The following is a 72,089-nucleotide window of genomic DNA, read 5'->3' on the forward strand; positions in this document are numbered from 1 at the left end:
TTGACTTTCTTGGCAATTAGCTGGCGCAGTTCTGCTCTGTGAAAAGCGACAAAAATGAAAGAGGCGAGATTAGCCAGACTCGGGGAGAATGAGGGATGTGGGAAGGGAGCTTGCTGTTGCCAGAGTGTCTGCCTCTCCGGGCCTTGTCTAATGCCGCCAAGGGCCGTCTGCCCTCCCGCCGCTGTTATCAGCTGGCTCAGCAGCGGCAAAGAAACGGCTAAACAAGGCACTGTTTATCTGTGCTGACTGTATTCACTGCACATCCCAGCCGCTGGGCTGCGGCACCACTCAAATCTGCCCAGCTCTGCAAAGAAAAGGTCGACAGACCTGTTCTCACCAACAGTCTGCATAGAGGAGCCAGGGAAGCAGATCAATAGGCGATAGTATTCCAGCTCTGGCGGCTCAGCACACCCAACAACCCCAACTCTTTATCCCAGCTCCTTTCAACCATTCATGTCAACATAGCAGATGTAAACTCCCCTGTGACTTAAAAGTTTTGTGCCATGTGTATCCGGTGCTGCACTGCTGAAGGAAGTGCTCGCCCCTCAATCAAAATTAATGTGGTTAATTCATTTCTACTGACTCATTCAGCAAATTGACGTGGTCATCAGACTGCTGATACAGAGATGAGTACTGTGTGTTACAACCTTTACACTCATGTCAGCCTAAGTGGTCATCATGTTAGTGTACAATTATCCTACAGGGTAGCTTTTCTAACACTGGACTTTGGTTAAAAGAATGAAAAGAGTTGTTTACTCCTTACCTTTTTTACTAGAACTGGATTGAATTCACATCGCTTCAGTTTCATTTTTATGACTTGTTTTGAAAATGATATCCTAGACCTAAATGAAGTTTGTATGTTTCTTCAGGCACATTTCCTAATGAATACCTCAGGCATAAACATTATTTGCTGTACTGAAAAGATGCTGACTGAATCGTCTGCGTGTAGCAGAGCGCTCATCCTGTACTCGACTCCCAAACACACAATCTAATGCAGCATGCTAGATGTCGTTGCCAGTCATACTGGAATGCTAGCAGTGTTTTCAATAGATTTCGAATTTATTTGTGGCGTCTGGGTGTGTCACAAAAGGCACATTCTCTTAAATGAATTTTTAAATGATACCATGTAGAAGTTTCTCCTCTGCAAATATATTTTATTTGCCAAGTGCTTTGTGACAAATAAATAACTTAGTAATATAATCATCTGCCTTTCTACTGAGTCTCATTTTAAGGATGAATTCCAACTCCATAATTTTAGACTGTGGCTGGGAACAGGAGTCCTTAATATGCTCCGCAGCCTCAGTGAGGAAGATGTAGTGCTTCTGGTTATAGTGGCCCTAAAGCTCACAACAGATCTCCAGAGCTGAAGAAGGACTACTGTCACCAGTTCATTCAATTCAAGGCAATGATACTCGAGGTACTCTTTGGAAAGGGAGCTGAATGATATCAAGGACCACAAAAGCAACCTGGCCAGCAAACCGCCAAGGAGAATAAATATGAGATGGGAAGTGCTGGGGGTAGCTGGTTAGCTTCGGCTGAAGTTCAAATTCAAATTTTTATTTGTCACGTACACAGTCATACACAGTACGATATGTAGTGAAATGCTTGGACAACTGCTCGTGACCTAAAGAAAACAAAAAAGGAAAAGGCTATGAATAAGATAGGAAATAAATATGAAAAATTAAAAAGGGTAAATTTAACTAGGAAGGAATAAAATATAAATTAAGGTTAAAAATGAAATAACTGTACAACACAAATTAGAATGAAGGGTAAATTTAACTGGGAAGAATAAGATAAAATATATAAATTAAAGTTGAAAATAAAATAACTGCACAACAAAATACACAATATAGAACTATATAAGAATGTATGAAGAAATATAAATAAATATATACACAATAACAGCAGCTGTACAAGTATTAACCGGAAATGAAGAATGTAGTGACCAGTGTTGTGCAATCCACATTATGTCTTCTGCAGTGCAAATATGCTTAAAGTGATTTAAGTGATGAAGTGAAAACAATGTCCAGAATGTCCAGTGTGTGTGTAAGAACTGTATGTGTGGGTCAGTACTGTGTGGTGGTGTGATTGAGAGACCGTATCGCCTGCGGGAAGAAGCTCCTCCTCAGTCTCTCTGTGTTGGTCTTCAGGGAGCGGAATCGCTTTCCTGACCTCAACAGAGAGAACAGTCTGTTGTTGGGATGGCTGAGGTCCTTCACGATCTTCCTGGCCTTGGTCCAGCACCGCCTGCTGTAGATTGAGTGCAGGTCAGGGAGCTCGGAGCGGATGGTGCGCTCAGCTGACCGCACAACCCTCTGTAGAGCTCGTCTGTCCTGCATGGTGCTGTTCCCGAACCAGGTTAAGATGTTTCCCGCCAGGATGCTCTCTATGGTGCACGAGTAAAAGTTCCTGAGCACCTTGGAGGGCAGTTGGAAGTCTCTCAAGCGTCTGAGGTGGTAGAGATGCTGACGGCCTTTTTCACCACGGTGTTGATGTGGCAGGACCATAACAGGTCCTGCGTGATGTGAACTCCGAGGTATTTGAAGCTGTCCACTCTCTCCACTGGGCACTCGTTGATGACGGGGGTCTGGTAGTTCCTCTCCTGCTTAGTGCTGAAGTCCACTATCAGCTCCTTTGTCTTACTGACGTTTAGAAGGAGGTTGTTCCTCTGGCACCAGTTCTCCAGATTCCTAATCTCCTTCAGGTAGGCCGTCTCGTTGTTATCAGAGATCAGGCCCACCACGACGGTGTCGTCAGCAAACTTGATGATGGTGGTGGAGCTGGTAGTGGCCACACAGTCATATGTGTACAAAGAGTACAGCAGGGGGCTCAGAACACACCCCTGGGGGGCTCCAGTGCTGAGAGTGGTGGAGGCTGAGACATGTCCGCCCATCCTTACTGCCTGTGGTCTGCCAGTTAGGAAGTTGGAGATCCACTGACACATAGATGAGCTGAGTCCCAGATGCTCCAGCTTGGTGGTGAGTGTGGAGGGAATTATGGTGTTAAATGCAGAGCTGTAGTCTATGAAGAGCATTTTAACATAATTCCCCCTTCTAGTGTCCAAGTGAGTGAGTGATGTGTGGAGGAGATGAGAGATGGCATCGTCTGTGGAACGATTTGGATGGTAAGCGAACTGTAGTGGGTCAGTGTGTCTGGTAGTGAAGAAATGATGAAGTCTCTGACCAGGCGTTCAAAGCACTTCATCACTACTGAGGTGAGGGCTACAGGGCGATAGTCATTGAGAGAAGCAGGGTGGGGTTTCTTCGGGACAGGAACAATGATGGACTCTTTGAAGCATGTGGGGATCACCGACTGAGATAAAGAGATGTTGAATATCTCAGTGAACACAGGAGCTAGCTGGTATGCGCAGTCTCTTAGGATACGACCTGGGATGCCGTCTGGTCCTGCTGCTTTCCTGGTGTTCACTCTCTTGAAGGCTCTCCTTACTTCATGCTCGGAGATGACGAGCACGTTTCCGGTGCTGGCAGTATCTTCCTGTCTGCAGCCGTTAGCGCCGCTAGCACTAGCATTGTTGGAGTCCTTAGCTGCAGCCTCGAAGCGAGCATAGAAAGTGTTCAGCTCGTCTGCCAGAGTCACGGCCGCGTTCGTCATACCGGTTGTTGGTGCTTTATAGTCCGTTATTGTCCTTAGTCCCCGCCACAGGCTCCTAGAGTCACTCTGTTGGAGTTGTGACTCTAGTTTCCTCCCGTAGCGCTGCTTCGCCTCTTTCACCGCCCTCCGCACGTTATATGACGCGGCTTTGTACAGGTCCATGTCCCCCGTCGTGAGTCCCGTGTTGTAGGCAGCGGTGCGGGATCTCAGAGCGTCGCGGATGGTTTTATCCACCCACGGCTTCTGGTTGGGAAACGTTGTGATAGTCTTTGTCTCCACGGTATCATCCGCTAGTTTCCCGATGAATCCCACAACTGCTTCCGTAATATATATATATACAGTGGGGCAAAAAAGTATTTAGTCAGCCACCGATTGTGCAAGTTCCCCCACTTAAAATGATGACAGAGGTCAGTAATTTGCACCAGAGGTACACTTCAACTGTGAGAGACAGAATGTGAAAAAAAAAAAAATCCATGAATTCACATGGTAGGATTTGTAAAGGATTTATTCGTAAATCAGGGTGGAAAATAAGTATTTGGTCACCTCAAACAAGGAAAATCTCTGGCTCTCACAGACCTGTAACGTCTTCTGTAAGAAGCTTTTCTGTCCCCCACTCGTTACCTGTATGAATGGCACCTGTTTGAACTCATCATCTGTATAAAAGACACCTGTCCACAGCCTCAAACAGTCAGACTCCAAACTCCGCCATGGCCAAGACCAAAGAGCTTTCGAAGGACACCAGGAAAAGTATTGTAGACCTGCACCAGACTGGGAAGAGTGAATCTACAATAGGCAAGCAGCTTGGTGTGAAAAAATCAACTGTGGGAGCAAAGTGAAACCAAAGTAGAACTTTTTGGTGTAGACTCAACTCGTCGTGTTTGGAGGAAGAAGAATACTGAGTTGCATCCCAAGAACACCATACCTACTGTGAAGCATGGGGCTGTTTTTCTGCCAAGGGGACAGGACGACTGATCCGTGTTAAGGACAGAATGAATGGGGCCATGTATGGTGAGATTTTGAGCCAAAACCTCCTTCCATCAGTGAGAACTTTGAAGATGAAACGAGGCTGGGTCTTCCAACATGACAATGATCCAAAACACACCGCCCGGGCAACAAAGGAGAAGCATTTGAAAGTCCTGGAGTGGCCTAGCCAGTCTCCAGACCTCAACCCCATAGAAAATCTGTGGCGGGAGTTGAAAGTCCGTGTTGCTCGGCGACAGCCCCAAATCATCACTGCTCTCGAGAAGATCTGCATGGAGGAATGTGCCAAAATACCAGCTACTGTGTGTGCAAACCTGGTAAAGACCTATAGTAAACATTTGACCTCTGTTATTGCCAACAAAGGTTATGTTACAAAGTATTGAGTTGTATTTTTGTTATTGACAAAATACTTATTTTCCACCCTGATTTACGAATAAATTCTTTACAAATCCTACCATGTGGATTCATGGATTTTTTTTTTCACATTCTGTCTCTCACAGTTGAAGTGTACCTCTGGTGCAAATTACTGACCTCTGTCATCATTTTAGGTGGGGGAACTTGCACAATCGGTGGCTGACTAAATACTTTTTTATATATATATATATATATATATATATCATTCCCCTATTGTGTATATTTATTAATATATTTATTGCCTGTCTGTCTTTCAAATACTGGTTTTAAGCTGAGAACTACCGCGCAAAACTTTCATTATGTGAGTGCATAATGATAATAAAGATTCAATGGTTATGTCAGTTATGTCTATCCATGGGCAACACTTTAGAGTCCAGGGCCTGCTCAAAGAGCTGCTGAGATATGCTGAATCTGTGAGCACTCTCTCGCTCTTGTCAAATGCACAAACATGCACAAACAAAACCATCACTCTCTTATCTGTGGACTGAGGAGCACTGACTCTGTGCAGACATTGCTTTATAACTGGGCTGTGTCTCTGTATACAAAAGGAAATCACCCACTCGTCATGAAAAAATGAAATCTCTGTCAGACATCCTGGCTCTGAGATGAGAAAAAAATGAGAAAAGTAACAAATTTAAAAAGAATAAATCAGATTTAGACTAGCTGATGTTGAAAAAAAACCCCAATTTTTTGTCCTTCAGTATTTAGACAAATCTTTCTCATTTTCTTGTATTATGTACTTTTAATTAGATGGACTGGATCAGCTATTCTTTAGTAATTCTTTATCCGAGCAAGGATTTACTCATTGTTTCCTAATTGTTTTTAAAGATTGTACTGAGGATAGACTGACAGATAGTAGTGATGTCGGGGGTCAGCAGCCATAGGGAAGTTAGGACGGCTGACCCCTCAACAGGACAAAGTGTTCAGAGGTGTTGACTTAAAACTGCCCAGACTCTAGAGTGGCTTTAGCCCTGTCTTTTGGCTGACCTATCCCAAGTGCTCACCGCAGGAAAGATCAGCAAGACAGTAAAAATTCAATGCGAGACCCAACACAGTGGGAGTTCTTGGATCCTGATACTCCCAGGATCCTTGGTGGCAGAATATGCTGACTTATCAACACCACTTGAAACACACATTTGAAATTCTTGGAGACTGTTTGGTGTTTCCATGTCAATCAGTTTCTTGACTGCAGGAGGCGTCAGCATAGATCTAAAGTAGCTGTATGTCTGTGCAACGGAGGAAGTAGAAGTCTTGTCCAGTACTGTTTAGTGGGTCTTTCTGTCTTTTCTTTAATGTATTGCTACAATAAAGAAAGCAATATGTGGTGTTTATCAGATGAGTTAGTTATTGTGGTTCATATGTATGAAAAAGCTAAAAAGTGTAAAATAAAAACTTAGGTTTCCCAACAGTGAAGAAATATTCTGATATCCTGATTAGATATTATATAAATATAATATCTAATCAGGTAATTGCATAGCAGCAACTCAGTACATTTAGGCATGTAAACATGGTCAAACTGTTTACACTTTGGGACCCTTTGTACCAACTGATCATCACTGTTGATGGTGATTCTTAATTTTTCATTAATTTGACACTCTTTACAAACCCCTTCTTCATCTTGTAATTTTTAGAAAATTTAAATAAGGGCACAGCCATTCTGCAGGTCCAGAGACGATACATTTGGGTGAGGAAACTCTAGGCTGTGGTATTTGTGGCTTTACAGTTTTATAGCGTTAGTAGCCAGGTCATGGTATACATATCACACCAGTCTCTAATTCAGACCTGAACACAAGAATAACGACACTCGAACTCAGTTCAGCACTACTTTGTTCCCAGTCTTTTCACGTGTTTTTGGCAATTGTTTTTCTAGTGAGCCTAATTTGTCTGAATGATTTGAATGTCTATGTCAGACTCCATGAGTAAACACAGAGCAGAGCAGAGTTAGTTAGGGGGAAGTTACTTAGTTTGTGTTTACAAAGCAGACAAAACAGTCCGGGCGCTTTATTTATGAATACTTGATCATTTATTTAAAAAATGACTCACATTAGCGGTTTCTATGGTAATGCATCATTTTGTCTTCAAGAAATTTGTTCAATATTAGGGCCATGCCTTGAAGTTACTAGCAGCATTTTTGAGTTTGAAGTTTGAAGGACCATACTAGAGTGGATGAGCTTACTGACAGTCAGATAAATAATTTTATGTAGTTTACTGGAATCATGGTGCCCAAGCTAATGTGGTACAATCACCTTGTCCTTGGACAATTATACACACTGACCATGATGCATAATGTCTGCACAAAATGACTAGTTACTGTTACTATTTGTGTTTTTTAAGGGTTGCTAGGTTACAAGAAGTACATGTCTACATGATTTCAATTATTACTAATTACCCAGTTTTACTGCAGCAGCAAAATCATGCAAAGTACAGCTGCCAAAAACGACAAACCCACCTCCACATTGTATCTTTTTAATCCCAAAACCTCAAATAGCGTCAGCAAATAAAGGTTAGCGCTCATCTTTTGGAAGCTACAAATTCCTCCACTTACTTTGAGCGAGAGACTTATGATTGCATCAGAGTGCTTAACCCTTTGTTGTTGTTATCGTTGCTGTCATTTTATGTTCTCCACAGTGGGTGTCTAAACTGTTTCCAACTTACCAAGAACCAGCACATACCAAATCCTCCTCTTAGCATGCAGATTGTGAAATTATTAGACTAAATGTTGCTGTTTCCTACTTTGCAAACTTTCTTTTCCCTTTTCAAAATCATCAGTAACTGAATATGTGAGAGGATATATGTTGTTCATGAACAATAGGTTGCATGTTGAAGATGGATGTAGTTTCAGGGTTTGAAAAGGGACGTGGAAGTGTCTTAAACCTGAATTTTTTCTCTTGGACAGCAGAGGATGGCTTATCTGCTGGAAAAACATAGTCAAACTGTATGGAAGTCAATCAGAAAACCCCCTCGGCTTCATTGCTCCATGATCTGAGTAAATATTGATGAATTGATGGTCTCAGTCGCTAGTTTCAAGTCTTAGTGATACAACATGATGTTTGTTTTGTAAATTATGGTCCCTGCTAAACTCAAAAGGCATAATAAAGCAGGTATTGCTTTTGGACAGGCCTACCATATAACGTATTAGTCATTATGCTACAAACATGCAGCGTTTCTTGGTTTCTCAGTCATGTTCATCCCTTGCTAAACCATATCTGGTTTCAACGCATCAAGATGGCAACTGGACTTCAAAGTGGACTTCACAAACCAATGCTTTATGTCACGCTGGATACGTCTTTTATGTAAGTATACATACTCCATACACCTAAACTGAACTCCACACTTTATCAGTCCAGTCTGCTAGTATTTCTCCAGCATCATGCTGTGCTGTCTTCTCCAAATTGTGCCGACTCATATCTGTTTTGGGGGGTTTTCTGAAGTTTTTTTTCACAGAAGTTTAATATTGCCAGTGCTCTCAATCATCTCTGTGTGGATGTTGCCTGAGTGACACAGTGGGTGTCTCTGGATCGGGCTAAAGAGAGGAGGAGGGCTTATTTTTACCGCTGCTTTGGGAAACATTGGGTTGCAATCACTGGGAGAAAAGATGGTTCTAATTACAGTCTCTTTTATTCCCTCTCCCCCTCTGTCTCTGCATCTCTCTCTTTCTTCCCCTCTCAGTCTACCATTCTGCTTTCTGTATTTTCATCCACCCCCCTAATCAATAAGCTGGAATGTTCTCCGTTTAAAATTGCACATGGCATATTTTTAAGTATAGAGCAAAAGGGACACTTTTAAAGGGTGTTGTGCCTGACATTAATGCTTGGAAAACTGAATAACAGAAGTAAAGAGGGTGGCGGGTCCTGTGCAGCTCTCATGAAACAACATCTGCAGCAGCACACCAGGCCAATAATAATGTTGTGTTTAAGCGATAATGCCTGTTTTTATACGTGTCAATCTGTGATTGCGATGTACCGTTGTTAACTGTGATAGCTGAGTGTATGTTATGAAAAATAAGTTGCTGTTGTTCAAGCGATGGTCAGCATTGTGTGGACCACCAGATATGTCAAAGTGCCTCCAGCGGCATATACCCACACATGTCTGGCAGCTGTAACTGTATGGTAAAAAAGTTACATTCATGCCAAACTAAACCCACAGACAAAGATGGCGGATTAGAGGCTTCCAGGTCCTACAAGGATCTGGTTAAAAGCTCTCCTGCATGGAGGATGACTGGGGGGGAAAGGGTGGAAAGGGAAAAAATCAGAGAACCAGTGGTGAAGGCGGAAAATGAGTGGGGTGGCGAGGGGAAGAGGTAAAAGGATTGAGGTGGAAGGATTTCTCTGGAGAAGAAAGAGAGGGGGAGTGCAGGATTAGAGGCTAAGAGCAGTGTGAAGAAAGGGATCAGAGGCGGGGGAGTGAAAAGAGAAAAAGAGACATAGCAGAAGGGAAGGAGTCTGCATCTGCCAGCAGTCCGTGGCTGTCAGTGGCAGGGCCTCTCTCCCAGCACCAGGGGCTCCAGGGCTGTGGCCACATAATGAAGGCTTGTTTGAGTTCACATTCAAACATCACAGAGAGCGCCTGGAAAAACAGTGCCCCACGGGCTACTTTTATTAACCCAGCTAGTGTTCCCAGCCTTTAACCCTGTTCCTAAAGTCTTCGTCATATCGAGTCTGGAACCTTTACCAGTTTGAGCGTAGCTCTGTAGGCACTGGAGACTCTCCCCTGTCTCCTGACTGTGAGAAAATTAGCAAAGAGCTTTTCACAAGCACAGTTAATTGAGAACGATACTGTTGCACAAGATCGGGTTTTAGCGCTACACTCCTGGCACTTTCTGTCTCATGCAGAAGCTCCGTCAGCTGCTCTTGCTGTTTGTCTTTTCTCTCTCTACCTCTCTGTCATAACACGCACAAGCCCGCTGAATGATGGCCCTGCGAGATTCACAGGGGAGGATATTTGACTCAGGATTTTCCGATAATAGGATTTGAAGCATGCTTGCAACAGATAGTGGTTTTGTGGTGAAGGAAAGGAATACGTGATCCTGCTTCTGTATGTAAATACAGCAGTCGTTTATGACAGCAGTGTTAAACTGTATTCCTGTCGCTGCTATTAAGATGATTTCATTCTTTTTTTTATGGTTTGAACAGCAAACCAAGCCGGAATTGACTTGTTTGAGTTTGGACTCCTTCATGAAGAAAGGAGAAGTTTCACAGAACAACCTGGACTTGTAAGCATTAAAAAAAAAAGAAATCCTCCGTCAGCTTGACACAGTAGGAGAACATAATGAAAGACATAGAAAATCAAGGGGGCTTTCTGAAATCCAGCATGGAATCTGAGTCTCCTCGGTTTTTTTGTTTTTGTTTTTGCTAGGGTTGCCTGTTTGAAGGGCCCGTAAGTCACAAATCCCCTTAAAACCCCCTGGAGTCACTGAGGATGTATCAGGCCCCTGGATCTGTTCTATGCAGGGCTGGTGACGGGCTCTAGTCCGGAGCCAGCCAGGGGGAAGAGGACAGCTACTGTGAGGGCGCCCGGAGAGCCGGGAGTCACTCAGCCACAGAAACCCTGTGTTTGTGTATGGAGCGCAGTGCTCTTATCTCCCGCCTGTACTGACGCCACACTCTTCCTGTTTCAAATCTTTACTGCTGATTTTCTCTTCACTGTTGCCTCAGCCCCAGCCAGTCCTGTTGTTTTTTGGTGTTCTTGTTCTTTTCAGTGGAGATTAGATAGAGCTGCTCTGGCGACATAAGAGACAGAAGCATAGCTGGTTTGGATGTGAGCTAATATTTTGTGCTTATCACGAAATAATAGCCTGTTCGGGGCTTTTAAAGAATGTCCTAATTGTGCTTAATCCTAAAATGTCTGTGATTAAATTACATGTTAAAATTTGAACCAAAAAAAAGTGTGTGTTCTGCTTTAGAGATGCCTGCTCCGTTGCATAAGACTCCACAGTGGAAAAAAGAAGTCTTAGAAAACAAGTTACATGCAATTTCCTGCTTTTTTCTGAAGGTGCTTGAAGTGAAGTTGTAACAATGACACAAATGCAACCGACATACAGTAAAACCTCCAGATTATGGGTTTATTGTACAGGTGCAAATGGATTTCAGTACAACATCAGCAATTCCACTGACTAAGAAATTATTTTCTCAACCCGTTAAAACTGACATAAACTCTTCTATGGTAACTATTTCTATAAATCCAGGAACAAGGGACGGCATATTTAAAATCTTTTTACTAGTTCTGTTCTGACTCTTCGGACATATATTTGTGAAATATTGTGAGAATAAAGGCCCTCAATACCAGTTATGATTTTTACACAAGCATGTGCAGAGATAAGAAAATCAGAGATCCATCTGTCCACGCCATTTCTAAAACCTATAATCCAATATCAGTACCCAGAGACTCAGCATTAATAATTAAAATAATCCATTTGTTTTTAAACAACCAATCAATTTCTTAAAGGCTTTTTTATAATTTTAGTCATGAACCTGCTGTTTACTTATTTTGACTCCTTAAGAACGGTCTGTGGTGTATCACATTCGAGGGGTTAAACATCTTCAGTTTGACTCTGTTATTTTTGGAAATGGTAATAAATGTTAATTACAGTTTTCTGTTACACTGTAAACCTGTTTTACACACCTGACTAAAACACATAAAGTTGGTCTCGATTCATCATGAAAAATCTCCCCAGCATATATAATAAAAGGCAATTATAATGGATAGTTTAGTCCATAATATTTACACAAATCACTTTTGGGGGGTTGTGTCAGGAAAGGCATCCAGAGTGAAAAATCTGCCAAATCAAACATGTGGAGCTACCCGCTGTGGTGACCTCTTGTGAGTAAGGGAGCAGCAACTCCAAGTAGCCAAGTTTACTTTGTAATATTAGCACTCACCTTTAAACAGACCTGTTCAGAATCTGATTTGTTAATTGATCCCTTCTTATTTTTTGCCTCTTTTAAATGCATACCTTATAAACAGCTATGGTAAAGCTTAATATATGCTTCTTTGGTTTGGTGCATCAACACAAAACCAAGATGGTTTGTGATACCGTCTTGGTTTTGTGGTTCTTCTCTTTCAATGTAGTATTAGCTGCCATGTTTCATTGTTAGTGCTGTAATTAGTTACTTTCAATACAGACAATACTCAGACAAATTGCATAATTTTAGGGGTTTACAGGACACAGCAGAGTAGAAAAACGAAAGTGAATGCGAACAGAAACATGCACACGCACATACACAAATACATGACTGGAATAAAGGATTTTATGTGTTTTAGGCCACTTTACATCTCACATTACAGCTCCTCTCAGGTTTTGAGTGTTGTGCTAAACCTGAAGTCTTGTGCAAATTATGTAGCTATCAGTGACCTATAAATTAAAACCAGTCTGAGAAAATTGTGAATGATCTCTGGACTTAAATAATAAAAATTGTTTAGTTGACACTTACTGCATCCTCTAAGAGGAGATCTGAAAAGTATGCAGGATGCAGCTGACAGTTCTGGCTGTATACATGTATGAGTTATATAGTGTCCATTAGTGAATGTGCACCTTGGGTATAAACCAGGCTGGCATGCTACACGTGTTAGTTTCACAAACTGAAAATTGTATTGATACAATTAATGTTTGCAGTTGGCAATGTTACCTTACCTAACAGAAGTGTAAGCTGGATAAATAAATAATAAACTTGACAATTAAAACTGTAATTTAGACTTAAGCTGGTAAAAAAAAAAATACTACTTAATAAAAGTGGTTAAAGATGTTCTTATTATAATCCTGGATATTTGACAGGAAGGCAAAAGTCTCTTTGGTGGAGCCACAAAACATGTTCATATCCTGGAAAAACACTGGTATGTGGAGCAACCTCTTGCTTGGTGTGACTCTTTAAACTAAAACATTGTATACATTAAGAAAATATATTTTAAATCCATGCATTACACAAAAAATGATATTGCACAAATTGTGCACAAACTGGTTTAGTAAGTGTGGGAAGTGTCTATTTTTCATCTCCTGCTTTACAAAATCAAAAACAGCCATCTAAAATACATAAACACTGAAAGAGGTGCCTAACAGTCCTCTGCTTGGTATTTTCAAGCGTCACTACCAGTCTTCCTCTCCCTTGTCTGGCCTACCCGGCTGCCTGGATGGCTGATTCTGATGGCGCCAAGCACTCTGCAACTCTGCCGTAATCAGGAACAGTGAGGGGCAGTCTCTATCACAGAGAGTTTCTTTCCCTTTCCTTTGTTTTCCACAGATTTCCTTCCTCGTTTTCTTAGATATTCTCTCCCCCTGATGTAAGTCCAAACAGAGGCCTATTTAGAAAGTAAACAGATGAATGAGGGGAGGTTCTGAGCCTGGCGTCCGTGGAGTCAGGCACTGAGTGGAGACGTCTCGCTCCACCCGCCCTGTGCTGACACAGCCTGTAAATATACAGCATGACAAATGGCATGGCTCTGCAGCAGTCCCCCGACCAATCTCTGGCAAGCAGGCCTGATGCCGGAGAGGCTAGCCGACAGGCCGTGTCTGATTCACTGTCACAAGAGACACATTGTTTATAGGACAGAGAGACACTGTAACACAAATACTAATACCCCTAGAGTGGGTGACACATTGGGAAATCCCTTGGTTTGTGGCTCCAGCATTGGCCTCAAGGAGAACATTGCAAGGAGAAGTTTGTTGCTTCTCCTTGCTGAAAAGTGTCTTACACTGCGTGTCCTGCCTTGCATGTATATCCTGATGATAATGCACCATGCCTAATTTTTTGCCCTGGCCTTTTCGCCTTGCTCTAGTTACACCAGCTTGGCTTCCGATCCTTGGCTTTCCACAAAATATTCCTTTGCCCGACTGTGACTGGAAACATATATTTTCACCATAGCAAATTTATTTTCATGCTTCTCTCAAAGGACATCCTCTCAGGGAATATTCATCTTGGGAGAGTTCAAACAACAGTTTTTCTTCCTGTTTGTCTCAGTTTTTTGCAAAAACACTGGCTATCATGCATATCCTAGCTCCGTGATAACTCAATAACTAAGTAAAAGGCCACACATAGCGATGTTGATGGATTTGATGGATCATTGTGGAGGAAAAGTTTAGAGAAAGGAATTTCTTTGGGGGTGTGTGGGGGGTGCAGGGGGTGGAGGCCCATGGAGGGAAAAGGCTCTGTTTGACCTCTAAGGATAGACCTGCAAACTGAAACGACCACCCTATTTCCGGCCATACTCTCTACCAGGATTTCCTTCCCATGTCTAGGCCCAAATCTACTGAAGCACCAGGGACATGGGCCACAGTGGGCCACCTATTGTGAGCTGGCTCACTAGCTGAGGTCACACGGGGAGCCTGTGAGCGCCAGACTGGCAGGCGATCCATGGTTTCCTCCAAGATAGGAGATCAAGTAAATCAGAGTTAGGAGCCGTTACCCTTTAAGAGTCCTAATGACCACTGCTCCTTCCCCCCACCACACGGCTATGTCTGCGATGTGGAGCATTATGAGGATGGTATTTTGTGCTATCATCCATTTTTCATCGACTGGCTCTCCTTTCAGCAAACATGATATCATCCTGGTATCATGGCTAACTTAATGCAGCCAGTATTAGTGTTGTGTTATGTAGCATTAGCATATAGACTGGAGCTCCATTAGTCATGCCCTGGACTTTTGCCCCACATGGATACTGTGTTACCTCTTAAGAGGATCCATTTTTCACAGGCTGCCGTGGGCTATAAAGACAAGAGACAAACCAATTGATTTTAATTCGTTGGCAGCGTCAGGGGAGCCTGTTTGAATGGACACATGGAGATTCATCTCCCTAAGCACTAGTGATGACAAGACTATAATGACAACTATCTGATCGAGACCGATTTGCTGTTGCTCGAACAACAGAAACATCTTTGATGTTGTGCAAGTTGTTGAGCATTACACCTACTAGGACACCTTTAAAAACCCACCTGACATTTATTATTCTCATTTGCACATTGTAGCCATCTCCTTATACAGGGAGTGCAGAATTATTAGGCAAATGAGTATTTTGTCCACATCATCCTCTTCATGCATGTTGTCTTACTCCAAGCTGTATAGGCTTGAAAGCCTACTACCAATTAAGCATATTAGGTGATGTGCAACTCTGTAATGAGAAGGGGTGTGGTCTAATCACATCAACACCCTATATCAGGTGTGCATAATTATTAGGCAACGTCCTTTCCTTTGGCAAAATGGGTCAAAAGAAGGACTTGACAGGCTCAGAAAAGTCAAAAATAGTGAGATATCTTGCAGAGGGATGCAGCAGTCTCAAAATTGCAAAGCTTCTGACGCGTGATCATCGAACAATCAAGCGTTTCATTCAAAATAGTCAACAGGGTCGCAAGAAGCGTGTGGAAAAACCAAGGCGCAAAATAACTGCCCATGAACTGAGAAAAGTCAAGCGTGCAGCTGCCAAGATGCCACTTGCCACCAGTTTGGCCATATTTCAGAGCTGCAACATTACTGGAGTGCCCAAAAGCACAAGGTGTGCAATACTCAGAGACATGGCCAAGGTAAGAAAGGCTGAAAGACGACCACCACTGAACAAGACACACAAGCTGAAACGTCAAGACTGGGCCAAGAAATATCTCAAGACTGGTTTTTCTAAGGTTTTATGGACTGATGAAATGAGAGTGAGTCTTGATGGGCCAGATGGATGGGCCCGTGGCTGGATTGGTAAAGGGCAGAGAGCTCCAGTCCGACTCAGACGCCAGCAAGGTGGAGGTGGAGTACTGGTTTGGGCTGGTATCATCAAAGATGAGCTTGTGGGGCCTTTTCGGGTTGAGGATGGAGTCAAGCTCAGCTCCCAGTCCTACTGCCAGTTTCTGGAAGACACCTTCTTCAAGCAGTGGTACAGGAAGAAGTCTGCATCCTTCAAGAAAAACATGATTTTCATGCAGGACAATGCTCCATCACACGCGTCCAAGTACTCCACAGCGTGGCTGGCAAGAAAGGGTATAAAAGAAGAAAAACGAATGACATGGCCACCTTGTTCACCTGATCTGAACCCCATTGAGAACCTGTGGTCCATCATCAAATGTGAGATTTACAAGGAGGGAAAACAGTACACCTCTCTGAACAGTGTCTGGGAGGCTGTGGTTGCTGCTGCACGCAATGTTGATGGTGAACAGATCAAAACACTGACAGAATCCATGGACGGCAGGCTTTTGAGTGTCCTTGCAAAGAAAGGTGGCTATATTGGTCACTGATTTGTTTTTGTTTTGTTTTTGAATGTCAGAAATGTATATTTGTGAATGTGGAGATGTTATATTGGTTTCACTGGTAAAAATAAATAATTGAAATGGGTATATATTTGTTTTTTGTTAAGTTGCCTAATAATTATGCACAGTAATAGTCACCTGCACACACAGATATCCCCCTAAAATAGCTAAAACTAAAAACAAACTAAAAACTACTTCCAAAAACATTCAGCTTTGATATTAATGAGTTTTTTGGGTTCGTTGAGAACATGGTTGTTGTTCAATAATAAAATTATTCCTCAAAAATACAACTTGCCTAATAATTCTGCACTCCCTGTAGATCCGTGCCACTGATCAGCACAAACTACAGAGTCACCCTCAGATCTGCAGATCTAAATTTCTTAAGATGGATAATCTCAAATATTTGATCACAACAACTGCATCATATGCTGAGCAGATTCCTCATACTCTTAAAAATCAATTGTCATGGTTCAGTCAGGGTAACAAAAAGGAATTTGCCTTTCTTCCAAGTAACCACTTAAGAGCAAGCGTGCTGGAACTCAGGTGTCACTCACTGAACCCATTAAGTCCAGATTCCAGTGGTGTGCTATTACCAAACAAACTATCCTTGTTGCATAATTACATGCATTTCATTGCACTCGTTTGAAAATGTGATCAAAATCTGCGCAGTGCATCATCACTTACAAGAATTTTAGCCTTATTTACCACAGGATTTGTGCACGTATGATGTTACCTGACTGTCAGCGACAGGTGCAAAGACTAGAGATGGACCGATCCGATATTACGTATCGGTATCGGTCCGATACTGACCTAAATTACTGGATCGGATATCGGAGAAAAATAAAAAATGTAATCCGATCCATTAAATATCATGAAAGCACCTCACAAAACTTGCAACACGCTGTAACTCACCTCAGAACGTTAGCACGTCGGAGCAGTATGCATCACGTGATAGAGCGGCTGTGGCATGCGGGACCTGTCGGTGGTCTGGATAGCATTTGGAGCTTCGCTAGCAACCCGGCATTTCATCTCCGACAAAGTTATCCCGAGAGAAGTAAAGCAAGTGTGTAAGTCCATCTCTGAATGTTTGTAAAGCATTCCTGCGTTAAGCTTAACAAGCGACTGCCTCTCCTGCTGCTACTTCAATCATGAAACTGCTTAACGATCAGCTGATCGGCTTTTCTGTCGCGAGTCCGTGTCTCTAGTTTGCTTTTGGCCCACTTTGCACCAGAAAGAGGAAACCAGCGGCTGAACAACAGCAGCACGTTTAAGCTTGATCAGCTGTTGTTAGAATGTATTTAATATTACTTTCTACTCCAGGATCTTTTTCTACGTAGCTGACCTGGTAACTGTGCAGGGGCGGATCTAGCAAAGTTTAGCCAGGGGGGCCGATAGGGCAATAACAGGGAAAAGGGGGCACAAAGACATACTTTTCTTTCTTATTCTCATTTAAAATGTCTAGCTTTTAATAAATAATTATCTGACACCCAAAGTTTTAATTTGATGTAAAATGAATAGAAGTCAATTACTGTATACAGACTTAATAAACTGATCCGTAAGGCCAGCAATGTTGTGGGGATGGAGCTGGACTCCCTCAAGGTGGTGTCGGAGAGGCGGATGCTGTCCAAGATAAAGACAATGTTGGATAACACCTCCCACCCACTCCATGACATGCTGGTCAGTCACAGGAGCACGTTCAGTGAGAGACTGAGATTACCGAAAAGCACCACTGAACGACACAGGAAATCATTCCTGCCTGTGGCCATCTCCCTGTACAACGCATCCACTTAACACACTGTTTGCTGCTACAACTACACATGTTTCTTTTCCAACTATTTATTTATGAGTGACTTATGTATGTATGTATGTATATATATGTATATATTGTACTATTCTTAGTTAGTGTATTGTCTGTCTTGTCTTAATGTTGGTTTCAAATGGAGCACTGTAACAAAAAATAATTTCCCCCAGGGATCAATAAAGTATTCTGATTCTGATTCTGATATAGTAACTATTAAGTCTAATATATATATATACCCTAGTAAGCTATAGTACTTTTTCCTTTGGGAAGGTACCATCTGTGCAGTCTGCAATTTTGTTGAAGAAAGATGTTGAATCTATTTAATATTTCTTGAAAAATAATTGATTTCTGTGCATTTTTTTTTCACACTGCATCAAATTAAGGTTGATTACGTCGATTAAGCATCATGAGGTGGAGCGTGAGGGGTGGTTCCCTATTTTTTATTTATTTATTTTTGTTGTTGCTGGGAGTTGGAACCCTATTAGTTAGGTTGCTTAATATTTATGCTAAGTACTCTTTAAAATACCAGAATAGGGAGGATGGTGTAGGTTTAAGTTTATTAGATTGATCAGTATTGCTGAACTATGAAATATTTTTTTTTTGCATACAGGTATAACAGAATAGCTTTAGTGTAGTTGTTGTTTTAAACTTGAGTATGAACTTATACAAAATGCAGCAAGATATTTAAAAAACAGTTTTGTTGATTAAAAAACACTATATCGGATTCATATCGGTATCGGCAGATATCCAAATTTATGATATCGGTATCGGTATCGGACATAAAAAAGTGGTATCGTGCCATCTCTAGCAAAGACCAAGTTTCTGATCAAGCTGTACAGATGGCATCTTTCTTTGTAATCTTGAAGAATGATTTTGAACTCAAAAATCCAGGCTAACTTCCTCTGTTGTGTACATTTCATCAAATGAGACAGAGTTTAGGTATAAATCTTTTCTCTTTCATCAGAGGACCACAGCTGAAAGAATGAATTCCATATGTTATGTTGCTGGATTTAATATGTTGGAATAAGTCCTCAGTATAATCTTAGTAAATCTACAGAGTTACTCATTTGTTATGGAACATTAAATATAACTTATCTGTAATGTGTAGCTGAGCTCTCGGTAAGTCAGGATTTTTACATTTTTGTTGCTATTCATTGTACTTCTCCTCAGGCTTAAAGGAGTCAAAAAATGTTCACTGACCTCCTCTCTCCCTGCTTTACTCTGACACCTGCACAGGTTCAACAAAGATACAACAGAGGCACTTTACTTTTACAATCCCAGTCCCAAAAGTATTACAACACTATGTAATGATTTTCCCAGAAACCCATAGTTTAAGTAGATCACACAAAACATGTCTAATATTAAAATGAAAAAATGCATAATTTTAATAGAAAATATTAGCAATGGGTGCTGTATGCAATTTAGTATTGTCTTGCTGAAATATGCAAAGCCTCCGGTCAAAAAGTCGTCATCTGACTGGGAGCATATGCTGCACTAAAACCTGTATATACTTTTCAGCATTGATAGTGTCTTTCCAGATTTGTAAGCTGCCAATTTTATGGCACTAATGCACCCCCATACGACCAAAGATGCAGGCTTTTGAACTCAGTGCTGATAACAAGTTGGATCTGTAGTTCAGAGGGGGCACCCTCCATGTTTTCCAAAGATAATTTTAAATTTGTAATCATCTGAACACAGAACAGTTTTCCACTTTGTCTCATTCCATTTGAAATGACAGCATCATGTCTGTTTTTAATGCAGTGCTCTCTAAAGGCCAAATGATCAAGCACATCCAGTACTGATGTTCAGCCTTGTCACTTGCGCACAGACATTTCTCTAGATTCTCTGAATCTTTTAATAAAATACTGTAGATGAGAGATTCAAAGTCTTTGCAATTATATCTTAATAATTTGTAGACGTAGGTTTTTTTTTTGCACATTCATGAATGTCTGTCAATCTTAACTTTTGATAAACTCTGTCTCCAAGATGCTCTTTTTATACCCAGTCATGTTACCGGACTGTTGCCAGCGGTATCTTTTTACCACTTTACTATTAAATATGTTGCACATATGTTGCTGAGATCTATTTCAACATGAACATACATATTTGTGTGCATTTAATATGTTTCCATGTTCTGAATAAAATATTGGTTCAATCTTGATGAGGCCAGGACACAATCGGTGGCCTTTCTGCGTAAAACCGGAGCTTTCCGTCCAAACAAGTAAATCCTGAATGTGATTTTACAGGGAGACTGTGAGTCGGAGTAACGGATGGATTGAGCAGAAAGAGTGCCCTCTGTGCACCAGCAGGAAAAGACAGGGTCACAGAGTTGACCGCTGTACCAGCAGGCCTTAAATCAAACTATCTCTGGGTAAAGAGAGACAATACAGGCTTCCTAAAAAAAACTTTGTCTCTTTAATATTGCCTGTTTTTCTTTAACAAGCCCACCAAACTTCAGTTCCATGTGGATAACCTAATGCCTTTGGAACTGTGAAGATATAAGGCCAAGGTTTTCCAATTAAGTCTACATGGTATGCTAGTCCTCCGACCACCCTCGGAGAGACAGAGCAGGCCTTACACTGTTTCATGATAGTGAAATGGTTATAATCATTATCAGCTCTGTGGTAGTGAGTGGCTCCCACTCTGTACAGGCGGCTCCGTGTCTGACCTGTCTGTGGTGTGACAAGGCTCTACTCAGAGGGTAGGGGTCAGGCAGTGTCTGCCGCCTCCGCTGAATATCTGCATGCCATTAACAGCAATGGCTCTGATGACATGTTCTTCCTGAACTGGCCCTGTCTGAGCTCCTTTGCTTCAGCTGGAGATGCCCATGGCCCATGGTCTTGAGGCACTTGTCTATTTTGGGAGGTCATTTGGAGCCGGACACTTTGTCTCCCCAAAGCAGCCTGTCTCCTGATACTGCTATCAACTGCCGGCTTTTAACAGGGAGTCACGGCAATTTACTAGAGTGACGCCATGCGAGGCAGTTATCAGGACCCCGGCACGAGATTAGCGGTTTGGTCTTCTAATGAGCATCCTTGAACAGGGAAATGGAGGGGGAACACAATAATAACACTATTATCCATGGTCCTGACAGAACAGGAAATACTATGTAAAGTGCACAATCTAGAAGAAAATGTCATTCATTTGTCAAGTTCAAAGATGAACAGGGGCCTTTGGGATTCAAACAACTTTCCTCACAGTCTGTGAACTACCACAGAAGAACTTGCAGTACGTTTCAGATTCAGGGAATAGTTCTTTATAATTCTGTAAAGACCTGGACTGAATGTATTTGAAATATGCGGACATTTGCATTTATGAAACTCAATTAATCGATCAGTATATTTAAAAAACAAATTAAACTCAATTATTAGGTGTGAACGGAAAACATTTTTTGAGCTTTCCAGATCTTGTTTGTGTGTGTGTGTGTGTCATCGTGGACTGAATGAATTATCTTTCTGCGTTAGCCTTATGATAGAGTGGCGTCCCTTGCAGGGTGTACCCCGCCTCTCGCCCAGATTGATGTGATCGGCTCAAACACCCCAGCGACCCCAAGCTGGATAAGGAAAATGGATGGATGGTTTGAGCAAAACACAGATATGATATAATGGTTTTGTTACATTCTTTGATTAAATTAATGACAGTAATCAACAAACTACATTGCGAAAAAACGGCAGCTGTTCCCTCCCACATCTGGGGTTCTCTGAGTTTTCCACATAGATCTGAAGTAAATGACTCAACTCACTAAACTAGTCTCTGCCGTTCAGTGTGGCAGCTGAAGTTTAAACTGGACTTTGTGGCCTGCCCAGCCCTTTTCTGGTTAAAAATAATAAAATGTGTCTGTAGCCGGGTGATGTCATACTTGGCATAATGTTTTATCATGGATTTTAGAAGGGTTAGATTTACCAGCATTCGGGAAACATTAAAAAGTACAGTGGTTCGCACTAACTGCCTGTGCTCTCTGTAGTGTTTCCCATCTCACCCCCTCCCGACTTCATGCTGTAAACTCCTACTGTTGGTGTGCAGCACTGAAAAGAGATAAAAGAAAACCTTAAAGAGAATATAAACTCAAACCATTAAACAGTGCATTTAGCAGGACTGGAGTTTGTTGTTCTCGAAGCAGTGCGCTTACTTTTTTCATGTTTAAACATGGAATACTGAATTATAAGTAAGGTGGACAGAGACCATTTGCATGTGAATGCTATGCTAGTGTGAGTTTATGATTTCTTCCTGAAGTGTGAAAATCCACTTACTGCCAGTAGTTTTTGGCTCGAATCCTCATCCTGTGGAACAGTGTTTTCATTTTTACGCTGCTCGTATGGATGGCCACGGGCAGTCTGGTGCAAAATTTATGAAGAAACATTTAAATGTTTCAAATTAGCCGAGTGCAAATATGCAGATAACTATGCGTCTGTAGTAGTTTAATTTTGTAATTGCAGTCAACTTATACTGTAGGCAAACTATAGAAACATATTAAAAATACATGGCATCTTTTTTTTTTTCTTTTTTTTTTTTAGATACATGGCATCAGTTATGCTTTAATACATTTCAATGAGTGTGCTGTTAAGTGTGGGCTTGATGGAGGCAGTTTGCAACAGGAAAGTCCCCTGTGGATTGCTTGGGGCCCTGGGGCAAGATGGCGCCCACACAAGAAAACCTGTGGTACCATGTGGATATGACAGTCAATAATTATGTTGCATGTTGATGTTTAAAAAAGTGCAATCAAACAGAGAAGGGGAAGAAGAGAGGGGGTGTGTTGAGCCATGAAAGGCTACAGCTTCAACACCAAAGGGCTTGTTACCTTTGCTCTGAAAGAAGCTTTTTATTACCAACCGTGAGGAATCTGGCATTTAAAAGAAAATCTCACTAGAAGATTTAATCTGGTGTGTAAAATGTGGTCTTTCTGCGCAGAAATCATTAGAAAAGAGTAATAAAAATGAAAGATCTCACTGTCAAAAATATTCTTCATGCTTGTCTCCTGCGTGTTTTAAAGATCTGCTGGATTTTTCCTTTTGGTTTCCTTTAAATGAGGTAACTATCCACACCATACATATTATTTTATGTCTGTTCCATGACTATTAAGACCACGCCAAAAAGAAGATACTCCCAACTCGCAACTTCCTGGCTGTAAACAGCTGAAGCCTTTGTTTATTTATTTTATTTTTGATAGTGCATGTGTATGTGTGTGTTTGTGTGTGGGCAGGGATGACGGAGTTGTGCGCCGATCATGTTTTATGGTTGTACTCTTTTCCCAGACTTTAAGTTTGGGTTTGTAGCCTTTGAGGTGTGGATTAGTTTGACTGTTGAGTCAGGCCCATGCGAGGGCCCGGAAGGTCAACCCGGAGAGAGGCCCGCGTAAGCAGGCTCCAGTGCTGCTGAATGGGCCGATAATGGCCTGGATCAGAAGGAATGTGTTCATGGAGCCTTGCTACTGACAGCCGGACCCTGGGGACAAGAATTACTGAGACTGATACAAAAAGAAGATGACAAAAACAAAACCTCCGGCACTGTCTCCCCGGACTCCTTGTCTCCACTACAGCTAAATGAATCAAATTGCCTCAAATTAAAGATTTAACTATACTTCTTTGCCCTCGGCTGTTTTGTTTTTTCTCCCTCCAGTTTCATGAAACAAAAGCACTTTTCAAGGCATTGCTGAATTAAAAAAAACAGACTCTAGGTAAGCTTTGTGATGTTTGGAACTGTTTACCTGATTTTTGTGCAAAGAAATGGTTGTATAACTTGGATAATTATATGAGGAAAGGGGAACAAAATCTTTGTGTGTTTTAAAAATGCAGCCTTGTTCTGTAACAAATAGGCAAAAGAATTACGTAAGTATAAGCTCATAACCCACCAGTTTTTCTGGTTTCTATGTACAATATGAAGCAAGATAGCTATTTTTTCACTGTACCTTTCCTAACTGTCTTCAATTCTTGTAAATTATGATGGTGTTGCAATCACGGCCATGATCCCTAACTGCTGTTTGTCAGGATTCACCCTTTTTTTTTCATTTTTCTGTAATGATTTACATCCATAAATATTTTCTACTTGTGACCTTCTTTCTGAAGGAAGATTTACTATTTATTTCAATGATGACTTAAAATCAATACATACAAATTATAGATCACACTCACGTGCATAAAAAAACATAAACACATTATTTTAATTAGAATCTGTAGTTTTACTGTCCATTTATTCTGACACAGTGTCATCCATGCCTTGCTACTGACATTTGAAATAACATGAAAGATATTTAAATATTCAGTTGACAGTTTCCTGTGCTAAACTGGTTTTGAGCACCATATTTGATTATGTCACATTATTATTGTGATTTTTCCCATTTCAGGTAAATTGTGTTGCAGTAAGATCCACCTAATGTTGTCAGGCAGTCTAACACTGGTGTATTCTCCAAAGCATACATTAACACCTTTGATCAATTAAGAAACCACTGAGCTGAGCTCACCTTCAAGTAAAACTGCAAATGAATCAGGCCCATATTTGAAACAACTCTCCAACCACATCAAGGAGATACTCTGTGTGGTTGTTATAAAGCTTCTTAAGCATCACCTGAATTATCAGTGACATATGGAGTCATTGTGAGCATGCTTCAGTTGACAAATTTGTCTTGCATCAGATGCATCACTTGTATAATCTGTCTTTCTGCCGTGTATAATATGAGTCACTTGCCCACTTTGTCTGAAATGCAGTCAGAGTTGAGCTGGTGTGACCACTGCAGTATTACCCAGGGGTCTCCAGGGGTGCATGGGACTGGGCCTTCACAGGGAGAGGGGAAGGCCAGGGGACAGGCCTGTGTGAACAGCTGTGCCCTGTTTTAGATCCTCGTACTCAGTTACCTCTTACTCTTTGAAGAAGTCTTCCCTTACACGCTTTCACACATGCAGCATGCATTAGTGGAGCAGGGCTCAGACACAACTGCACAATGAAAAGTTCAAATGCCAGAACTTTGATTTCTCAATTAAAGTAAGGTCCATGTTTGCTTGGGGTTTTTTGTTGTTGTTTTGTTTGTTTGTTTTGTAGCTTTAAAATAGCACTTTAAATAATCTGTTGTTTCAATAAAAATCAATGAATAAGACGTATTGCCTGTGAATGTTTAAAAACGTGAAAAGCCACAGGTTGTTTCAGGCAGCATGTATCATATAGCCATTGTTCTACTGTAGCACATTGCCATTATAAGAGGACATGCATATTGCAACAAGTCCTATTTTTAACAGCTGTTGTCTTGACATTTCTGTGTCTATTGTTGAAACCTTGAAATAATCAAATGCACAACAAAAGTCACTTAAAAGAAAAAACATCCGCTCTGCCTGATAATCACAGTTTCCCATGTAGGAACCTCTTACAGTCCATCATGGAGCTGTAAATACCATTTTTGCATTGGCCTACTCTTGTTGGGTTGCCTTTACCGGTCACATTGGCATGATATGTGCTGCTATGAGTTTTTTCATTCTTAATACAAGTTTAAGAAGAACTTCTCTTCGTTCCTTTTGAAATTAAATATGTCCTCCATACCTGAAATGAATTAAGTGTGCAGTTTGCAAACTGATTTTATTGGCATTGAAGTGTAAAACTACAAAGTTCAGGGGCATTTCAACCGACCAGTGTTTAAACAGATGGGCAGTCTAATTTATTAATGAAGAGTCACTGTTGGTAGCTTCAGATGTCTGCCATTGATCCAGAATTATCCATTGACAAATGCATGATGATACTCAATGACTGCAAGAGTAAATGTTGGTACATAAATAGAATAAAATAACAGCATTGATATATAATACTTGAATAAAACAGATTGTCAAGTTTTGAATTTATTAGTGGCATTTCTTATTCCAGAAGTGTTCACTGTCGTCTTTGGTGAACAAAGTGAACAATTGTTTGAAAAAATGCATGACGTCATATAAACATATCATTCAAATATACAAAAAACTGAAATCCACAAACTGGTTGCTTTGGTACGCATTTTTTTAACACAAATACAAAAAAAATATTTCAGCGTGAAAATCCAACCTCTGCCTTGATGATATCCTAGTGTCCTGTTGATTTAAAGATATTCACACAGGTTCATTAGCTAACTCGCTGTAACAGTGACCGAGTCAAGACCCTCGCCCAGGGTCACTGGATCATCGGTATGTAACTTACGCTGTACCAAATTTAAAGCATCTAATATGTCTGCATGCTCCTGATGCTTTCAGAGGTTTGCTTCACATGAATCTGTTCCAGCAGCGAGCATGGCAGAGCAGACAGCCTCACTGACTTATGAGCCAGCTGGGTTTTCTTTTGTCTTGATTGAAAATTGCATGATTCAAATGAAGCAGTACTCTGTAATAACAGTTTTCTTTCCCTTGTCTGACATGTGATTGAGTTACAAAAGGGAATGCATTTGCAACAGGTGCCTCTAACACAGTGCAGGCATGAGGGCCTCCACGTCTACCCTCAGTAACCTCCCTCTGCCCCAAAGCCCTGATCCTGCCAGGGAAATCTGATTCCAGTTCAGACACCGGCACAGTATGCTGCTGCAGCCAAAGCTTGGAGTCTCCACTGGAGCAACCTGGAGAGGTTCAGAGGTGTTCAAGTGAAAGCTGCATGTGTTTATTATGAAGTTTTTTAAAAAGTCAATGTGTCCATAGTTCCTGTTATAATACTGAAATAAAGAAACCCTTTATATAAGAGATACAGTTTTATATTTAAAGCCTTAGATTACATATGTTCCATTCAAACATAAGTAAGATAGTTATCAGGTTAAAGTACACTTAATATGAGTTAAAAATTTGAAAAGTCTTATTTAACATTTTAGCACAATACCGATGGTTGACTTGAGCATGGTATAATTTCATTTTACTGACAAGTTTAATATTGGGTTTAACTTTAGTTACTAAGCTTTCTATTGCCAACCAGCAGTTTTTACTACTAAACTTTTAAGTCTTTAATTATGTTTTTTTTTTTTTATTCTTACAAAGCCAAATCAAAGTAATAACTCACTTAAATTAAACTTGTGCCAGTAATTGATGACGGATGGTTAAGGGCGATTAGGGAATACTGGGTATATTAGTGTAACATTATGTCTGACTTCAGTCAAAATGGGTATTAGGGTAAGTAGTTGGTACAACTCTACATTGAAACAGGAAATCCATGTCATTTGCAGCCTGTCTTGACAAGACAAGAAACTTGAGATTAGGAGGTGCCAGAACCGCGGAGAGGTCAGTGCGTAAGGGTTCACCTGTTGTGTCTCCAGCCAATGTGAAGGCCACTGCCTCTACACGTGTCATTTCTGTTTACTAAAACAAGCTGCTATAGGAGCTTTGCAAGTTCTAAAAAGCAGGAAGGGTTTTCTAAAATAACTACGAAAACATATTAGTGCGTGTTGCTTCACTAGTACATAAAAAGCAGGGGTTTCTGAAACTGACATCCAAGCACCCACAGTATGGTATTGCAGTCCCATTTCCCCAACTGATACCAGTGTAGAGTTCAAATGCTTAGTTAAAATATTGCAAAAGTGTTGCTATACTGTTTAGGAATTACACCATTTTACACAGTTTCAGAAGACCGTCAAAAGTAGCTGGACAATTTACCTACAAGCAGTTTCATAGACAGGTGAGGCCTGCACCCTCATTCTATGACACATTAAGCAGATAAAAAGATCTGCAGTTGATTCCAAGTGCTGAAACTGGATTTGGTAGCTTTTCACTGAAATTCTCAATATGAGGCCCAAAGAGATGCCAATGCAAGATAATGAACCCTGAAAACTGAAATAAGATTATCAGCGACTCAGAAAAAACTCTAGGAGTATCCAAATCAACAAGGTGGGTAAGGTATTCAAAAGAAAGTATGCAGTGCCCATCTCGGCTACACCGAAACCCTGTTGCTGTGTCCATGTTCTTGATTAAGGAAAACAACTTCATAACATCTAACACATCTAAGGTGAGAACACTCTTGAGGAGGTGAGAGTATCACTGTCAAAGTCTACAATCAAGAAACAACTTCATAAATGGATATCCAGAGTTTTTACACCAAGGTGTAAACCACTGGTTACACTAAAGATCAAGAAGACTGGGTCAGAAAGTCAGAAAACAACCCAAACCATACTGCAAATGCAACCCAAGAGTTTCTTGAGGCAAAGAAATGGGATACTCTTCAATGGCCAATTCAGTCACCTGGTCTTTGTCATTTACTGGGGACAAAACTGAATGCATAAAGACCCACAATCAAGTCCTGGCAGAGCATCTCAAGACATGACACACAGTGTTTGGTGAGGTCCGTGGGTTCTAGACTTCAGGCATACTTAAAGACCAAAAATATCCTAAAGTTGTGTTGATCTGAACACAACGCAGCCAGAAAACCAGCTACATGGCCCTGAGCCCAATATAATGTGTAATTTCTATATGTAATAATGTTTCTAACTTAACACAATTCTTACATATTTAAATACTTAAACTACTAGTTTAAATTTGGAGCGTTTTGGTGCTTTGAATCAAAGCTAAAACTTCATCATGTGTGAATTTACTGTGATCAGCACTGCATTTATTCCCACCCAGCAAGGCAATGCATGTGATGTCATCACAAAACTGCAGAAAAACTGTATTTTCAGTAAGAAAAAATTCCTAATGAGGTCAATGGGTCAAAGATTAGATCTAATGCAAAATCGTCCTATCTGTCATCCTATGTAAATGCAATTGCAGGCTTTCCATGTTCTTGTAGTTTTATTATTTACTCATGTCTGTTTAGGTGAGGACAGACTGAAAGATGAGTGTCAGCATCATTATTTTTGTCTTATTTCTTTTATGCTATGTTGATGCTTTGTCTTCACTCTTCATAATCTCATAAACTTTATTAGATTATTGTCTAAAAATTTCTAGTTAAATTCCATGTTTGTGGCTCAATAAAAAAAAATGAAGTAGAAAACAAAATAAACAATGAAAATAATCAGACTTTTCAGCGGAGAAATAAAAAGCACATATTGGTGCATATGAGTTTCTCAATTGTTTGTTTTTGCTTTCTGTAAAAACTTTACATACTAAGTGCAGTGGGTGTGAATAAGTTTTTGTAACTTTAACTTAAAAAGAGAGATGGGTGTTTCGCCTTTAAGAGTTAAGAAACTTGAAACCTTGTTTGCGCAACAATCAGTGCAGCTCAGCCGCCAAAGTGTCTAGACTAGCACATGATGGTAGTCAGCCAATGGCTCCACCGCTCTCCTCGGGGGCCCCGTGTATGTGTGTGTGTGAGTGTGTGTGTGAGGAAGAGAGAGGAGGGGGGCAGAAAGAAAAAGAGCGAGAAACGGAGAAAGAACGGGATCTGGGCTGCAGTTTGGTTTAGATCTGAGCAGAGAAGCAGGAGCTCTACTCAGCCCCGGATCGATCGGCTTCGTAAAGCTCATTTCAGCACGCATGGACGTTTTGTTTGGATTTTAAAAAGAGAAGAAGTGCACTGACATCTCGAGAAGAGGGCAAGGATCCTGACTTTGCGCTGCATTTTCTTTGGATTAAAACGCATCGAAGTACCTCATGCTCTACGTGCCGGTGTAGAAAGTAGAACTGGGGTCGCTAAAAGTCGGGAACTGTTTGAGGCAGCGAGTTGTCGTCTTGCTTTGGAGGCTGTTGGCTTTGGATTATATTATAGAGTATATCACTATATGTTTTCATGTGTTCAGATTATTTTTTTATTTGCTTGTAAGAAAAAAAAGGCTGTAAACAGTCCATTCCACAGCGATCCAGGAGAATAAGTCACAGTTTCATAGCTTGTTTATTTACAGTATAATCGGCTGAATTCATGCCTTTTGATCGGAATGCTGCAGTGCATTTGTTGCTCGGTTTTGCTGTTGTAGATGCAACAAAATCTCCTTAATTCTAATGTTGCGGTTTTGCCACCAATGCTCGTCACTTGGCTGTGCATGCACTGCACGGCATTTCACCGTCATTAATGTTTTGCAACGACCGGAGAAGTGTCTTTAATATTAGGATATCCGTACAAGAGTAATAATAAAAAAAATCCTTATAGATTTTCAAGTTGTCGTATGTTCAGGACGAAACGCTCAGGTCTTGTGCGGCGACTGTGGAGAAGCCGTTTGATCCCAGATAAAGAAGGAGAAGATGGAATTGGCAAATCTGGTGAGGGCTGTAGGGACGATCTGTTCAGCTACAACCCAGAGAAAATTCCCAAAACGGAGTTCAGACCGATGACCCCTAGCGGGTCTCTTGTCTTGGACATAGGGGGTGTGTGCCCCGTGGAGAGCAGCGACTTGAGGGTCACATCGGACCAGGATGGGGGTGCCGCGTGTGCCCAGGAGCAGGGCAGCCCCCGCTCGCTACAGGACAGCGAATGCAGGACGGTGACGTGCTGCTTATTTAAAGACCAGGACCACTCCGAGCTTAGGGGTGCAGAGACGGCTCAGGGCACCAGGGGTCCGGGGTCGTGTCACTTCGGGCTGAGGAACCTTGGACCAGGAGAGAGCGACTCTCCGGAGGCGCAGGAGGCGATGCCACGCACGGTATTAGAGCAAGAACTGAAATCAGCCACATACGCTCTTTTAAAACGGCTCAAGGAAAAAGCGCTGGATACCTTACTAGAAGCGGTGGAGTCCAGAGGAGGGATGCCGAGCGACTGTGTTATGGTTTCACGGACAGAGCTGAGATTCGGCGGCCATGTGGCATCCCCTCAGCTGCTTGTGTGTAAACTGTACCGCTGGTCTGACCTCCAGCACTCTGCCCAGCTCAAACCGCTCTGTGAGTGTAGGAGCTTTGGGGCCCCGGACAGTCCAACAGTATGCTGCAACCCCTATCACTACAGTCGACTCTGTGGGCCAGGTAAAAGAGTCTGCCACACAAACTGCATGCATGTTGTACCACAAAGGCCTGCAATAGCTTAAATGACAACAAAGCACTAAGCATTTGGGCATCTGCACTTGTTTTGCATGAAAACGTTCCTCAAAGTTGTCTCTGTATTTTCACTTTGACACACCTTTACTGCACAATATTGCGTCTTTTCTTTAATTGCAACAATTTCATTTAACTTTCAAACATTTTCCATTTGATTTAAAGGCAGATCGTGTTAGAGTTACAAGCAGAAACCAGCATTATTTAGGGGTGGGCATTAAAGGGCCTTGGAAATTTTTCTGTCACACTGCCTTATTTGTCCTGTTGTTTGGCTTGGTTTCATACCCTGTGATAGAGAAAGGTTGGCCATTTGATTAAACAGTTAATGATTACCAAAGCCATCTTTACTGCAAGGTGAGCAATAATAATAAGTGCGAGCAAAGGGACATGCACGAAGATTTGACAAAGCATAAATGTGGGGCAGATTACTTAGATGATACCTTGGGTAATTTTATTATATTTGTGCAGAGCGTGTGTTGAAAACACGCCAGGATCTGCACAAATTTTTCAGCAGTTTATTGTGCCTGTCAGTTTTGACCCAGAATGTCAAATTTGAACAGCTCTGTTGTTGCAGAGCTCACTTCAGTGGCCTGTGACATCAAGTTTCCAATAAAGGGGAGTTTGTTTGTTTGTTCCACTGTCCATGTATACAGTACTGTGTGTACTGTGTAGTGTGTCTGAGCAAGTCGGTGCCTTCAGAGTGACTGCCAGTACCTCTGTTTTGACTTTTTGTGTATGACATGTATGTGGCTGTTTAGAGTTACTCAGAGGTACAGCCTCGCTGCTGTATGTCACTTTAAGTGGCGTGTGCTGGAGATTAAGCTTTATTTCCACAATCAATCAGCTATCTATGGCAGAACCTCCCTGACCTCTATTAAACACATTAGATTTTGGCAGTGGACGGGGTCTACGATTTGAAAAACCTTAAACGCAGGGCCACTCGACCCCGCTGACCCAGTGACAACGCCTGGTATCATGTGTAAAGATGCAAGCGTTAGTATTTCTGTCCCTTCACTGGCACAGGAGGAGGATTTTCCATAACATCCATGTTTACTAGAGCCAGCTGGCTGTGACAAGCACTTCAAAGTCACAAGTTTAACAATATCAGAATTCATATTGAGCAAATGGGGGAAACTGATGTGGATTTTGGCTCTGGTTTCCTAACACGCTGTCCAAATCAATCAGAACCAATATATGTAACCTCAAGTTTGCTGACAAACCTTACTGTTTATTGGTTTGAAAAAGATCAGTTTGATAGACAAGAGTGTGATATTTGTTCCGCCTGTGCTGTGGGATTTTTCTTCTTTCTTATTTTTTTGCCCCCACTGAAACTACCAAGATGAATTATAAGAAGAGGGAAAGAGGCACGTACCCCAAATTGGGACTAAGGCTTGTAGTAGACATAGCTCACATGCGCTCATGCGTGGCCCAATAGAGCTGGTATTTCTTTCACACTATTCACAAGGGGTGGGGGGTGGGGGGGGGCTTTGAATCAAGACCTTAATCACCGGGTTTTGACAGTGTTTGTAGACGGGAATGTAAAAAACAGGGTTTTTACAGGAATGAAACTCAGTAAAACAAACAGGTTTTAGTGTAAAAGAAGTCAGCCCTTTTGTAAAAACTAAGCTAAAAACATAACTGTAGCTCAGCCTACTTAAGATTTATCTAAAACTATAATACTGTTCAAAGTTTTACACACGGGATTTTAAGGAATAAAACTTTATAAAATGTGAAGCAGTGAGCTGAGATTGAAGTGGACAAAAAACTTTTCCCTTTTATTTCGCCAGGCATTATACTTTTCGAATGAGATCAGTTTCAAGTTGCGCTTTAAAAGCCCTTTTGTCCTGAGGAGGTCCCCTCATGCTATTTAGGTGAAGGAGTGGTGATAATATACAGTTTGCATACTACTGGCGCCAGACTGACTAGCTGTGTATCTGAGTGACTGAGTTCAGATCCTGGCAATTACTGCCGCCACTCTTAAAGGACCCACTGCTATTATGCTTTTCTCCTTCCCATTTTCCCTGTAGGCGAGGTCACTGTGTGCTCGCAAAGTTTTCTTTCCTTTGTGCTTTCCTTCTTCTTGTGCAAGTTACTTTCTTCGTTTCACCTTTTTATTGGAAAAAGAAAAAGTCAAGGCGTTGAACAGAATTAAGTTAAAAAGAGATTTACTCGTATTTATTAAAACACTAACTAAAAGTTAGGGTTAGTCTGTGGTCATATTAAAGACTGCTCAGCTTTAATAATATCTCCTCAAGTAACAGAGACAAATGAAGGGAGTGTTTCGCATTGGTTTATTAGCTTTTTAACTAGCGTTTGAAGAAAATGAATTTATTTTGTAGCGCAGACACAGAGCTGTAAGAGTCAAGGTGCAATCTGCCGTTTCCTCTGAAATGTTGTGTGTTGAAGCTTCTCTTGTGGCTTGACTTGAGCTGTGTATGTGAGCTATGTTTCTTGCTTTTACTGAAAACAAAAAGCGCAGCATGACTTCACACAGAATATAACGTCTGGATAGATCTTTGATACTAGAACATTATCTAAATACTAGATCATTATATGTGTATGCCTGTGTAAAGTATAGTCTACGCAAAACCTTACAGTTACCGGCCTCTAAACATTTTCACCAGCGTCAGAGGTTTTCACCCCCTAAAACATCTTTCTTACATCAAATTAGTGCTTAAAATACAAATGCTGTGTCGCAAATGTTAGATCTTCTGAAACCTAGCTCCACAAGTCCATATTTTCTCACGACTGACTTAACCTTATGTTTTACCTTCCTTTTTTTTCCCTTTATAAGGTTATTGACATTACTGTTTTGTGTTACAGAGTCACCCCCACCTCCTTATTCAAGGCTTTCCCCTAATGAAGAACACAAGCCACTGGGTGAGTGACAAACACAGTTGAACTCTGTTGCGCCTCAGTTCCTCATCTTCATCTGAATCCTGCTATTAGCACTTGCACTTTCTCTGTTTGGGAGTGCTGAAGAATCGTTATGACTGATGTCTAATGATTTTTGTATTAATAAAAATAATACGAATTAAAGACCATCGGAGCCTGTAAATTGGAAATAGCACGGTCAGTCGCTGTTTTAACAGGAAGAAGCACAAATAGAGTAATGCGGAGAATTGTAATGGCTGTAACAGGGCACCATGACTGGCAATTTACATGGTAGCTTTGAGATGAGACCTGTGCCAGCTTGTGGCATAATGTCAGCATATCAGCTAGAGCCAGGCAGATAGAGGTGTGGCCGGCCCATATAATTCAACCCTGCTCAGTGTGTATTTGCATGGGTTGTTTTTTTTTTATTTTTTTATTGATGATCAAGAATTGCTTCAAATTCCTTTGAATGAGTTGATTGAATTGAATGATATAATCGCATTGGCCTTATTTATTACGGTCATGTCAAAATGATTCAACCCATCTCTAATATTGCTGTTTTTGAATCACTTAACAAATCTTTAACGCCACTGAATTGGTTCAAAATGCAGTTAATCTTTTGGTAATTCAATTTTAACGCGCTCATAGTGTTTCATTAGCAGACACAAATATATCTATGTAGGTGCTTTAGCTCTCTTCCCTGCGAAGAGAAAGAATAAATTATTTCATTTTATTAAAGCAAGCAGTGGTTTAACAGAAGACTAACCTGGGGCTGTACGATGTTCGGTGTATGAAGGGCAACACATAGAAAATACAACATGGAGATGAGTCCCTCACTCAGTGCAGTGGACTTCCAAGGAATTAAAGCTTGAGTGTTTTTTAAGTGTCTTTAAGTTTAAATCTGATTTGCAGTTTTAAATTTCATTTATAATACTGCATTCAGTGTCATAAGACCCTACGCCACGGCCTAACACAGAAATAACTATGTGTCATGGTGATGCAGGCCCCGTAGTAGTAATGCGCCATGTAAACACAGTGTATTGATTAGCACATGGTTAATAACTGTTACACAAAGTGTACTAGGCTGTAATTGTATCCAGCTCACAATACTAATGCAACAGCTAGTACTCTTCCAGTGTTTACATGTGCTGTTTCGCCATTTTCACAGCTCGGACAAACTGTGTATAAACTTGATCAGTTTTAATGTCTTCTCTCTTACCTTCATTTCAGTTAAAGTAATTGTTGTTAAATATTTATTATCTCTGAGTGGCAGAACAGTGCAGACATACCAGCACACGAGTACAAATGCAAACAATGACATCGCCCACTGTGTCTTAGACTCCACGCTGGCCTATAAATCAAGCTTTGTGCGGGATTTAAAGAAAGCGGTGGCAGCATGAAAAACAAATATTAGTGAGCTGGAAGCATTTGCACATGAGATGCAGGATAAAATTCATAAAGAGAGTTGTCAGGAGATTGTGAGACTACCTTTAATGCTTATTGGAGGGCACAAAGGCCAAAGGATAATGTTACTAATCACTGACTTTGGGGTCTGACTAATTTCGGTCCTGAGCTTTTTACTGTTAATCTCAGCGCTCTCCTCAAAATCAGTCAAATATGCTGTAATACAGAGAAACTGACTGTCTACAAATGCAGGGTTTCTGCTGTTGTATCAGCTTATTAGCTAATTATGAACAAGATTTAAAAAGAAAGACTTCTCAGAATTCTTTTTTGTATTACTAAATGAATGTTTGAGCAATGCTGTTTGCAGCTGTACTGTATGTACTACTCAGAGACTACACCACTGAGTGTCTCTGGCTGATGATAAGTAAGAATATGGATTACTTGCCTGCGTTGTTAGTAGATCAGGGGTTGATTTCTGCCTTATTCCCCACAGATCTGTCAGACTCCACATTGTCTTACACTGAAACCGAGGCAGCCAGCTCACCAAACATCACACCAGGAGAATTTTCAGGTACGTGTTTTTGTTTTACCTACAGTGGACAAATGAGCAGTTTTGACATGTTTTTTTTTTTTTACCAGTTTCCCAAATTGATTAGTAGAGTTAAAATGCATGAAGTGCCAGTGTGTAAATACTGGTGTGATGTTAAATACGGTTGCTGATTATGGGTGGTCAGAAGTTGTCTGGATGTTTGTGCATACATGGATTTAAGTTGTGATTTCAGCTATATTTCCTTCCTGACTTACTTCTTAATATATGTGTGAACTGCTGTTTGAAGTAGTGGCACATCAGCTCTCACTAGCACTTATTACTCTGATTGATTCTAACACTTTCTGTTAGATGAAGTGATCCGTGTGGTAAAGATCAATTATAAATAGATTAGGCACTTTGCTTTCTTCCCCGAACTATATTTGAAATTGGTAGTTTGAGTAATAAAGATCATCATTTAGTTGTAAACAAGAGCGTCTTTCATGCTGATGCGTTTGCCTGTGGTTGCCCATGTTTTTTGCACAGTTGTCTGCATCTGAATATATGAAGCTAAATGCATACACTTGCATTGGTAAACTGTAATATTTCCACTGTAATAAATCAGGGGAGCTTTGAGTGTGGCATCATCCTGTTTTTATGGCTTTGAAATGGTTAAATTGAGTCTAGCTGGAAAAAATGTGTCTGGAGTGTACTTTAACGACAATTCAGTGCTGTTCTCTGCACAAAATTGAGTGTGTGAGGGGGAGGTTTCATTTTGATGGTGTATTTTATTCTTTCTCATTAAGGACCATTTCAAACAGTCCAAGCTTTAAAGATAAAGGTTTCATTGTGAGCAGTGCAGCGGTTCAGTGGGGCGTGTGCATTGGCTTCAGAGCTGGCCTCCCCTCCTCTGTTTTTCTTTCAGAAATATTTGAGTGGGATCAAACTGTAATAAGATCCAAGCTTGCTCAGAAACACACACAAGCACACGTAGTTGTCCACATGCATGTGCACAGACACACATACAACCCTATCCAACCTCCAGCCTGGCTGTAAATGGGCTGCAGGGAGGGGTGGGTTCACGGAAATGGAGTTGCTCCTGTGAATGGGGCCACACCAAAGGAGGCGAGCAGAAACTGCCCTGTCCTCTGATGTGAAATGAAACTCTCCTTTCTCATGGCCCACAGTGAGCATGCCTCCCCCTTTCGTACTAGGGTTCTAGCCAGCATGCGCAGTGTCATGTGGACAGGGAGTCAGACCTCTGATTTTGGGGGCTTGCAGGGAATTGCATTTCCTGTTAAGGGGTCTGCCATGGCTCAGAGGCCAGGACACTGAGAAGTTGACATGGCTACCTGGCACTGAAGCATTCAGTCAGCGAAGGCCCCCTCCTCCCCAGCGCACAGGCTGTCACCACCTCAGCATGGCCTGGCGACACTCCCTGAGTCAACAAATGAGGGGCTTGTCAGAGCGCGCACCACAATTCCTCAGAGACTCTGGTGAGGGAGGATCTAGACATGCTAGGCTTTGGTTTCTTCCAACTGTTTTTGCAGGCCAGGCCAGATCATTCTGCAATGACTGTGATAAACTTTGCAAAATGAACTCAGGAAAGAGAATGACCAGGGCCCAGCAGAGAGTTTTTCTATACTAAGAGGTTTCAGATACAAAAGCATTTCCATGTAGAATAAACATCAGCATCTTGTCAACGATATAGAAACTCCATCGTGAATAAGCTCTATTTCATCGTAACACCACAAGCTTGAAGGCCTCCATATAAAGCCTGCATACAGTAGGTCTGATTTAACATAAAACCTGCAATGCATGTTGTCATGTTATCCTCTGTGTAACATGCTGCTGACCTGGAGATGACTTTCCTTGTGAATCCCCCGCCAGCTTAGGTAGAGAGAGTGTCTGTGTGTAACCAGAGTTGTGTGGGATCCAGACTCCACCCCTCATGCAGGAACAAGTAAACCTCTTAAAAGCAAGTCTGGGGGGCACTGGCTGGGTGGGGTGCAGTCAAATAGTCGACTAGAGTTTGCAGCCCTGGGCTACAGAAATACCCGCCGAGCATTCTTTTGCGTCACACAATGGCACAGAAACAGATCGGAACTGGTTGGTGTGGTAGATAAGCTTGTTCTGCCACTTTACAGAATATATTCAGATCAATTTGAATAGGTATACTCCTTCTACTTCAGATTATTTAGTGTTTGTAAATATTCCATTAAACCAGTACGATCTATATCGTAAAGTTCCTGTTGCAGAGTTACAGTTACAGTTCAGATACATTCACCTGATCCCTTTGGTTAGTTTGTGCAGTTGTGCACTATGCTAAAATGTTTTTCAAAAGCTTCTCCATGTGCACAATGTTGTATTCAAGGTCAGTTTTATTTATATAGCACCAAATCACAGCAACAGTTGCCTCAAGGCACTTGATATTGTAAGGTAAAGACACTACAATGATACAGAAACAGGGAAAAGCCCAACAATCGTACGAACCCCCATATGAGCAAGCACTTTGGCGACAGCGGGAAGGAAAAACTCCCTTTCATCGGGAAGAAACCACCAGCAGAACTAGGCTCAGGAAGGGGCAGCCATCTGCAACGATCGGTTGGGAGTGTGGGGAGGAAGAATGTGTGTAATATTCATACCTCCTGATCCTATATGTGCACAGACATTTGTACTGTTTGCAGGATTTATTTAAAAGTGGCGGTGATGTCAGTTCACATCATGACTGGGTCCAGCTTTTTAGTAGATAATGTAGCTTAATGCTTTGTGAGTGTGTAGTGCTGCCTCTCACATTCTGCCTGCACATGCTTCCTCACTGCCTGGGCCTCGTTGTGTGGACATCGGTACACAGCCCTTTGATGCAGATCTCATTGCTTCCTGTATGACTGTCTGAGGGGGGGTTTCTACGCATCGACTTTATTATGTCAGTCACATTGTCTCTGACATTGGGGGCTCTTTATGCTTGTCACTGCTTCATTATATTGCTGTTCTGAGCAGCCATAAATGTGAGATATTTTTGCACTGGTACTTATTTCAGTCGCCAAGGATACATTTTTTTTTATTTTGGCTGTTGGCTTTTTTTCTGAGTAATTGTGACTACATGTAGTTATAACAGCATCTGTACTATTTATGTACAAGGAGTGATGCAGAACTTTCCTTTGTTTGAGCCTGTTTTAAGACAATGGCTCCAGTCTGCCTATATTCATCAGCCACTGGAGGGGTGTCCTCAATTAAGCCACCGGGATTTATCCATGTAAGACAATTTATAAAGGGTCATGCTGCTCTGAGCCGACATCACTGGTGTGACTGGTTGGACTCTCTCAGATTATAGTGGTTAAGTGACCAGAAGACATGTGTAGTGAGAAGGGTCCTTTTTAAAAAATGATTTTTCTCTTTTCTTCCCTTTTGAGTGAAGGGAAGTAGGAGGAGGGAAGCAATGACTGAAAGTTGCTGCTGAAGGAAAGAGGGCATAAGCAAGTAGTCACGGTTCCCACACAATAATCATAGATTGCTCCTCTGTGTCTGCCAGCCTGTCTCTGGTGGAAAGACCAGTGCTGTCTAGATGTCTTGTCTGCAGACAATCGCTGTCTCAGGTCCACTCTGCTATTTCTTTCTGGTGGAACGAAGCAGTTGGTAGATAGATATCTTTTGTCTCACTGATATGAGGCAACAGATATCTATTTTGCATTCACATGTATAAGCTAAGCGCATTAAATTGTTCTTATCGGAGCTGGTTTCACGAGAAGGCGAGCGCTAAACATCAAACCAGTCACTCTGTCTGCGTCAGACAGTGGAAATGCGTGGAATAATTAGACAGTCTAATCAAGGCATGTGATGCATCTCTTGATTAGAGCAGATTAGACTGGACACATTCCTGTTGATCTGACTTCGAAGGCATGTGAGTCCCCTTGTGCTAGGATCTAATTAAACAGAAATTAAATAAATTAAAAGGCATGTCTACTGTACCAGCCCGCTCTTATCAGAGGGTGTCGGAAACTGCCATTTTGTCAAAGCCGCTGGCATCCTTTGGTGTCTGTCTTGTGACACTCTGGGCTTATGGCAATATTTAGACAAGTTTATTACTCCAATCTCATCATCGTATAAAATTCGCCAACTATGCAAAAAACCTAACCAAGTAGATTTGGTGCGTAAAGCGAGCCGGCGAGTGAAAGGAAAAAATAAAAACAAAGGGCAAACAAAGTAAAAAGAGGTAATTAACAGGACACAAACCATTTTGTCCCCACTGTTAACTTTGAATTGGCTTTTTTTTCTCTCTCTAGCCTAATTGTAACCCCTAGTGCCATCATATAGGCTTATTGTTTTTGAATATAAATAACTGTCATCTTGCATCTCTATCATTTGCACACGCTGTATATAAGACATCTGGCCTTCTCGGTGTAGCAGCAGGACCCTGACAGAGGTATGGTCTGGCATATGGTCTGCTGCATCAGCATGTTAGCGATGTCCCCCTCCCTCATCGAGGCATGAGCCCCTTCCTCCATCCTAAAGACCCCAGACTGATACAGCTCCGGCTCATCTCCCCTTGCAGCCTGGCTCATGGCCTCAGGTTTCCACCGCAGCCCAGAGCCTTCCCAGCGCCTGGCCGCCCACACTCCCTCAGGAGCCCAAATGCTCCAGGATACGGGATGTGGAAATAATGTGACTCGAGTGCTTCCACCCTGCCTCCCGAAATCAGGTTTTGCGGATTGTTTATTTGAGGGGAAGGAGGCCTCATACAAACATCCTGTTTTAAAAAGCTGCCTGGGTTTTGTAGCACTGCAGGGCGGTGAATTGCCCCTTTGACAGTGGGGAGAGACTGAGGAATGTTGAAGAGAAGGCCAGCATCTCAGGGGACATGAGGGGGCTCTCCTCACCCGTTTGTCTTGTCCAGTTTGCAGAGTCCCATTTTAGGCTTGGGGGAGGTGGAGCAGGGTTATAGCTATACATCCTGAAGGGTCTGGTGCTCTATTCTCTGTGCAGCGGTGTAGGGCCTGTACCCACAGTCCTCGTCTCAAGTATCCGTTCCTGTCCTGGGAAGCTGGCTTCCGTTTCCCCTTACGTAACACTCATACACACAGAAAAAAAGAGCCATTGATAAGAGCGATAAGGCCATTTTTCATTTTCCCTTTCTCAGCATTGTTAGACTGTGGTGTGTCAGAAATTTGCTTTCAACTTTTTCTGGCTTGAGTCATGACAGCGAGGATTCTCAGTAGAGTCCAACAGACGTTTTTGCATTTCCAGAGGGGTCATTGTGCATATGATATTATTGTTTCTCTTATGTGCAAAAGAAACTGTTTTGGCAATTGTATACTAATGTTTCTACCTTTTCGTTTACAGCTTTTTGACCTTTTTGACCTTATTTGAGGCATTTAAAGGAAGACTTCAGTTTATAGGGAAGAAATCTTCCATGTGTAGGCTTACTGTGTTCTGCAGAAGAAATAGGAGTTTGAAGTAGGGCTGCCACGATTTGTCGACTAGTCACGATTACGTCGACTATCAAAATCGTCGATGACTGATTTAATAGTCGACGTGTCGTTTGAAGCTTTGTAAGATCGCAAAAGACGCAGGAATAATAGCAGGATTTAAGAGTGTAATAACGGACTGAAACAGAAGATGGCAGCACAGCATGTACAAGGATGCCAGCTGCCGTTAAACCCCGAAGAAGAAGAAGCAGCTGTGTCCCAGAATTCATAGCGCGGCCCAGCTTAGTTTCCAACAATGGCGGTAGCTAGTTAGTTTTAATATTACTCTTATTATTCTTTCTGGGTCACAAAATAAACGTTTAACATATTTTCAGGCGAGAATGTAGCTGTGTAAACCTCAAATATCTGCTCAGTTTATCAGGACACCACATATTTTCAAAAGCGCTCCGACGTTTTCGGAGACGTCTGTTACCCACTAGCTCGATAGCTAGCCGGGGGCTAGGTCACTAGCGCCGTGAGAACACCGGACTCCCGGCAAATTGTTTTCAAACCCACCGCCGTCTTTCGCGACTCAGGTTAAATATATATGAGTCACTTAGATAAATTAAAAATGTTATTGTTTGGCTTTTTTTTAGTATTTTATTTGTTCCTGAGTAAATCGGTTTGGCTGAGATTAAAGTTATAGTTTTTACACAGCTGAATAAACGTCAAGCAGACAGCTGATTATCAGAAGTGTGAGATGCTGGAGAATTTACTCCGGTGTCCTGTTATATTTTAGATAGCAAGGAGTTTATTAAACTTTACCGAAACAATCTGCAAATTTTATTAAAATTGAATAAACTATCATCTTGTCTTTATTTTTAGTTAGCACAGACCTTAAACACTTAAAGCTGTAAGCTAATGATAGTTATATAAGAGCAGATGCTGCTGGTGCAATAAGCTGTAGTTTTACGTCCAGTGGATGATGATTCAACATTATGCACTCCACACTGTATATAAATGCCACTTGTTTTGCACATATTCAACTCTGTATATTTTATATATTTTATTATTATTATTATTATTATTTTATTTTATTTTTTTACTATTTAATTTGTAAAAATTAAATAGTAACACACACACACACACACACGTAGGAAAATATTTAGTATACACATCCAGAAATGCATACACTATTATATATTGTACATATATTTATTAGTTTCAGGTTGGCCATTCTTGTATTTTGCTCGTTTGTGTTGTTGTGTTTGCACATCTCTGTTGCTTGTGGGGCTCGCACACAAGAATTTCACTCGCATGTGCTGTGCCAGTGTGCCTGCACATGTGATGTGACAATAAAAAGTGATTTGATTTGATTTGATCTGATTAGTCGACTAATCGCATAAATAATCGGTGACTAGTCGACTATCAAAATAATCGTTTGTGGCAGCCCTAGTTTGAAGTAAGCACCTTTTTATTTTCTTCAGTTATCGCAGCAATTCAGAAATTAGTTTACTCTTTGTTGAGCTTTTGTTCAAATACTCATTTGTTTTGAGAGCTGATTTTCAGTTAGTATTACCCAGAGGTGGGACCAAGTCATTGTTTTGCAAGTCTCAAGTAAGTCTCAAGTCTTTATCCTCAAGTCTCAAGTCAAGTCTAAAGTAATGTCAGGCAAGTCAGAGTCGAGTCTCAAGTCACTGGTGTAAAAGTCCGAGTCAAGTCACAAGTCTGAAATTTTGAATTTCAAGTCCTTTCGAGTCTTTTAAAAAAAAACAAAAAAAATAATGTTGCAGTTATGCTAAATGTAAATATTAGACCATGTAATTTTTAAATCTGTGTTTTTCTCAACACATGATAAAATTGTGAACTTAGAAAATATACACAAATTGTGAAATTGCACCTCTATAAAATGCAGGTCAATTAAACCTAGCTCCAAGAATAATTTTCACCGACAGTTCTGAGATAAGCTGCATGTTATTCTTGGATGTGGTTGTAGGACCGGCTTTAAAATCGCATGACAAAAATATCATACATAAATAAATGATTTTTTTTTTTAAATATCATTTTTAAAAAAAAAACTGCATCACCAACGTAGCCTGGAAAACATTTGCTAGTTAGATGAAGTCAGCTATCTCATCATAGCATATTTATATGCATATTTATAATCATACGGTTCTTGGAGTGAGTGCATACACTCATGAAGTTTAGTAACTTCAGGTCACTGCAACAAGCCCAGGTACAGTTTACCGACGGATGGGTACAGGACCTTGAAATGCACCGTGTAGAAAGTAAAGACCATCGTACGTATCATAAGTTTACCAGTCTCACAAATCGTCGTCATAAATACACATTCGTTAACAGTTTATTAATAGGACCTTTGAGCTCAATGGTAATTAATTAGCAGTGGAAATAATTTCTGGTAGCATCACAGAAATGTAGCAGTGACAATAATGCTGTATGCTGTAATCGTACTGGACAATTAGTGATACAAAACAACTGTTTTATCCTGTGAATAAAAGTATATGTTTTTGTCAATGTACCATAATAACAGAAGCGAAACGCAATATTGTGTCAGGACAATTCACTATTTATGCACAATAAACAAAGAAGCGACAATTTCTGTTCAGACTTGCTTGTAACCTATATCACCAATTATGTTAAGAAAAATGACGCATTAACTACAACAGCAGACTGACCTTCGTGTAAATGCTTGGAGCAGACTAACCTGTGAGCTGGAGTGTTATGGGACGTTATATTTGATCTTTGAATGGCTGCAATCCAGGCCACCCGTCGCGTCTTTGTTACTTCGGAAACATGGCTCGAACAATTTCTCTTCAACGACGTAATCCGATAACAACCGATCTCTTTACCCGTCAGCTTCCCGTGGCTGTCATGCGACCGGCTATTGCAGTTAATAATACAACGGCTTCTTGACATTTTTGTGTTTCTTTTTATCGCTGTGTAACTGATTTTAATTGAAAGTCTGCGTGCGCTAGTACCGCTTGCCACGAGTTCCCAGAATCCTTTGCGGTTCTACCCGTGAATGTGTCATACTGTGTATGGTTGTGTGTGTGTGACAAATAAAATTTGAATTTGAATGACGTCACATTTTCAATCTCTATATAATATGCATGTTAAATTTTATATTTGGGGTAAAATATCAAGTCTTTTCAAGTAAACCGGTTCAAGTCCAATTCAAGTCCCAGGTCATTGGTGTAAAAGTCCAAGTCAAGTCACAAGTCTTAGAACATTTTTTCAAGTCAAGTCTAAAGTCATAAAATTAATGACTCGAGTCTGACTCGAGTCCAAGTCATGTGACTCGAGTCCACACCTCTGGTATTACCAACACAGGCCCTAGATGCGGTGAGGTAATGTGACCTCTACGTGCAAAGTGAAAGCCCTGCTAATCTAAAGCAGTCCTTGGAGAGGCCTGAAACCCCTTACATGTCAACAGAAACTAGCCTGCTGAGCTTAGTATTTAACTGTCTCGGTTTGGCAAGCCAGTATGGTGCCATTGCTGCTGGGTGTTTGATTAACTTAACTAAAGGACTCCCAGATAAATCTATATCCTCGTACCTGACCGAGCCTCTAGGCTCACAGTGCTGTACTTGTCATTTGATTTACAGAGTGGACTGTGTTTCTTTTTAGGCCTTACCACACAGAAAGTACAGTCAGTAGAAATAACAGGAGGTTTGCTCGGTGTGCTATAATTTTCTTTTTTGCCCCATATTCTACCTTAGCAAATAAAGTGAGTGAGCTAATCTTGACATGTGCACAGGGAGGCCATCCTCACTCCCTTCACACTGCAGCGCAGCACCACTCTCCACCAATAGGGCCATTCATTCAGCTCGGGGCAAAGGGTTAGAGCAACAAATAAAGAGTGTGCAATGCCATTAAAAATGTATGGAATGCCCAACTGTTAGTTTAGCATTTTAGTGTGCCTCCCCTCAAAGCTGAGAGGGGGAACAATACTTCCATTCGAGCTGGGCTCCGTAAATGAGCTAGTCTTGCGTCCACAACTGGCATAGAGTAGCGAAGGAGGTGCCAGTTGTGGATGCTGTTTTTATTTTCTGACCATTTCACCCACAATTATAAATCCAGACACAGGCCAAGGCCGGCTATGATTTAGGCCAGCCTGTGGCCTGATTGCAAGCAAAAATAGATTTAACCCCCCCCAGTCCTCCCCAGAGGAGCATTGACAGTTGTGCCTAAACCTATAGCCGTCAGTATTTTTAAAACTCAGAATAGCCAGCACATTCTTTGAGCTTTGAGAATGCTCTGTGGATTAACTGTAGGGGCCCATGTCAGTTGACATCTCTACACGAGACTCTTGCTGCTGGAGGGAAAAGATAGCTTATTGTGTATTGCTAAACAGTAAACTCCTAGTGCTTCAAGGAACTGGTTAATTTTCTCTCTGCATGTAAACTGAGATAGAGCGCTTGGATTTTTTCTTTTATTTGGCCTCTTTCCTTATCTTGAACATGGTCTACTGGAGTCTACTGGAGCTATATCTTCATTCCATTACCTTGTCTTAACATACGGCCAAGTATGATAGACATAATTTGGAGCCTTTCATCTTGTTCCTGAAAACTGATGCCGTTTTATATCTGACAAGAAAACCTTTATTGTTGAGTACAACTTGACAAAGTAGATTGTATTGTGAGATCAAGTTTTGCAAGTAGTAGTTGTTACAAGTTGTAAACAGGCTTATGTGAAAACTCTCATTTATTATGTTCCCCGGGGAAAACTGTATTTACTTTTGTCGTGTGTTTAACTTATCTTTTATTTGTGTGCATTTCTAAAGCCTTGGCGGTGTGGCTCAGTACGTGCAGTCAGCCTGTCGCATTTCAGGGTACGGTTTAGATTAGAAGTCTGGCTGTAGCTTCCCCCTCTTCCCCTCTCTGTGACTGCCAACACATAATTTACTTAATGAAATCCTGCCATTCCCTTTAGTTTCAAGATTTTTTGCAGATGTTGACAGGGAAGGACTTTGTGAATTATTGGAAATGTTCACTCCTGCATTTTTAATGAATGTCTTGCTTGTTGTGAACGGGCTGACTTATCGGCGATGAGGTCGGGTGGGGGTGGGGGGGGCAGTTGTCTTTGTTTTGGGAGCCGGTGTCTGGATGCCCGCGGTGGAGCAGTGTGGGTTACACCCAAGCAAGTGTTGTGATTGAAACAGAAACTCTGGTGCCACATTATCCTGACAGAACACATTCTCCTCACAGACTCTGATCCACTGGGTCAATCAATAGAAAACCATTGTTTGAACGGCAAGCGTGTCCATCATAGCTGCTCCACCTCCCGGCCCGGTGGAAACCAAATACCTACCTTTCGACTTAAATTAGTCAGACTAACATAACTCGAAATAATAGAGCTCCTTGTTACTGCTCATTTGAAACCAGGCCTTCATCATAGCTTGATTCCATAGCCTAGCTAAAGTCGCTTTTCTCCTTCCGATATGGAATCTCGGTTTTCCCAGAAGAAAGTTTGTGCACGTTTCAAGCCACGCACCCGAAACTTTTTGACTTCACACGTGATGTCACTGCTGAGGATTAACCAAATGAAAGTCACCTTCTCACTGCTCCTCACCCCCCTCACTCCTAACCAGAGTAGCAAGTTAGGAGGCACAACGAGGGGGGGGGGGGGGTTCAGGAATGTGCAGGGTCTTCTCCACTCAGTCGCTCCAGCCTACTTGGCTCGAACCTCCCTCGCACACTAGCAAACAAACACATTCACACTTGTGCACACACAAACAAGACACACACGCAAAAAGATAGGTTGTATGGGGAGGTGAAAGAGCGCAGCCACCCAGCAGGATGTTGGCTGAGCGCTTTGCTTTCGATGCTCACTCGGACTCGGCTGGCCTTTGAGGCTGCCTGTAGATATGACATATTCGCAAATATCCCCCACAGTTTTTACAGAGCTTTTACGAACCCTGAAAGGCTCTTGAAGCCCTCACTTGGATCACCACCATCGCTTGTGCTCTATGTCTCTGACACATTGCAGAGCTTTGGAGGAAACTTGGAGGAAATGAGCAGCACATTTTCTTCCCTTGAAAAAAAAAATGGAGCCTTTTTCTCTCAAACCAGCAGCCTCACTGACGCGCCCAGATGGCTCCTTCGTATTAGCCTCCTTAGCTTCCTACACCCACTGTTGTTTATTGATTTAATTTATGGATTCTGTTAGTTATCTGCTATCAAGGGTGCAGCACTTTTCCTCCCTCGTGGGGTCATCCCAAAACAGAAACAGAGGGAAAGTGAGGAGGAAGCGGATGACAATGTAAAGCATTCCCGTTGTGACCAGAAAGGTTTGGTGATTGGATTCAGTTTCCTGGGCTCCCACAGCATGTGTGTGTGTGTGTGTGTGTGTGTGTGTCCCCAGCATATATATCGCTGTGTCTATATCACTTGTTCTCTCTCAGCAGAGAAAGGCCAGACCTCAGGGAGAAAAATCCATAGACATGTAGGAGCAGCTCCAGTTAGCATATCTGTCTGATAAAGCCGACTTTGATGGCAGTGATAGCCCAGACGCCAGCCTAAATGTGGCCTGCTCCGGGGTTATAGTCAGCCTGTGGAAGCTATTGCCCACAGAATTAAAGCCATGAATTTGCTGTTTAGTTATAAAAGAAATCAGACAAATGTGTGGGGTGATGGGGCAGGAAAGCACAATAAGAAAGAATTGTAAATTTTCACACATGCACACACAGTCCTCAGTGCTTGCTTTCCACCACAAGTCTAGAGTCTATCAGTTCACCACTAGAGTCTAATAGCTGGAGGGGAATCTAATCCTTGGAACAGAATGAGAGCTTGCTCCTCTCCTCCCTTCAACTGTGCTGCATAAAAAGTCTGGCAACAGTGTTTTTCTTTTCCTGTTCAGCAAAGTTGCAGAGGAATGAGTGCATCTCTGCTAGCCGCTCCGGATTAGGACAGATAAAGTATAATGGGGGTGGCCCTGGAGCTTGGTGGGGAGATGTTAGCGCGGAGGGGAAGCTGTTGTTTGTCTGCCTGTCCCTGACACTCGGCCTCCCATTCATCTCACTCCAAGGCTGCGGAGCAGTGTTTACCCCAGGGCAGCTCTTTTCTGCTGCTCCCTCTGCCCTTTTTTTTTCTCCCTTCCCTTTTCATGCTGTCTTTAAAAGCATTACTGGATGATCATCAAGGATTGCCATTGAAACTTTCAAGCCCTCATTTTTGTGTACTTAACAGTAATTATCCAGACTCGCCCTGGAGTGCAGGGAACTCGTAGCAAGCAGGGTGATCTGCTCGCCCCCTGTTTTTTTTCCAGATGTAAATCTGTGGAAGAGGCTTGGGCAAATTATGTTTAACACAGGTGTACTTAAGGGCTTTTTCAATGGCATGTTTGTCTTCTGTTATAACATAATAAATATGTCATCCATGTTTGCTGTGTTTGCTTATCACCATCATAGTCACCTGCATTGTTACAACCACAGCGGCAGGTTTGGTTGCCTTTTAGCACATTTTGCTAATACTTTTGTATTTTTTCAGTTTGACTACTTCTCCCATTCTTTTCTCCATCACAAAGAAATAAAAACACATTTTGCTTGGACAACATGTAGCTGACACTTCACTTCTTTTTGCGTTCAAATGAGCATGCGTAACTTTTAGCCTCCTAACTTCAAAAGAACTGATATAAGTCCGTGTTTATTGACAGATCTGATGCCCTGCATTTGACACTCGGAATTTGTCCAATCGGAGAGGCCACAGGGAAACAGAAAAATCAACATTTTCCTCATCGTCTCCATGGAGATCACATCTTGTTATGGAAATCAAACACACTGAATTTTGGCTGTGGGAGTAGCAGTTCTTAGATAGTGCTGTTTACTGTGTGTCACTGTACCTCTAAGTGAAGTATATGTGGATACAGGTGTCCTCAGCTACACTTAATTCCCTAAAATGTGATAGTTGGTTTGCTACATTTCAAATCTGTTTGCCTAAAGGAAAACCAAACACAGCCTGTTCTTATCATATTTCTACAACACCAGACTAGATGCTTTATTCCACATACTGTGTTTCCTGTTGGCCATGGAAACGTTTAGAGATCAAATACCACAGATTTATGGATCTCTACTTTTTTTTTGATGTGAGCCTGGTTATGTAAGACTTTAAAATTGATCAGCTCCATCATATGCTTAGCTCATTGCCTCTGGCTGCAGGAACAGGAAGTGTGGCGTCCATGCTGTTTCGGCATCTATTGACTCTGAGACTGACACTAAGAGGAGAGGCTTTTGAGAATAAAATAACAATAATAACATGAGCTACTATTCTAATGGGTAAACGGAGCTGTTAAAAGGTGGCAGGGTTAAATGGATGCAGAGCACTTGTAATTGCTCCCAGCCATCATGGCTCCACCCAGAGCAGAACCTCATGCAGGCCAACATGGAGCCTGAGAGAGTTGGGTGTCCATGCTGTGGCTAAAGGGGAGGGAGGCACAACCATTCATTTCACCTCCACTGAACTGCCTCTCTGATGTCTGAATTTTTAAGGTTTGGTCTGAGTCTTGGTCTGGCATGTATCTACATAATTTTATGACCAGATACTACTAATTAAATCCTCCTTCTTACTCTTATATCAGTTTTGTAGAAAAACATTTGCAGAACATCCAAACATGTAAATCTGAAAATGCCATCTTGACATTGTAGCATGTTTTGAGGAAAATGGAGCTTTGTAAAAATGTCATGACACTCAATAAATCGCACGGGTGTGATAGAACAGGCTAGTAGTGTTTCTGCACAAGAAAAGCACCGTAAAATTTAATCAGGTTATGGCAGACGTGCTCGTTTATCCGTAACAAGCAAATTTAGGACAAAAACATAAGCATGTATGCTGTTTTTTCTCCCCTAGTCCAAACAGGCACGTGTGCAAAAGCACACGTAGACACAACAGAGCAACAGGAAAAAGCACAGCTCTTTCTGTGCTTGCTGTCTTCCGTCAGGCTCAAGCTTAGCATTAAATACATTTTTAACCTTTGTCCTGCTTATTCCTCTTCCTGGTCCTCATAGTCCAACTGACTATCTTTGCACCACGCTATGTGCGAAAACTAGATATCATTGACCAGATTGTTTTTGCTTTGTTCTTTCCATCCAAAGAGAAGGAGACAGTAGCCATTTGGTCTTTCGTGTTTCTGTGCACAGTTTCAAAGTGAGTTTACCTTGATGTCTGGGTTCCATTTGATTTGAGACAATGGACGGCCGTAAACTAGTTGGAGCTGAGTTCTTTGTGTGGCCGAGCGGTGCTGCAGTAAAAGTTGAGCTCAGAGTGGAGGAGCTGGAGTGTGGAATTTACTAATGGCACATGCATGTTGGGGCCCCTGAAGAGAGGGGGTCATTTAAGCCATCAGTGTGTGCGCAAACACACAGAGAGCCTGTCTGCAGCTTCCCCCCACCTCCACACTTCCCCACTCACTCGCTCTTTTCTTCCCCCTCCATAACACAGAGAGCCTCGAACCAGCAGGCGTTTTCTCTGTGCAAGTCTGGTCAACGTTTTTGCTAATCTTTGTATAAACTTTACTAGTATGGGTCACTCAGCAGAAAGATTTAGTTGGGTGGGAGGTGAACAAGGCATTTTGTTGCGGTGTGGATCTGTGATGCTCCACCTTAAAGGCGTTTGTTAATGGGGCGGGCGGTCATTAAGCCCTGAGAGCAGAGAGACTGAAAGGAATGGGGCCACAGGCCCAGGCTTTAAATCCTCTGTGCCAATAGACTCTCTGAAGCAAAATAATGGCATCACTCTGTGTGTGAGTTAATGGGAGCTGATAGCATGAAGGCTGGGGGGTCAGCGGGTCACGGGCTTGTGCTAAGTTGTCAGGGAGCTGAATGCCGTCCCTGGGCCCACAGCAGGGGAAGAGCTGGCTGGAGGGGGAGGGGGACCCCCTGCCTGGCCCTCTACCGTCACCCCCACTCTTGTGGAATGTGAGGAAGACGAGGGAAGAGGAGAAAGAGGCTCCTTAAAACCACGGTTATGGTTGACACATTGGTCATTGCTTGCACGTACTGTGACGTCAGGACAGATGTAAAAATGTTCATACATGTGCTTGAGGCGCACTTGGCTCGCTGCAATCTTGTCCTACACTTCAGACGCACTGCTGCTTTATGAAAATAGAAATGAGTATGTCAACACTGATCAGAGAGGTTAGCTTTCTGCAGAAAGTCTTATCTTCTCCAGCTGTTGCAGCAGTCTAAAACCACATTGATTATGTTGCATGACAACTATGATGTCACCCTGTCATTGTTTTAACTGCAGCTTGAAGTGCACCAGACTTGATTCAGTCTAGATTTTTTTCCCCGAGTCTCATCTTTTTCAAGCTGTTGCAGCATCTTGTTCTCTGTAATCTGGAAATCTCTAAACTCCTCGACTGATATATCATTGAAATGGAAGTAAAGCACAGTTGGGTGTTCAACCCAGCCACGTCCGCCAGGTTACAAAAATCGCGTGGGCAGGACAAGCCAAAACAGCACCAAAGACCAGCATCTGCGCTGTTGTTTGTGAGGGCGACAACTGCAACCATAAACCAGGTGTTACTCTCTGCCGTCACATAACGGCTGTATATATGTAGTGAGGGACCTGCACACAGATTCATGCCTCAAGCTCAGCCACAGCTCGTGACAAAAATGCTTACAACAAAAATAAAGTTATAATCAGAATGAAACCAAAGTGCATGGCACTAATAACGTCACCTTTGACTCGTTTTAGCTATGACAAAGAGAACAGTAAGTCTCCAGGATGTGAAAAACTGGAACTGTTTGTCTTCCATTCTTTTTCTTTCTCATCCATCGAGCCCTGTCCTCTCCTTGTACCACAGATTTTATGAGTAATATAAATGTAAGACAGCGTTGAGCAGCTTCTGAAAGTAGTCAGCAGTGTGTGTGTGTGTGTGTGAGTGAGTATGTGTGTTTCTCTTCGGTATGGTGAAGATCGAAGTCTACCTTGGGAGCAGTAATTCACTTTGGAGTGCTGAGGTCTGTCACTGAAAAGATTTCACAGACTGCAGCCATGAAAACTGAATTAAGAAGCTGATTTAGTGGACGGAGATGTTTAGTCTTAAGATGCCAGGTTTGCTTCCATTGCTAAAAAGAAATTTTCAAAAGTTATTAAAATGTGCAAAACATTTTTTCTACGTTATAACCGTGTCCTCTATTCCACTCTCTAGATTTTATAGTTTTAAGGCGTTCAGAGGGGAACACTTGAGTGTAATCTGGATTTCATTTAAGTAAACAGAATTTGTTTTGGAAGTTCATGTGTGACCAGCAGCTCTGTAGTGTGGTCAGTGTTTAATCCCTACAGTGCCCTCTTGAGGTAGAGGGTGGAAGTGCAGGTCTTTGGCTGCACTGACCTCGCTACACCCTCCACCCCCAGGATATGTATAGTTGCGGTGGTGTGTGTGTGTTTGTGTGTATGTGTGTGTGACAGAAGTCCAAGCAGCGGTATTTATACAAGGCTTAAATTTCAATACAGTGCCTGCTTCAGTATTTATAGTGTGGCCATCTGCTCTGAACAATAAAAAGGGATAGTTAATCCCTTAAAACTCAACCCATCCTTTTTATTAGCCCTGTTTACATTTGTTTATGTTTTTTGTAATGGACATTTCTCTGTCTCTTCTAGATGCCAGTATGTCACCTGATGCCCCTAAGCAGAGCCACTGGTGTAATGTGGCATACTGGGAGCACCGGACACGTGTGGGTCGCCTCTACACAGTGTATGAGCACTCCGTCAGCATCTTCTATGATCTACCTCAGGGCACCGGCTTCTGCCTGGGCCAGCTCAACCTGGAACATCGCAGCAGCACTGTTCAGCGTACAAGAGGCAAAATTGGCTACGGCATACTCCTCAGCAAAGAGCCTGATGGCGTTTGGGCGTATAACCGCAGCGAGCACCCTATATTTGTCAACTCCCCAACTCTGGATGTGCCCAACAGCAGAACTCTGGTGGTGCGGAAGGTGATGCCAGGCTACTCCATCAAGGTGTTTGACTATGAGCGCTCGTTCCTTCTGAGGCACACGACAGAGGCTGACCTCCTGGATGGACCCTATGACCCTAACAGTGTGCGCATCAGCTTTGCTAAGGGCTGGGGCCCCTGCTACTCAAGACAGTTCATCACCTCCTGCCCCTGCTGGCTGGAGATCCTCCTCAACAACCACAGATAACACAGATGGACCCCACAAACTATCCCAAATATCATCTACCTAGATTTAATATAAAGTTTTATATATTATATGAAATATATATTATACTTGTAAATACGGAGTCATTTTTACAATGTAACTATTTATGTATGGTGCAATGTGTATATGGACAAGTGGAAAAAAACGGAAAATGCACTTTGGCATATATATATATATATATATATATATATATATATATATATATATATATATATATATATATATATATATATATATATATATATATATATATATATATATATGTATACATATATATATAAAAGAATCTTTCAATACCAACTTGAGAAATTATACAGCAAAATTAGGATCAGCAGCCTGGATTTGGTGTATAGTTTTCATATACTATTAATATCCAGACAAAAAGCTAACACCATTCACACATTGATAATAAAGTATTCGCATAATAATTCTCTGTGCTTGGTCTGTTAGATCTTTATAATCACTAATTCTCTATAATGTATTTTTTACTGTATCCTAAAGAGGACCTATCCGGGCACACACAGACACACACATATATTTATATATATATATAATACATACATATATAGTTAAACTGGTTGATACGCATATTAAGCATGGCTTATATTTCAAAAAAAGACACCAGCATGTGCACAAGCTTGTTTCAGAGAGAGGAAGCAAGGGGATGGACCAAAGACGAATATAAGGAAAAGTTATTTTTATGAACTGTGAATCAAGCAAAGCTACTCTAGCAGAGTTCAAGACTGAAACTGGAGCTGGGAATGGGAATAATAGGTCCTCTTTAAAAAGCACACTGATACCAATACCACTTGAGATTTCTCAGTCTTATTTTTTTAGAAAATAGAAATCATAATAAAGTAATGGATAATATTATATGTTATACCAAGATGTAGTGTAAGGTTTTGTTTGGCTTTAGCCTTATGGGCCGAAGGCTGAGAAACACATTTCGCAGTCAGTCTGGGAGCACTTAATATAAAAGAAGAAACATCTCTGCTGTGCTCAGCTTTTAGAAGCAGAAAATAAGCTGTCAATTCACTGTTTATTCTGACTGTGGGTTATTTAAATATCTCAGCAGATAAATGATGTTTATATTTCAGTAGCGTCTCCAGTACCACGTACATCACTGGATTTTTAGACAAGCCAGCTCAAGTGAACCAGATGTCCTTGAGGTCCTAAGGAGCCCCGGTAATGGGAACTGGGAGGAGATGGTTTCATAGAGGACAGTGTAGGAGGAAATCAGGAAACTGCTCGGTAGCAGCTAGGTCGTCCTTTCAGAGGTGTTTCTACTGCAGCACATCATCGTTGGCTGATGGTCTCACATCTCCGCAGCCAGCTTGTCTCACAATGGCCGTTGTTATAAGTGACCAGGGATGGAGCACGCTGAAAACCACCACAGTGATACTGGAATGTATGCAGAGAAACCAAGAAGTTTTACAAGCCTGCTGGAATCTTAAAAACTGCAGCCAAGCTGGATGTGGTTTAGCTGGCTTCCTTCATAATTGCTGGTATTGGGTTGTCAGGTTGGCGGTGATGGTAGCGAGGGGGGTGGGGGGGCTGCAGAGGTCTCTGCCAGCATTCAGCAATAGAGACATTCACTGACACCGATTCTGGTTTAATGAGCACTGAAATGTGCAGTTACAAGGATATGTGTGTTTTCCAGACCTCCGAATTTTTGAAGTTTGTGAACAACATGCTTTAAACAGTGACAACCAGAGAAGATGATATTTTTTACGAAGGGTTATCATTTTTTTTCTTAAAAATACTTGTGCAGTGTACGTGTGCAGCATCTCTGTCCTTCACACTCCTCCATAAAGGCTCAGACAGCCTCCTCCAGGATTGCTGTCTGTCTGGAGCCAAGACTGTGTAGAGTTCAAACAGCGGAGAGGAGTGGCTCCACTCCGCCTCTGTCTCTGCCTCTTCCCTACAACTGGGGGCCATTATCCCGCTCCTTTGTGTCTCTGTTATGGGAAAAGGGCCCACATCACCACTGGAGAGGAACTGGCAGACAATTATATGGGGTGGCGAGGAGCTAAGACTCATAGTGAGCAGATTACACAAGCCGCCACAGAGCGTATGAGAGGGGGCCTAATTAGACAGGGCTGGGGAGAGGCCAAGCGACAATACACATCTACTGTGACTGCATCTCTGGGAAGGCGCCTGCTCTACTCTACTCCAGAGCTTGAATAGTTGTGGCAGGAGGACTGTAACTCTGGGCAAGATGGAGGAGAGAACGGGAAAAGCCATGTAAGCAGCTTTGTGTGCTCTATGGGCTCAGGAATGGTATTGATTAGCAGGCCGCGGCCCTCAATCGCTCTGCCCCCCCCCCCCAAAAAAAAGGGCATCCATTTTGTTCCACTGGTTATGATACACTGAGCCATAGTTGCAGCTCTGCATTGATTATAAACGGCTGTTCGAACGAAGGCAACCTGGTAGCTACCTTTCACGTCAGCCCAAAGGCAAAACCGTGTATTCGATATAGAAGTGCTACATATGTGTGCATTCGTGTTTCTGCACAAGCTGCTTTTTAAAGCCCTGAATTTTGAAACCCTGTTATTATGGCTTCTATGCTGCCAAAGCCTCAGTACATTCCTTGAACTGTAGATTTTTGACTCCTAAGGTTGCTTTCTCCCTGTTCGCAAAAGGAATTGCAATCGACTCACTAAAGTTTTGAAGCTCACCTTCCAAAAACTGAGAAAACTGAGTCGGAGTTAAAGAGGATTAATCTCTAGCTGTTCTCAAAATAGATTAGAGACTTAGAAAAGACATAAAAGTCAGTTTTAAGAAGTTAGGTCATTTGAACCAGGAAGAGCTAAAGCAGCTTGCTACTAGTGATGACCCTGTTCAGCACATCTGGCCCCAGTAAAAAGCTCAGTGAGGTAATAGCACCTTTTGAAACAAAGAGAGATTACACAGAGTGCCTGAAACACTTCCTGCTCTCTGTCTCTCATGAACGGCGGCCCACGGAAAGCCTTCTCACCTTGGCTGAGGGTGTTAATTACGGCTCCTCGCAGCTGCCATGCTCGCCACTTCCTGGGCGTGCTGATACATGCAAGCGCACAGGGGATCCACGCTCTCAGAGGGGATTATGGGCTAGCACGCAGAGCAAGATGCAAAAGGAAGTATTTTTTATTCTTTTGGTACCTTTCCACCTGAATTTATCTGCACTATCTGGCTGATGCTTGCATTCCTGCCCCACCACCATCACAAGAATATTTTTTTTAATACTTCCTATATGCTCTGTTGTTAAATCTCACATCCAGAGTGGCATTTATGGTTTGCATCCCCTGAATGACAAACCATGATTCTGCTACTGTGCTGCGGGCCCCTAGCTGAGCCTGGAATAGACCATTGAGTAAGCATTTAGGCGGGGTTTTTTTCAGAAGCCAAAGGCAGCTTGGTCCTGATGCTATTCTGCTGAACCCACCCTCCCTTCAGTAATTACAGGGTGCACAGGGGCCTCTCTGACGTACGAAAAAGGATTTATTTTAGTGAGTTTCCACAGAGGTTAAAAGAATGCCACAGTGTGAGCGCACACACACACGGACATGCACATGAACACACACAACCCTGGACTCAATATCGACAGCATTTATTAACCGCCTGTCCTACTCAGATCATAAAAGCTATGGCCCTCATTGTGGCATTTAGGTATATTAAATATGTTTTTAAGATATATTTTAATGTTTTAAGCAGGAATTAGTATGTTTAACACCTAAGCATATAACTTCATGATATCTGCAAATCCTTTTGTCACTTGTTTGAATTCAAACTGAATGATGTCACACTGGATCTTTACTGCAACACAGTCAACCTGAGTGGATACAGGCGCTTCTTTCTTACTTGCGCTCAGCTGTGACACTGCTGGGCTTTCTCCACTGCAAACTGCTATTTCTTTCCCCCTTTAAATCAGAAATCCTCTTTCATTTAACCCCCCCTAACACTACAGAAACTACAGGGTTTACCTTCTTTAATATTTCACTTTTCTTCAAACGTTTTGTCTCTGTCTGTACAGGAAGTTTCACTGATGAACAGAGAAAAAAATGTTTGCTGTGTTTTGTGTGACATAATGTCAGAAACCTCTGTAATTTAGGCAATAACAGCCTTTAATAGAGTTACTTTATGGGCTATAATCAAATCTCTCCAGACCCCTCTACCTAAATTGTGAGGCAATAACACATGAGTGCGCTGGGGCAGTGCTGAGATACATATTTTTATGCCTGCATGGTTGTGGTTGTGCCTGCCTGTGGGCTTTTTTTGGAAATGTGACTCTTTGAGAGAAGCAGTCACAAAGCACTTTGCACTTTTTTTCTAAGAATTGCAAAATATATTCACTTAACTCTGAGTCTCACTTGTTTGGAGGAGTAATCCTATATATTACAGTATGTCATGCTCATTGATCTCACCAAGAGCTCAACAACTTTTTCCATAGGCCCACTTTGTCCTTTTAGAAGTCTGACTGAGGGCTGTTTTTTTTTTCCAAGGGGCTGTAAAAGAGAAGATCTAGGAACGCAGCCCCCCCCCCCCCCCCCTTTTTTTTTTTTCTTTCTCCAGGCCTCCTAATATGTTCCATATTGTGAGTTTAAATGGGGTGGACTCAGGAAATGCAGTCACACTGCTTTACCTTCCAAGCTTCCAGTCTGAGGTTTGGCCTGCAGTGGTGGTGGTTGTGTAGACCAGGGCTGATTGGGTGGCTGGAGCTGCCGAAGTGGTTAGGCTCAGCCATGTGGGCTTTCTTCCTCCTCTCCTCAGGAGCCAAGGTCCACGTTGCTGATTCTGTTTTGTTATGTTGCTCTGTCTGCAGAGAAACCCCACTTCATGTACACACTGAACACTAATGACTAACACTTGCGTTCTGTTTACCAACTGCAACTTTCTCCAAGCTTAATCATCGTAGTTTATCGTGCAGAAATGCTCTAAGGAATCGTTTTGAGGCGTGAGAGTTAGCTATAAAAAAAGGCTGATATCACCGCAAGGTAAAGCTACAGTCAGCAGCTGTTTAGCTAAGCATAGGTTGAAAGTTGGAAACAAGAAAAACAACTGGTTTGGATATCTCTCCTACAAACTGTAAGGTAATGATGGAAGTAACCCTGGATCTGAAAAGTAAAACCCCTGTGGAAGGACCTTAATAGACCAGCAACTTTGTGCTTTGTCTACATGCTGCAGATGTATACCAACACCAGAGACCAGTGTCAAAAATATGTGGAACAACTGGTCTGTGGGCTTCTTTTGTTTGGGTGTTTGCTGTTGTTGGTCCCTTAACTTATAATGAATTTAGGTTACCTTAGAAATTGGATGCCATTGATTGGATTTCAAGTCAGAAAAGCAAGGAAAACAGGATAATAGTGAAGTGAAACGGAGTGTTAACAGTGTTCTGTCGGCGCTTTCCTGCAGCTTACTTCCACTGTCACTCCTTTTCCCGTTTAAGCCCACTTTTCCACCAATTAGCATTCTAACGACACATCACCATCAGGCTGTTGGACTTTGGAGGGCTTCGCACAAGGACATTTTCTTAGGTTGCTTACCACAGATCCTTCACTCTGCATAGACGCAAATGTACTAGCATGAGTTTCACTTTAAACCGACTATCTCTCTAATGAGTAGCAGGTGACGACTCATCTGGTTGCTAAAAAGCATTGTCCTGGAATGTTTTTTAAAATGACAGCAGTTGCCACTCAATTTAACACCTCAATAAGATTTTCTTAATAGGTTTATGCTCTCAAATGCTAGCTTCAAGTCTTGCTTGATGCAGCATGAAATCTATTCTGTAAATTATGGTCCTCTTGACATTAAAACTGACAATAAAGTGGGTTTAAGGTGTGGCTATAATTGTGATTGACAAGCTGCACCCATATGGGCATGTAGCGTCCCTCGGTTTTTCAGTCAGATCCACACCTTGCCTGGTTTCCTGGACAAAATGTCAAAGCCGAGTTTCCTGAATGGTAGATCAAAAACAACTAGAGGATCTCACAGTCTTTGTTTTCATCTTTCATATATAGTGTCCTCTCACCAAACAAGGGAAAAGTACCCTGAAACCACTTAATTTAACCTGTTATATCTTTTTTGTTTAATTTATACAGAATATATGTGTAAAAATAACTTTTTTTTTAGCAGCAGTAACACAGCGTGCGATCACTGAAGGCTTCTTTATTGGCATTTGCCCTCAAGGCATTGTGAGATTTCTATTAAAGCCACTGCTAAAGTCTCAAAGAACCCTTTAGCTGTTTGACTTTCTGTAACTGTTCAAGTCCTCTGCTGGGCAGTGTGGGGCCAGCTCCAAGAGCGTATCTCTGAGAAGAGTGAAGATGAGTGAGGAGGTTCAAATTCCAGCCCAGAGGTCAGATTTCGCATTCCTGGGGCACACACCACCGCCTGTCTCCATACTGACATACCTGCTGAGTGTTTGAGTACCAGCAAGGGGCCAGGAATGTGTGTGCATGTGTATCTGTGTATGTGTGTGAGTGTGCGTACATGTGATAGTTTTTTCGAACATGTGTTGAATTGGACATATTACATTCTAATAAACATCATCCAACATGAACACAGAAAGTCATCAAAACACACAGCCGCTTTATTCTCTCTCTCATCTTTCATACGGGGTAAAAACACACAGATGTCGAGAGGATTTGGCCCACCCATTCAAAGCCGAGCACTCATTACTCCACACACGCCATTCACAATCAGCTCAGCTCAAGGGTGGGTAGGAGTCTTGTCTCATTTCAGCAGAGCTGTGCACTTGAAGCACAGGGGAATCCAGAGAGGAGAAACCACTGGAGCTTTTAACTGCCCGTGGTGCCTACTGGGCTGCTGCGCTGCAGCATTTTATTTTAATGTAAAAGCCTCGCTAAACAAAACTGACTCGTCTTTGTAATTGTTCAGTCATTCTGTTGTGATTTTCATGGGAGGAGGGATATGAATACCAGCCCAGCCGCACACAATGGTTTTCATTATTTTAACAATAGTGTTTATTTCACTGTCTTTGAACTGGGCCAGTATGAGTAACATGAGGGGGAAGTAAATCACTAATTAGATTTAAATGATGCCTTCTTTGTTGCAAATATAGTTACAAGACAAATTCAGTATTCACTGGATGATGTTGTTTCTGGATTCCTGGACTTTTAAACATTCAGACACTTTTTTTCTACAATAAAACTGCTAAAGTGTCCTAAACTTTTCCTCCTTGTGTAAAGGTTTTATGGACTATGACATTGTCTTGGATGTTAAAAGCAGTACTCATGATGACTGTACTGCTTCAAATTTATGTCAGACTTGGCAACCCCACTAGAGTACACTTCAATACTACATTCAATACTCTCCTCGTTGCCAATCCAGCTACAGTAGACGGGGATGCCTCTGGCTGGGAATTGTTGGCTCATCTGCTCAATGCTATAGATTAGCAACACACCCCCTCCAAGCAGTGATTTATCTCTGTTTTCATGGTTAGCGTGCATTAATCTTCCCTGAAAGATAAATACCTAAACCAAAAGATGGGTGTCCAGTCCTTAAGCTCTCTGCTTTGTGGGGTCCCTTGAGAGCATAAGTGTCCCCATCCCCTGAGGACAGCCAGCGAGAGCAGGCCCTGTTAATAACATGTCTTATTCCTCGAGGGCTGTGCAACATGATCTCCATCTGACATTCCTGGGCTTTTGTTTGCCTCCATTTCCAGCCCCAACTGCTTCACTCGTCCCGTGCCATCCCATATGAGGCTGTTTAACATCTTAATCTGCTGCTGTCTTTCATCTGGCTCCTGTTAAAGCCTTAACAGAAAGATTGTGAATGCTAACTTCTGTCAGCACCTTGCTGTAAGAGAGAGGGGGGCAGAGGTGGAGAGAGGCAGAGGAGCAGACAGAAGAGAGACGGGGAAGATTTAGGAAAGCAGAGTGGAGTGCAGAAAATATTTGCTCAGTGGTGGAGCAAGTATTCAGACACAATTTCTCTTTTCTTACTTACTCGCTTCTTAAAAGCACGACATCCTACGATAATGTGCTTCCTCTGAGTTTAATTCTGTGATTACAGTCTCAGTACAGATGCTGAATACTGTTGTATGAAGGTAATTTGGCTGCTATTTTCAAAAACAGGAGTTTAAAAATGAATCTAAAAAGAATGCCAAATAATTAAATTAAATTAAATGAGTTTAAATGAAATCTTAGTCTGAAATATAACTACTACTTGCTCTTGCAGGAAATGATGTAAGCCCATGTATTTTTCTTCTGAGGTGATCTTAACATGACTATGTGAATGGATCTTAACTTATGAATGAAATATGTATAAATCTCTGTGTTCTGTATGTGTTTTCAATACGGTATAGAGCAGAGAAGCTTCTAATTACCAAATGTCCATCAGCACAACCCTCAACCTCTTGCTATTCAGGCCAAGGTTTTACTACCATGAGACTTTTTCACACACATTTGTGTTCTTGGTGTCTGGTAGCTTGAGTTACATGGTAAGAGGGCTCAGGATTTTCCTATTTCTGAGGAAAAACAAAATAAATAACTAAATAGAATAAGGCACTTATAGGGAGAGAATTGTGGGCTGTATGGCAGGTTAAATCAATTTTTAGCTTTCCCCTGCAGTTTTCTTTCATGCAAAGACTTGAGTAGGTCTTTTTTTCATATTGATATTTTGAGATTTAGGATTAAATATGTCCAGTCCATCTTATTTAGCACCTCCCATCTGCATTTAGACTAAATAGCAGATGAGGGTTAAATGTAAAAACAAATGAAGAAAGAAATAATTAAAAGCAAATGTAACAAACTGAAGTCTTGGCCTTTTTCCAAACAGTGCATCTTTTTCTGTAGTCATCGCTACAGTAGCTACCCCTCCATCTCCCCTTTTTTGGATATTTTTTCTCTTTCTTCGCACTTTATCGTATATACCTGAGTGTACAGCATGCGCTCATTTTCTGATAACTCTTCCCTCTGTGCCGTCATCTCCCTGACTTGTGCCTGTTAAGGCAAAGCGCGTTAGGTACAATTACTCTATCTGTGCCGCTCTTGTCAGCTTGTTGCTGTGCAAGATGGTGTAGTTCTCACAGATTCCATGGCAGATTTATGTGAACGCCCATCCCCTCACCTGTGGCAGCAGGTACAAGTGGCGGCAGCCTGTCAGAGCCTAGGGGCCTGATGATGTTCTTACAGCTATTAACACAGCAAGCAATTGCTAACAGGAATGAGCCTCCAGCTACGCAGGCAGGGTCATCTTCAGTACATTGGAATCTCATGCATCAGACAACCCACGACTGTCGCTAGGAGGATAACAATGCTTAGCATAAGGCAGCACACAGATCAGTGCAGTCCCTGCGCCATCACTCAGCCCATCTCATCTGCATTCCTCTAATTGCTTGAGTCTTTTTTTCTTTGGCCTGTATGAACAAAATGAAGCAATCCAGGGGAATTAATATAAATGCTATAATAACTGCCCTCGGGGCTACTCAAAATCATGATAATAGCAGGCGCCTCGCAAGCAGAAAGAAAAAGAAAATCCTCATTACACTTGCTCCTGCATTCTTCCTGAACGGACGACATGCTGCGGCTTGCCATTTCAGCTCGCAAAGTGTACAGACTCATCTATATCACTGCCCCTCATTCCTGAATGGGCTCTAAATCGAAAGAGGAGGCTTGAATCTGGCTACGTTATGTGCGTGAGATTGATGTAATGAAATGTCCCACGGCGCTGTGGTGTGAAAGTTCAGTTCTTCTCCAGGAATCCAAGCTTCGGTCATGAGCTCTTCTGCCAAGCGTTCAGTCCAGAGTGTAGGTTTAAACTGAGAGCAAGGTAACTTTGGTCCACGGCGTTGGTTTATTTTTGCTGGCACGTGCTCATTTTTGGGCACAACCAGGCAACTGCTAGTACTGCACTTCAGGTCCCTGGCACAGCCTCAGTCAGTGAGGTACAGTATCAGGGGATTTCTTCCCTCTGGCGATGGCTCCACTCCAACCTAAGAGGCCTGTTCAGATCTAAAGAGAGGCCCCCTGTGTCAGTGTGATCACTGTGTGAGAATAGACCAGAATAGGCAGTCGGTTGTTACAGCTAGAGACACGCTGGTGGAGGCTGATCAGGCTTACTACACGAAGAGTCAAAGAGCCGTTTTATTTTGTTTTGACTGGACAAATATTTGTGAGTCCATTATGAGGCTACACCTACAGACACGGGCTGAGGAGGCAGTAGGAGTTTGTTTTCATCCTTTTCATCTTCCCTTCACAGCCCCCCCCCAGCAGAGTTTTTAATATCAAAGTGTGCAGTCTGACAGGGGTAAGTCTCAAACAAGGGCTCTTTTGTTGGGGGCTCCCTCCAACCGGCCAGGAACGACAAGAACTTGTCAACCCTTGTTCAGTACGAAAGGAAGATGAAGAGACGGGGGGAAGGGGGCCGGGACAGAATTGGCTCTTCTGCAACATACAAAAGAGATTATTTAGGTGTCTGGCAGTGGGTATGAAACTAAATAACTTAATTTCAGTTTATGAAGGCACAGACATACTGTAGATATGAAAACACTATTCATTTTTCAGATTCCCCATATATTCAATATCATCATATAACATGGACAACAGTGTCTCTGTTTCTGTCTGTGGGAGAATGGGAAGACTGTTATGACTTTGCCAGAAAATAGAAACACGACCACAGCCAGGGGAAAAAATAACACACGTACAGTTTGCCTTTTATCTACACTCATTCCATTAAATACATACTGTTACAATGATAGTTGCACATATTAAACGCGGCTAAAATGTAAGACAATGAGGTCAGTGTTTTTCTGCTCTTTAATCTTTGTGATGTCAGTGGGAGCTGGTATGCAAATATTATCATTTCATGTGCACAGTGTAGCACAAAAGCTAAATCTGACTGTTCAAACTACAGGGAGTGCAGAATTATTAGGCAAGTTGTATTTTTGAGGGATAATTTTATTATTGAACAACAACCATGTTCTCAATGAACCCAAAAAACTCATTAATATCAAAGCTGAATGTTTTTGGAAGTAGTTTTTAGTTTGTTTTTAGTTTTAGCTATTTTAGGGGGATATCTGTGTGTGCAGGTGACTATTACTGTGCATAATTATTAGGCAACTTAACAAAAAACAAATATATACCCATTTCAATTATTTATTTTTACCAGTGAAACCAATATAACATCTCCACATTCACAAATATACATTTCTGACATTCAAAAACAAAACAAAAACAAATCAGCGACCAATATAGCCACCTTTCTTTGCAAGGACACTCAAAAGCCTGCCATCCATGGACTCTGTCAGTGTTTTGATCTGTTCACCATCAACATTGCGTGCAGCAGCAACCACAGCCTCCCAGACACTGTTCAGAGAGGTGTACTGTTTTCCCTCCTTGTAAATCTCACATTTGATGATGGACCACAGGTTCTCAAAGGGGTTCAGATCAGGTGAACAAGGTGGCCATGTCATTAGTTTTTCTTCTTTTATACCCTTTCTTGCCAGCCACGCTGTGGAGTACTTGGACGCGTGTGATGGAGCATTGTCCTGCATGAAAATCATGTTTTTCTTGAAGGATGCAGACTTCTTCCTGTACCACTGCTTGAAGAAGGTGTCTTCGAGAAACTGGCAGTAGGACTGGGAGTTGAGCTTGACTCCATCCTCAACCCGAAAAGGCCCCACAAGCTCATCTTTGATGATACCAGCCCAAACCAGTACTCCACCTCCACCTTGCTGGCATCTGAGTCGGACTGGAGCTCTCTGCCCTTTACCAATCCAGCCACGGGCCCATCCATCTGGCCCATCAAGACTCACTCTCATTTCATCAGTCCATAAAACCTTAGAAAAACCAGTCTTGAGATATTTCTTGGCCCAGTCTTGACGTTTCAGCTTGTGTGTCTTGTTCAGTGGCGGTCGTCTTTCAGCCTTTCTTACCTTGGCCATGTCTCTGAGTATTGCACACATTGTGCTTTTGGGCACTCCAGTGATGTTGCAGCTCTGAAATATGGCCAAACTGGTGGCAAGTGGCATCTTGGCAGCTGCACGCTTGACTTTTCTCAGTTCATGGGCAGTTATTTTGCGCCTTGCTTTTTCCACACGCTTCTTGCGACCCTGTTGACTATTTTGAATGAAACGCTTGATTGTTCGATGATCACGCTTCAGAAGCTTTGCAATTTTGAGACTGCTGCATCCCTCTGCAAGATATCTCACTATTTTTGACTTTTCTGAGCCTGTCAAGTCCTTCTTTTGACCCATTTTGCCAAAGGAAAGGACGTTGCCTAATAATTATGCACACCTGATATAGGGTGTTGATGTCATTAGACCACACCCCTTCTCATTACAGAGATGCACATCACCTAATATGCTTAATTGGTAGTAGGCTTTCGAGCCTATACAGCTTGGAGTAAGACAACATGCATGAAGAGGATGATGTGGACAAAATACTCATTTGCCTAATAATTCTGCACTCCCTGTATCTGTTTGCAAAGGACAGCTAATCAGATGAAAGCTGAGCTAGAACAACTTATTTTCATATACAGGCTGAATGATAATAAGTATAATATAAGTAAAGGGTAAAATAATTAAGTAATAAGTAATTTTAAATTTTGAATCATGCAAAGCTACTCTACTACAGTCCAATATAATCACAAAATAGTAATCTTCACCGTATCCCTACAGATGTAATGTTGGCGTGATAAAGTCAGCCACTATCATCATAAATGTTAGGAATTCACTTGAAAACGTCACTGGAAAAAAGAAAAGACGTCATGCCCTCATCTCTCGTGACAAACCAAAGTATTTGCCTGCTTACAATTGTACCGTTGATGTGAGATCTGAAATCAGAAAGATTGCCATGCTGATTGGAGACACAATATTCAGTTTGTTTCACAGTTTTAAATGGCAGAGATGAAAGGGCAAGCATTAGATCTGGAACTTTAAGAAAAATATCTGTGATGCATTTATGCATTTATGCATCACTGACCTGGAAAACGCCAGGTCAATGATGTCACCCCTGAATTGACTTTTTGTGTTCATGTAAGCAGCATGGTAGCTGTGACAGAGACGTGCTGGATATTCTTGCTTTTCTTGCTTAAAGCACACTCCCCCCAAAAAAGACAAACAAAAAAACCCAGCATTTGCCCCGAAGAAAAATGCTCCAACATGCTAAACTTTGTTTGACATCAGTCTACAAAGAATGTCCTTATAAGCAGCATTTCAGGCTGCTAGAATGAAAATGTTCGTTTACAGCGAGCTGTAATGTACACATGGGGGAGAGGGAGAAAAGAGAACTCGTGGCTGGAAGCCAGCTCGGGCCCCAGATGTGCAGTTGTTTGGGCCTTGTTCTGTGGTGTAATTGTGTAGTGAGGAGCCGGCTACCGGACACACACACACTGAGATCTGGGCAGCAGATGACTGCTCGCTGTTTCCAGTGCAGATAAGCTACAGGGTATTTAGGGTTTAAAACAAAAACAATATGAAAGAGAAATCTTCAGTTAGTGACACAGAAAGAAGTAACACAGCAACAAGAGTTGGGGAAATTTGTGACAGTCAATACTGCAAATTTTGGCATCAATCCCATACCAAGTAACTACAGGGTCAGTACTGCCAATGCCAATACTGACATCCATAGTTTTAACCTACAAAGGTAGCTCATCTACGGGAGAGAAGTGTGTTTTGATTTATGAGATGAATCATCATCAATTTGCAAGATCTGGACCCATTTTAATGACAGCTAAATTACTGTGATTAGTTAAGACAGCAAAGCACTTGTGTTTCTGGAGACCTGGAAGGTAAATGTGTCTGTCTGAAAAGCACTTTGGGGTCAGCTTCTGTTGTTTAAACATAATAGGCTTTAAATAAAATAGACGCAACAGTGAACACGAAAAAGTTCATACAAGAACAAACAAGAAAAATAAGTAACACAATTCAGTGAGCTACATAATGACCTTTAAGGATATCAATCCTATCACGTATATTAGTATTGATTTGATACCAGTACCAGCATTATTTGGTTAGCAATATTTGGATATGCCTCGTCTGCATTTACATTTAAACATGCTTACATTACCTAATTGCAAAATATGTAGATACTAGTAGAATTTCCTCCAGAAATAACCAGCAACAAGCTTGTTATTCTCCTGGAGTGATAGCTTTAGCAAAAAGCTGGTGACTGCTGCTTCAGAGCTGCAGCATCAAGGTCATTCTCCTCTTCGATGGGCCTCAGTGTGGTGGAGCTTGCCGCGCTTATCTCGCAGGTGTTTGCTTAACATCTGAAGTAGAGCTCACAGACATTTATTATCACCCTGAAAAAACAATAGCTCAACAATGTAACAACTTTCCATTTTTTATGTGGGCACAGACACTGTAATATTATTGGATATGTTCCACCGTGCTGTAAGGAGTTGGGCAATGGGGAAATGCTCTAAAAATGTCAGGGGTTTAAAAACATTTTGTTACAACAAACGGACCAGGAAAATGAGGAAATATTTCCCATTTGAAAACATAACCAAGTGAAAGTAAATCCAGCGACTTAAAAAAAAAAGTATGCACTACTTTGCAGAACATATTTCCTGATATTGTGTTTGTATCAGTTTGTGTATGTCTTAGCTATTCAGAGTGAAGGATTTTGAGTATGCAACCAACACAGACATGCTTGTCTGCAGTTTTCCAAATAACCAACAGCGTGTAGACCTTTCACATTCTGTTCTCATCAAAAAGAAATTAATCTCTAATTGTGTAATACGTTTGTAGTCATTGTTATGCTTGTTCTTTTTCTGTATATCCACCCAACTCATTAAGAACGCATTATTATAAAAATCCTCACTGCATCAACAGTGATTGTGGGTGTATAGGTGATATATATATCACACTGAGCCAAAGCCTTTCTGCTTTATATATCTCCTCCTTCATTATTTTCAGGTTGGCGTTTCCCACCACACGGATCTGTGCTCTGGAAGAGTATGTCCTCCTCTTGCCTCAGTTTTCCATGGAGTCACTGAGCTGGCTGCCTGTTCCCACGCTGACTTATGAACAGAAAGTTGAAGCAGCAGAGGTAACATTCGTCTACCCTTCCACCAAAATGTTTGCTTTTGACCGTGCCGCGCACACGGAGAATGACATCTTACTATTTTGAGACGCTTAAGAGGGGAAAATACTCCACCCAGAAGTTATGCAATCTATAAACATTAAAAATGTTCCATATTTATTTCATGGGCTTTTCAAGAACAGGTCCACGTGGGGAGTCCGTTAAAAAGTTTTGCTGGACGGGCACTGTGAATACGCAGCTCAGGAGGAGTGGAAGTGTTCTGTCATGGTTGGACATGGGCGTCTGGAGGTGATTAGAGACCATTTGTTTCTGTCAGGGAACAAGGCTCCAGCCTTCTCTGTGTGTGATTGATGAATTAATGGAAGTGAATTGGACAGGATAAAAGGGGACACACACATACACACACTCATCAGTTAAATACTTTGACACTGAGACTTAATGTGATTGCCTGTGTTGGAAACTTTTTTCTACGAAAGGCCAAATCAAGTTGAAGAAAATTCAGCTCGTTTTTCTGACTGTGTGTGTATGCGTGCTATTCTCATGGACACAATTTTCCATTCCATATATCCCAACTTCTCCTCCTTTCACTCTACATCCCTTACTGTTTTCTTTTTCCTGCACACACATGCACGCACACTCACGCACACTCACGCACATGAATAATAAACATACTAGTTGAGGACCTGGCTAATGCTTGTTCCTTGTCTAAAGAGCAAAGATAAAGACAGAGAGCGAAGTGGCGAGTGGTGCAGTAGACCCCCCCCCCCCCCCCCCCACCTCCACCACCACCTCCTCCTCTCCCTCCTCCCCTCCTGTCCTCCCCAAGGGGATCGGATGTTCTCAGCCGTTATAAGCAAGCAAAGCTGGTGGCCGGCAGACCGTCTGGCTCCAGCGCAGCCCGGGCACACAGACAATGCCAGACCTTCTGTCATGAGGTTTGCTTTCACTGAGGTCAGCTAAACAAGCCTTAAGGCCCTAAACACAGCCATGTGCACACATACTCCTCCACCCTCAGAAACAAAGCGCATCTGAACACACTCAGACTTACTTTCCCCCCCTACCTTAGGCAAAACTGTCAGTCTCCTGTTTATGTTTTCTGTGTCTGTGTTTGCAGTATCACTCTGTCCTGCAGCTAGTTGACCTCACTCTCCTTCTCAAACTCAGAAGACGGGTAGCCAGCTGACCTACGCTCCGTGCCAACTTCAGCATACTTTGGATTCCATAACTCTTTAACAACAGCATGACTATACATTATTACTCTTGTGTAGTTAACACTGTGTCACCAGAAAGTTGGAATATTTACCAGTTAATCTGTGATGATGTGATACTGTGCTGCAGCTTTAACTAAACTTGTACACAGGAATGTATCTGTAATAATTCTCCACCGTGTATAGAATATTATATAAAATTATAGAAACTCACCTCTCTAAAATCCCTGTGCAAATTTCACCCTCTGTCTCCTGTTCTTAACCTCATGTGCCGAATGTGAGTTTATGAGGAACAGAGTGTATCTTGAAATATTTATTTTTCCGGAAGATTAGTTAGGATGAATTTAAATAAAGTAACCAGATCTGTGTTTTAGGAATGTGTGTCTAATCATGTAAATTAAATAGCTGGCATTATGAAGGGCCTTTAAAAGACTGACGCAAAAATATATTTAACCACAAAGAAATCAGCTGTTTCCATTAGATAATCCTATTCAGAGCCACAATTTGCTCAATACACACTGAAATATTAAAATGTCAGCTACTAATCCTTTATGTTTTATCCTACTGTCATATTTCCTAACATAGTTACGTTCCTTTGTTTCCTTTACATGTAACTGTTATTTTTAATTAGTTTTCTGCAGCTCTTTATTGACATTATACAGTGATTTCATTTTGAGCCACGTATTTGAACCCAGGACTCCACAATTTTTATTGGATTTTATCAAACTGACACAATCTACGTGCTTTAGACAACAATTTTAACATTCATGTTCTGAAATTCTTGGCTATTGTCTTCATTTTGCTGGAAAAAAAAGTTGTGTGTGTTTGTGGCATTTATGCAAGCTGAGTTTTTGTCAGTGCCAGTTAAAAGGGGACAAAAAGGCAAATCTGTTGCAGCTATTTTATGGCAGTCTTAGTCTCCTTTGTGAAGGGATAGACAGAGGTTAGAGGAGGCCCGGTGAGCGACTCTGGTCTCCTGCGTTGGGGTTGCACCAACCTGTCTGCGCTCAGGAGAGTAACTTTTTGTGAGTGACTCATTCCAGCTGAGGCTTCCTTGGTAGCCTGCTGCTTTTGATTTCACAGTCTGTTCCGGCTCCTCTCTCCCAGCGAGAATCTCAAAACACCTCCTCCTTCCCCTATTGCCACCCCTATACTATACACCTCTACTCACTCATCTCATGGGAAAACAGCAACAAGCACCACAACAGGTGTTTACACTTGCCTGTCTGTCTGCACAGGTTTCACGTTGATTTATGAGGGACAAGAAGAAAATAGGTGTGAAGGATTATATTGTGTTTAAGACACCGGCAAGAACTGCGTGTGTGGTGTTCCTCCCAAGAGACTGTCGGTCTGCAAATGTGGCGTCTCTGATAGACAGCTTTAACAACTATAAAGCATTTTTCACAGATGTATGAACACAGAGAGGCATTCATAAAAAGGAAGTGCAAAATAACACAGAGAAATACTTTACCAGCATGTTTTGTTGATTTTTAATATCAAGATTCACACACTGAAAAAAAAGGGCTGCGTTTAATTGAGTGGTCTGGATTTGTCAATCTGGATTTGGGATGCCCGTCCCTTATCCTTCATTTTCCTCAAAGCAAAAACAGCTGGGGATAATACATGAAGCAACACAGGAGTCTAATAACGTCAGTATTAGATACACAAAATACTGCGTAGACTGGATGAAGTTAACTCAAAGGATTTGGCTCAGAAGGAAAAAAACACAAGCCTGCCATTTTAAATTGAGAAGCCTACAATGCCGCCTCTAGAGAAGCCAAATAACCGCTACATACTCAAACGTTTCCTTTCATCCTCCCTCCCCTTTGGCCTGCTCCCACTTTGCTTTTTGGACCATCTTTCCCTCTTATATCTCCTACTCTTCTCCTCACCCCCCCCCTTTTTTTTTTATCACTCCCTCTTTCTCTGAATGAGCTGCCCTCAGATTACTGGGGTTTGTGGAGGTCTATCAGAAACATGTGTGGAGGTTTGGAGGCGGCTGATGGGAAGTCCTTCGTCAAGCTGCTCACCCTCATTCCTCCCAAAGAGCCCGAGCCAGTGGGGAAGAAAAACTCTTAGTGAGTTCAAAGACAGAATCTTATTGGGTTTTTTTGCAGGATATTATTTTCCACTGAACGGATAAACAGGAAAAACAGTTGGAAGACTGAAAGCATCACCCCCCACGCCCCACCCCATCACAGCGTTCAGCCACTACTCTTCAAGATTTTAGTCGATGTGTGATTCTCCTGCCTTCTCGGGCTAAATGACGCGTCCCGTATGTGTTTGGCTTATTATACAATGAGAAAAATGACATTAATTCAATTTATTAAATTGTATATATTTATTTTAGATGATCAGGGATAATTGCAGATACATACAAATGCATAAAATGAAATGCAACAACTTGAACTTGCCTCATCATATCAGTGTTTATATGTGACAAAGGTGAAGGCATGACATTATTACTTTAAATGTCCTGTTTGGACAGGGACTTTATCAGTAGCTACATTGCCCCCTTGTGGACTCTCTTTTTATTGTTTAGAAGGTATTAGATTGTACTTTCAAAATAAAACATTTATAACGCTAAAACTTTGGAACAAGCAAAC

The 72,089-nt window shown here is 41.8% G+C and overlaps 1 protein-coding gene across 1 annotated transcript; it reads left to right on the forward strand.

The window, feature by feature from the left end:
• The first annotated feature begins 29,273 nt into the window (after positions 1–29,273).
• On the forward strand, positions 29,274–53,448 carry smad6b (SMAD family member 6b). Its single transcript, XM_085282269.1, has 4 exons — positions 29,274–30,829; positions 33,722–33,778; positions 35,670–35,747; positions 52,729–53,448. The coding sequence occupies exons 1-4, from the start codon at positions 30,040–30,042 to the stop codon at positions 53,268–53,270; spliced, it is 1,467 nt and encodes a 488-aa protein (XP_085138395.1). The 5' UTR covers positions 29,274–30,039; the 3' UTR covers positions 53,271–53,448.
• Positions 53,449–72,089: the final 18,641 nt, after the last annotated feature.

The sequence above is a fragment of the Mchenga conophoros genome, linkage group LG7 (assembly GCF_057382185.1).
Source record: "Mchenga conophoros isolate Kocher_MC1m ecotype Shallow Benthic linkage group LG7, M_conophoros_male_GT1.1, whole genome shotgun sequence".
NCBI lineage: Eukaryota > Metazoa > Chordata > Actinopteri > Cichliformes > Cichlidae > Mchenga > Mchenga conophoros.

Bases quoted from the DNA above. Each gene is read 5' to 3' on its own strand.
- smad6b (XM_085282269.1), top strand. From the start codon at position 30,040: ATGTTCAGGACGAAACGCTCAGGTCTTGTGCGGCGACTGTGGAGAAGC. The intron at 33,779-35,669 runs GTGAGTGACAAA...TATTCCCCACAG, and splicing joins TGAAGAACACAAGCCACTGG to ATCTGTCAGACTCCACATTG. The intron at 35,748-52,728 runs GTACGTGTTTTT...TGTCTCTTCTAG, and splicing joins CACACCAGGAGAATTTTCAG to ATGCCAGTATGTCACCTGAT.